General features: G+C 41.5%; 4 protein-coding genes across 4 annotated transcripts in view; 3 read left to right on the forward strand and 1 right to left on the reverse strand.

Annotated features, from left to right (window-relative positions):
• The first annotated feature begins 269 nt into the window (after positions 1–269).
• notch2 (notch receptor 2) lies at positions 270–46,806 on the forward strand. Its single transcript, XM_054602134.1, is given in 36 exon segments — positions 270–594; positions 12,141–12,222; positions 26,378–26,652; positions 27,378–27,585; positions 27,694–27,827; positions 28,284–28,406; positions 28,993–29,226; positions 30,896–31,051; positions 31,144–31,329; positions 31,883–31,996; positions 32,138–32,251; positions 32,415–32,648; positions 33,710–33,820; positions 33,984–34,176; positions 34,540–34,685; positions 34,805–34,918; positions 35,057–35,176; positions 35,290–35,442; positions 35,768–35,996; positions 36,271–36,472; positions 37,206–37,359; positions 37,593–37,777; positions 37,921–38,053; positions 38,166–38,417; positions 38,588–38,700; positions 39,513–40,036; positions 40,150–40,485; positions 40,613–40,755; positions 40,846–41,053; positions 41,437–41,524; positions 41,664–41,814; positions 41,902–42,221; positions 42,389–42,536; positions 42,935–43,032; positions 43,303–44,622; positions 44,624–46,806. Coding segments are annotated over 36 exon segments (7,602 nt in total). The 5' UTR covers positions 270–521; the 3' UTR covers positions 44,852–46,806.
• Positions 46,807–48,155: 1,349 nt separating this feature from the next.
• Positions 48,156–57,654, forward strand: slc35a3a (solute carrier family 35 member A3a). The gene is made up of 8 exons (XM_054602728.1): positions 48,156–48,541; positions 48,676–48,885; positions 49,920–50,074; positions 50,221–50,343; positions 54,501–54,675; positions 55,949–56,067; positions 56,624–56,757; positions 56,859–57,654. The coding sequence occupies exons 2-8, from the start codon at positions 48,696–48,698 to the stop codon at positions 56,947–56,949; spliced, it is 987 nt and encodes a 328-aa protein (XP_054458703.1). The 5' UTR covers positions 48,156–48,541; positions 48,676–48,695; the 3' UTR covers positions 56,950–57,654.
• Positions 57,655–62,572: 4,918 nt separating this feature from the next.
• fam78bb (family with sequence similarity 78 member Bb) lies at positions 62,573–65,877 on the reverse strand. Its single transcript, XM_054603406.1, has 2 exons — positions 65,501–65,877; positions 62,573–63,095 (listed from the first exon to the last, which is right to left on the reverse strand). The coding sequence occupies exons 1-2, from the start codon at positions 65,875–65,877 to the stop codon at positions 62,573–62,575; spliced, it is 900 nt and encodes a 299-aa protein (XP_054459381.1).
• Positions 65,878–69,634: 3,757 nt separating this feature from the next.
• The window catches only part of rex1bd (required for excision 1-B domain containing), a 3,236-nt gene continuing 781 nt past the window's right edge, over positions 69,635–72,089 (forward strand). Inside the window, exons 1-3 of the mRNA XM_054603245.1 lie at positions 69,635–69,769; positions 70,662–70,744; positions 70,894–71,098. Of these exons, the coding sequence (XP_054459220.1) occupies positions 69,767–69,769; positions 70,662–70,744; positions 70,894–71,098 (291 nt within the window). The 5' untranslated portion in view covers positions 69,635–69,766. The remainder of the gene's footprint in view (positions 69,770–70,661; positions 70,745–70,893; positions 71,099–72,089) is intronic.

The raw sequence follows: 72,089 nt of genomic DNA on the forward strand, positions 1-72,089 counted from the left end.
AGAAAAATGAGAAAATAAATTCCTCCGCCGCGGCGACACAGAGAAACGATACTTCAACTTACTGCTGTGTTTTATGTTACTCCCTTTATTAACACGAATGATTTTATGGAGTAATACGAATTTACTCAAGTGGTGACAAACGCTTTCATTTACATATAAGCTTGTGCGTTTTCACCATCTTTTAAACCCCGTCGATAGATCCTCCTCTGACTTCAGCGGAAGGATACGTGTTTTTTGTTCCTCCACTCTGACTTCAGTGCGTGGTGAGCGCAGAGGTGGAGGACTTTTTTTTGGACGGAGCCCGTGTGTGACTACAACAAGTTAAACTGTGTATTTTAAAGGGGTTTTCTTAAACCTATAGGCTCGTAGACTACATGTAAAGAAAATACTGAAATGTTTTCACATCTCAAGGAGTAGTTTTTCCTCATTTCTAACAGGAGCGCAAAAACATTTCCAACCAGACTTTTTGGAGACAGCTCAACTTTTTGGGCTCTCGACCCTATGTGGATTTTACAGAAAACATGGAGCAGATCCCCGGTTTCTCCTCGGGCAAATCACTAGTGTTTGTCTTCTGCTTCATCCAACTCTCTTTGGGTAAGTTTTTTTTCCATTTTTTATATCTCATTAATCCGTGCTGTTATTTGTCTAATCATTCATAAGTTGCCTCTGCATCTGCAGGACGCGCGGCGGACGTCGCATCTCTGCGCACAGTGCGTGGAACACTTAATGTCTGGAAAAAAAAAGCAAAAAAAAGCAAAAGCAGACTTTATTCATGAGCGTGGTTTTAATTAATACTTTGACTTTGACTAATAACTGAGTGTTTCAGTCCTGAGTTGAGCCGCACCGCTGCCCAGATGTTGGAAACAGCGAGAAGCAAGAGACATGATTCAAAATGGACTCTTAACTATGTTTAGACTGACAGTGATGGAGGAGAGATCAACATCTGGATTTCACAGCCAAAATATCCACTCTTGTCAGTGTGGTTAAGTCACGAGGCAAATTGGGGTATTTAAAAAAAAAAGAAAATTAGATGCAATTGGAAATTATCTTAATCACTCAAATCAGTTGTTTATTTTTCACAGAATGGCAATTAATATCTATATCAATACATATATAGCACATAGCATATATAGGGATAACTCCATTGATAGGAGGCCAATGGCTGGTACTAAAGTAGTCAGGCCTTGGGTCAGTTCACTGTGGATTAGGATTGACTCAGATGAAGGAAAGCTTCTTTTGCATTGACATTTAAAAAAAAAAAAAAAAAAGTAAATATTGTAAAATTTTAATTTTAAAAACAAAGTGACTCAAAGTGTGCATGTCCCCCCCCCCCCCCCCGCCCCCATAACTCATAGTGGAATGCATATTAGTCTGAAATGATTGTCGAGCTGTGCTTCTAATACAACGTGCATAAACATTGTAATATGACTCTGATTAAGATAAAATAACCATATGCTTCATTTCCTGGGGATTAGTTCTTTTGTCAAAGCAAGTGTTGAAAACCTTTTTGGGAGTGTGCCTTACTAATTTGATCTTTTTAATTAGTTTATTTTGCTCGTCACATGATATACAGCAACGTTGTTTCGTGTTTGGTCAGAGAAATGTGCAATAAGACTCAGCCTGTAGACTTTTAAGCCTTTGTGTAAGGGTGCCAAGGAAGTGAAGCTTAATTCATCCTCCATGTTTATCTTTTTTTCAGTTGATACATGCAGCCTTGCTATTCTTTCTCACATTTTTGAACGCACTATAGGTGACTTGTGAACAGAGAGTTACACAAAAGAAGAAAAGACAATGTAAAAGTGCTGCAGGCAGTGCAAGGAGAGGCAGTGGAATGTTGTTGGTGTTTGACATTCCTCCCTCCCTCCCGCTCTGTTCAACCTCTCTCTCACACACACACACACACACACACACACACACACACACACACACACACACACACACACACACACACACACACACACACACACACAGACACAGACACACACAGACACACCGTGCAACATGATTTTCTTTTCCTTTTTCTCTCCATCTTCATCTATCCTTTGTCCCGCTAATGCTTGGTTAATGCTTGCCGTAGTGACACCGGCGCCAGGTGTGTGTGCGCCTGAAAATGATGCCATCACGGCTTTCGTGTTGAGCGCCAAGGCTAATAACCAAGTCGTTGAGTCGCTTTTGAAGAGCACCTCTTCATTTTTGTCACTAGGTGCCCGCTGCGTGCACAGGACTATTCAGACAGATATTTTTCTTCTGGACATTCAACCTTTTAGTTCTTGACTTCTTTCTATGCAGGGATTATATAAATGTGATAAAGTATGTCTATGAGATATGAGATATGAGTTAACAGTTATTTACAATTCCTCCTCATTTGGTTAATGCCGTTTCTTCGGTAACATTCGTTGACTCCTTGCTTCTTCGCAGTATATTTTGTTTGTACGGCCTCTGGCATCCTGGAGAATACTGCAACAAACAATACATGAGCAGGAACGCCTTTTTGCGAGCTCGTATTCTTGTGCACCACCTGTGGAGGCCCGCGCCACGGTGCCCTGCGTGACTGTAAACAAAGCTTAAAGCTGAACAGCCAAATGTTGGAGCATTGCGCCATATGATCAACTGTGATCACAGCCTGTGGTGCTTGCAAGGCACAAGTGGTTTATTATGACATGATGGCATGAAATAAGGTGTTGTTTACCTTAATGACATGAAGGTGGTTTGAGGTTTACCCATATTGCAATATGTGCCTGTAGCCTGCAGTCTGCAGCTTTTTCCATTTATCAGTTCACTTTTTTTACAATATTGAAAATGATTCGCCAACAAAACCATGTAAAAATGTCCGTGTCTGTGTCAATTTTTCATAAAATAGAGTTGGCACTCTGTTGCAGACCGCTGTGACAAATACGGCTGCACTTGCTTTAGTTTTTCCACAATAAAAGCCGGCCAGTTGTTTGCCAATTGAAAACTTTCAATATGAACCAGCAAGTTTGCATAATCTTAACCTGCCAAACACAGCTCCAATATGGCACATGAGAATGTATCTTAAAAGAGCTGCAAACAGCTGAATATACAAAAAAAACATACACTTGTGCCTCCTGCCACACGTCATACCAGTCCATTTAGTTCATCACAGCAGAGTTGAGGAGGAACAGTGTGAACTCACTCCTAAGGCTTTGTCTTTTATACCGGCTCAGAGTATACGAACCTCCGCATAAGGTGTGTGAGCTCTGCATGCAGGCGTTCATACTCTATGCGCTGTTAGTTGCATTATTCTCCAAACCGCCAAAGGGCGTACAAACAAAATTAACTCTTTGTGAAGAATCAAAAAGACAACTTGTGTAACCTTGTTTAACCTGCAAAAAGCCATAAACCAACTGCCACAATGCCGAAGAAGCTTCAATACGGCCAAAACAATGATCCCCTGTTGCTCTGCAGCAGCTAAAGCATATTGTTACAGTGACAGTGGAAATCTGGCTTTTATTGTCCAAAGTAGATGATAGTGTTTTGTATTTTCTTTTTGCTCAATGTTACTAATCTCCGGCTGGAAAAGGTGATTTCACACATTTTGTTTTTGTTACTAGCAGTAACAGCATTCCAGAAGGTGCATTGGTATTTCCCATTAAGTTCCTGTGGTTTGCTTTGCTAATCGAGCTGAACACATTGCTAAAGTCTCCCTCCGAAAATAGAATAAATGCTCATTTGCTGTAAAATCATCATTTAAGGCCTGTAAAGGCCAATGAAGCCCTTCTGTGGTGATGCAGGAAGATGGTTAATGACGCTGTGCTACACAGGGTCGTAGTTGATTGTAAATCTGATTCTTGAAGAAGCGTAGGCGCCATCTCTGTGGCACACGACATAGCGTTGCCCCTATGGCGTGCGTGGGCATGCGGATGGTTGCATATATTTGCCCAGTGCAAACGGCAGACAGCTGACACGAGTGTGCGTATCTATTTGCGTGTGTGTATGTTCTGCATTGTGGATATGAACTGACAAAGGCCAGCAATTGTGCCGCCCATGGTTTACTTGCATCTGATCCAAGCTGGAGCCTGGTGTGAAATGTGATTTATCTGCGCCATGCTTCGCCCAGTGCTATGTAGACAAAGATATTTATTGAGTCGCCCACAACACTGCATTATTTACTGACCACCAGCTCTTCCCACTGCCTTGTGGCTGTTCTATTAATGTGGCTTAAGACATCTTCACTGTGACACCCTCGAAGCTTCCCCATTGGCTTCTTTCTCATCTCTGTAGATCCATGTAGTCTCAGTACGATCCATTTGCTATCTTCCTTGCTCATGTTTCATGTTAAATTCAGTTCAGTCTTCTCCACCCTTTTGATTAGTAGTGTAGTTAAAAAAACCAGGCCTCCACATGTGTTTCAGTCCCGTATTTGTTGGTTGTAGTGGGAGTAAAGTAGTAAATAACGTGTCGAACTGAATGAGTCAGTGGATGAATGTCTGTGGTACTGTGCTCCAGATGCGTGTGTGTCTGTATTTCTATGCAGCATACATGGCTTAGAATAGAGTCAAACTTAAAGAACTACTGTGATTAAAGTCTTGACGTTGAAATGCATTTCAGACAAGGTGGAAGTCACAGTCAAAGGCCTGCGTTAGCGTTTTGGTTCGCCGTGCTAAGACAGCGGCAGCGCCTGCTTGACCAGTTTGCTCTTAGCGACTTTGATCCTCCCGCATTAAATAAATACCGGTGCAAATGTGAATGAAGTTAGGTGCATGTCCGGCATGAACCGCCTGCACTGTTTCTATAGGAGGTGATGTTTGTGACTGTGAAGGTCGAGGGGATTACAGAGCGTTGTGTCTGCACTGTTGAACAGGTTAGCAAATTAACAGGGAATTACTGCGGCCCGCATTCCTTGGCCAACACAGCCCCGTAATCCTGGAGACAGGCAGGCAGGGCACGTCAAGAAGGAGATGGAAAGACTTTGTAATGGGTCGCAGTATTAGTTTAGGGCTCTGTTAGAACCAGTTTTACTTTGTGGCATATAACGAGTCTCATTTCAGTTCTTGGATGTGGGTTTGAAATATCTAGATTGTTTTGAACATTTATTCCTCATGAATTAAAGTTTAAACTTTTCGTAGCAGCGAAGAGGATCACCTAGCAGTGCTGGCAGTGTTACCTGTGCTGGATGAATGTAGGTGGGACAGAAGGTTATCTGGTTTGAACAGAGTTTGACAATAAAGATTGTCCAGAAAAAAACATTGGCTCTGGTCAGACAATAGATCATTTTTCCCTTACTGCTTGTCACCAAGTAAATAACCTGTTTTCTATTAAATCTGTGCTCTGATGAGAAAGGTTGTACATTTTGCTCGAGAGTCAGAAGAAAGAAGAATTAGGGGAGAGGTGGGAGTGAAGACTTTATGTTTAGTAAACCAGCGGTTATCCAACCATGTATCTCTAAATGGGAAATAATTGTTACATTGAGATATAGTTTTAGATTATTCTGTCATCAATACTGGTGGTTCATTTCTGATACCTAAATGAATTCTAACAAATAATATTTTATCGGAATCTGTCACAGCCTGGTATCTGAAATACACTATCAAAAAACATTTGATTTAATAGGAAGAAAGGGAGGTTCACTTTGTACAATGTGCTTCTGAATTCTTAATATCATATGATATGATATTGAGATCATTTAAAATGTTATCCATAGTCACCGCCTCTCCTATTTAGAAAAGTATGTTCGAGCCCATGTCAGCTTGGGTCTCAGGAGCCAGTGGTGAAACGTCACCGGAAATGTACGTATATGTTTATGAATATATTTATGGACAGTCTGTCACAGCCAGGTTCCAGTAATTGGTGTAAAAAATTGTACGTAAAACAATGTGCTGTAACTGAACATGTCTGCACAACAGTCACGAATCTTTTCATTATAATAAAAAAACGTTTTTACTCAGAAAAAGAGTTGCTCAAAGTTGAATGAGCAAAGGGAAACTCCCTATATCGGCCTTGTCTGGCCAGCTCTCCCTGTTTCTGTCTGTCTGTCTCCTTTCACCTCCAACACACACACACACACACACACACACACACACACACACACACACACACACACACACACACACACACACACACACACACACACACACACACACACACACACACTCTGAGCCAGCAGGCCAGCACTTTCAGATGAGACTCTCCCAACTTTTCCCAGTGATTACAACAGCAAGGCGACCGTCTCGTCTCATTTGGGAGGTTGGGAGGGTAATTACCGGGGCTGTCCCAGAGGAGATTTCTGCCCTCCAACTTGATTTCACTTTCAACAACTGAGACTACTTGCAGCTTTTTCTCTGTTAAGTGATTCACTCTTGAATTTCTGTTTCTAATATGAGAATCCACGTGAGCCTGGGCCCAAGATTTCGACGACTTTGGGGCAAGACACAGGAATTTGTCTTGGTCTTGGGGAGTTTCTTCAGCATTGCACTTCTACGTTCACAGCTATGATGTTACTGCTTTGTTCGTCATAAATGTCACACACGCGTTTTAGTTTAAGAAACATCCTATGCCTCGGGCCCCGCGGCGAGTCATTCATCATAACCCAGCTTTTGACAGCTGGTGTACCAAAGATTGCAGTGGGTTAGATTAAACAAAGGATCGGAATTGGATCAGGTTTAATGCAGATACTATTTCATTTAAAGATGTCTTGATTGGCCCTGATAAAGATCCAGGAGATGAACTTGAGACAGTCTTTGTAATCGCACACCTTTGCTGTTTCTTACAGTATGCCACCACCCTCTAAACTGAAGCTGACCCGGGAGACTAAAGCCTTAAAACCCCTGTATGGTTCGTCTGCTTGGTTCCTCTGCTGTTTGTGTGGGCCAGTAAAGCTCCCCTCAGGGTAATAGTGTTTAGTTTGAGCATCATCTCCCTCCTTCCATGCTGAGCTAAGGGTATTTTATTGCAAGTTGCCACGACAACTGCTTGGCCTGCTGGATATGGAGGATTGCGCAGCAATTCCAGGAAATGGGGTTACTTCCTCACTCGGCGCGAACAACTTCCTGCCCTCCACTGTATGGATGCGTGCCAGGGCTCAGGGACACCCGTTCGTGTGTAGTCTTTGTCTGTAGGTTTGTAATTACTTCCCCTCAACTATTAGCTCCAAAGCCCATCTATTTCTCTCCCTCCCTCCCTCACCCCTCCTCTCTATCTACCACACGTCTTTTCTTCTTCTCATGACACGGCTTGACCCCTCTAGGGACACGCTGTGGTGTCGGTGACAAAGCAGTGACGGGTGCTGAGGGAGGAACCAGCGTAATGCCATCTGAGCACAACAACCTGACTCTCTTTATCCCTTTTTATTTTCTATCTAGGCCGTTAAAGGGCTGTGATTTCTGCCTTCTCTTTATTTGGACTTTATTCGCACTAACAGCTTGGCGTTTTCAGTTTTAAAAGATTCTCACAGAAAATTACAAAGTTTAAAAAAGAGGAGAACGGTTTAAATGGTTTTTTTCTTGGAATTTATGCCTCCATGTATCCAAAAGTAGTTGTGGTGGCTGCCGTTCGCTGCAGTTTATAAAAACCGCAGCCCTTTTGCAATGGGGACAGCTCAATAAATGCTTCTAGTAATAGAAAGTTCAAAAAGTTAAATGAAGAGGAAAACAGTGATTATGGACAAGAGCTGTTTGAATAATTATAAAACAAGACCAAAAGTCTACAGCCTTAAATGGTCTCTGTGAGGCTGTACTTTGAAGCGGCAGTGCTTTGAGCAAGATGCTACCTTCAGCATGCTAACATGGTCACAATAATAATGTTAGCAGGTTGATGTATCGCAGGTAAAATGTTACCATATTAGTTTGCCATGTTAGAATTGAAGCTGCCAAAATTGGCCAAAAATGACGTTTTAATAGACGTTTTTAATAGCACAAAGTTAAAAATTTCAAATATCTATTTATTTCATAAACCAAAGTATGGGACAAACACAAATTCTGACCTGATAATGGTTATAGTTGATAGATCCAAGTTTTCGTAACAACCACAAATGTCTTATTTACATTTCACAGCATCCAAAAGCTGACTAGATGTTTAAATAAAACCCCAAATTGTCAACCTGTTGGTGGCGCTAGAGGAAGAATTCCGTAGGATACGTTGTCTGAGTTGTCTCGGTGCATTTAGAGGAGGCAGTCCGCTTTAAAACTTTGACAGTTTCATCCTCAGTTACAACCGTGGTGTTGATGAATCCAGCAGAGACACCAGCCATGACGGGTTGAATTTTCTACATATTAGATAAACTCTCTAAAATCTAGAAAGTGCCATTTGTAGTGTTAAATCCTAGGGCTGGATAAGGTTACGTCAGGCGAACGTTGATTTTGATTTGAAGTTTCATATTGTCCCAAACCTGTGCTAACTTCTAGAACTCATATCTAGAGTTCCAAGACAAGACAAGCCACTTTTGTTTTTCTGTGTCACATTTTCGTTTGGTTTGTTTCGAGGCTTATCGTGGTATTTTCTTCTTTACACCCAAAGCGAGGTTCACACTTCGAGACATTCACAATCATCAGATGGCTGTAATGTTCACACTTCACAACTTTCTGTTTTGTAATAAGTAGTCTTAAGTCCTTGTTGTTTTCATACTGCATGACTGAGTGGCGACAGGGGGTCGAACACTAGAAGATGTTTTCCTAGTCCGCATGAGTCCACAATGAGGTCTGATGACCCAGGTGATGTCATGCTTGTTGAACGCCTTCACAAAATATCCTGTTTTCCATCATTTCCCCTATGTAGATCATCACTGTGTTAACTGTTATGTTGATTCATGCAAACATCCAACGCCTGAGGCACAACAACAACAACAACAACTTCCGACTGTGTTGCAACACATACAGTAAAGTGGTTTGTAGTGTGATCTAGGCATAAGCTGGCATCTTTCCTTTTTGAAGGAGTCTCCTCTGATCCTCATGCAGCCTACGGGGCTATGTCTTCCATTGTGTGGTAGAGAGTGGGCTGACATACAGTGAGCCCCCCCCCCCGCCTTGAATCAAACGGGACGTTGTGGTTACACACCTTCTGCTTTTTTTTGTTGCTGCGGGACTTTCTCCTTTTGTTAAGCTTTTTTTAAGAAATGTTCATAACAAGAGGTGAATGGAAACATACCTTTTTGCTCCACACGACCCCTGGCGACCCCTCTCATTATGCCTCACCCTCCTCCCCTCTCGATCTCGCCACAGATGTAGACAACTACCATGCAAAATTAGCGCTTTGGGAGGAGATTTGTGCTCTCAGCCATTACTGCCTTTACCTGTTTATGAGTGTTTGATTGTGGACAGACTGTAAAAGCAAATTTTCTCTATAGTGGACGCTTAAAAAAAGGAATCTGAATCTGGATCTGCTACAGCTTGGATGACCTCTCTGATTTTCCATACGAACCCACATTGAATAGTTTTCCCATACCACATCTACATAATGAAACTCTCAGCAGAGGTTCTCATTTTTGTTAACATTTTAGTATTCATTGTATAAAAGTATGTCTCTTTTTCTTTGTTTCCTCAGAATCACTTTGTAGCTACGTTTGAAAAAGAGTTATGCAAATATTGTTACCACTATCATTTTGAGGTCATTGAGGAAAGTTTGAGAAAAGCACTTCGACATCTGTGTATAAAGACTCGTTTTTCACAATGTGCACAATGGCATCTTTACAGATGCGGCTCCCATCAGCAGGAAACACACACAGCTCTCCTCCCACTCCCACCAGACTGCAGACATTATAAATCATTTGCTTTTGTTCTGCTTTTGTTAACCACTTAAACTCCTATTCCCCCCATCACCTTGACACACACATAAACAAACACAACAAGCAGAAAGAGGGAGGTGGTAGTGAGTGAGAAAATGGGCATTTGATCAGGAATGTTCCAAATAATAGTGATCACTGGGTCAGGTATCCATGTGTTTTTTCTCAGCTCACACCATCTGCCTGTAGTTTCACTGTTGACTTTGTCGATTGGCTCTTATCAACGCTCTCATTCCTGGGAAATTTTCTTGTCCATGGTGTGTTGATAGTGAAGTGTGAGAACAGCCAGGTAAAGAGGACACAATGCTGGTGGTTATGAGTCTGGATCGCAGTGCACCAGTCAGTCATTTGCTGAAACCTTTTCCAATGTTCAAATCTGGGAATTTGCGACCGATACCTAATGGGGTTTTTGGTATGTGTGTCTATGAGTGTTAAAATTGCACAACAGCAGGCAGGCTGTCCCAAATCTGGTTAGATCATTGTGTCTAGGCATGACGACAGCGTGCATGGGAAGCTCGTCAAACCAGTCGGGGGATGAGAGGAGCTTTTTTTCCGGTCTGTGCTGTCTTGCTTCCATAATTTCCCTCCCTCTGACTTATGCATTGGTTTTGTCAGCACTTCCTCTTTCCCCTCAGCATCCCCCTTTTTTTCCCCCCCTGAGTTTGCCAATTGTCTGTTCGTTGCTAGAGGGCTGGTATCGTGCCATAACCTATGGTGTGTTGCCAAGATTTACCGCAATCATATTCTATGTCATTCTCTTGATTTATTCAAAAGCAGGGTAAACATGATTTGGAATATGGTTTTGACCTAAACGTGATCAAAACCAAAAGTGAAAGTTCAACTGTGTCACAAGTCTAAACCGCATATGAGTGGATTTTCTGCTGTCTCCGTTTTGATATTATGTCTGCATGTTTTTTGTGTGTTGACTTGTGACAAGTGTGCATATAGTATGTCTCAGTGCAGAAATAGTCCCAAAATAGCAGAGTGTTTTCTGTGGCACCATGTGCTGCAGCAGTAGCCTGATATCAACTCATTCTCTATTACACTAGATGACTGTGCAAATGTGAACATAGAGGCATGCGCCTGTGTGCGTGCTTGTTGGAATTATGAATTTCACAGTGGTTTAAGTACGGTATCCCCGTGTCTAATGGACTATGTCTGCCAGCCTGACTCCAAGGCAATATTCTGCCTTCACTCTCTTACTGGACCAGTTCAGAGACTGTTCCATGAATGTTCAGCGCTTGAAAACAAACTATGTAAAACTCTAAAACACCACAAAATCATAAAGTAGGGTTAATAATAGTTAGTGTCTTCACAAAGGCTCCTCAACTTGAGTGACACTGTGATTAATCTAGGCGCAGGAAGTAACACCATCGCGCAGTGCACTTCCTGTAATGCAATGACTGTTTTGTGAACATTGTTGGCGTTTCTTTGAAATCAGCTGACCTACCCTCAGTTTTGCACACAGAGTCACGATCAGCATAGTGGGGATTTATCAACATATGAGCCTATAAATGAAACAAAAAAAATGTTAATATAGCAACATTTTTTTTACAATCCGAGCTAAGGATTTATAAATAAATAAAGTGTTTTTTAATAAATCGCACATAGACTCACACTTAAAAAACAGTGGCTTTCTTCATTTGGAACTGAGAACACCACACTTCATGTTGGGCTGGGCATGGTGTGCCTGAAGACTACTGAGCCATGTGTTTCTGGTGGGCCTCACAATAGCTGATGTGTTTGTCTATAAGTGTTTCATTGATGGAGAGATAGTTGGGCTTTGTTGTCACGTAATTTCTTTCTGGCCAACCATCTGGCTGCTCTGAGACCACAGGCTGACTTCAGGCTGGCTGTGCATAGTTTGTTAGATCGGTGGCCAACCCTCTGAATTATCTCTTTAAGAATGAGGGGAAGGAAACTCATAGCCCATGTGGAGTTGAGTGTGTGTGTGGGGGGAAATCTTACCACCTCAGCTTACCAATTTTCCGGGGGAAACCCTGACTTTTTGAGCAATGCCAGCAGAAATGAATTACTGCAAGCAAGGCTAGAGCTACCCAGCTAAATTAAACAGGGTATTTGTTTGATAGACATAAATAATATTAGATTTTCTGTATGTCTGTGTCTAGATACAATAAGACAAGAACAAGACATGATGGAAACTGCATTAAACATTGTGGATAACTGACTAGTTTTGGGAATAGTCATTACTTTCTACTGTTTGAAGGGGTGAAGACAGCATTTCGATACATTGACGTAGCAATGTAAACCTGTGTTAATGAGTGGTTCAATAAAAAATTGACATATGTATTAAATTATCTGAAAATATTGCCAATATTTGAAGTGTTAAGCAGATGACGTGCCCCTCTGATTGTCCACTCTCTAACTCTTCTCTTGTCTCTTACAGCTCTGCAATGTATGGATGATAAGGCGCCTTGTGTTAACAATGCTACATGTCTGACCTTCAACAACGGCACTGAGTACTGCAGGTAAGAACGACCAGCCAGGGCTGTGACCCAACACACAGGCTTTTCAGTTTAACTCATTCTGTCATCAACACTGTAACAAGGATATGAACACAGCAATAGAAGCGCCTCATAAGGGGATTGGATGTGAAAGCCAGTACAGAAATAGGATTTTTAGATCAACCCCAGCCCGTCCACAGGACCATGAGGTTTCGCTCAGGCACGGAAGGGGAATAAAAGACTGCTCTGTCTGACAAAGTACACCAGGACTGGGAACAATACCAATACACACATTTCCACCTCCAAGATGCTATTTAGGACATTTCGGGGGGTTTTGTTACTTACTCTCATGTTGCTATAGAATTGATAGCTCAAGGTGTTGCCAACACATTTTACTGCCCCGCTGATTTGTTGTTGCTGGGGGATGTCGAGACGATGAGGAGACATTTCAGGGACGTGAGAAAGTAGCCTGTTCAGTCCAATAGATGATAAAAAAAAAACTTGGTTAGTTGATTCAAAACTACACATAGGCTAACCGTTGTTACCACAGATGCTAGTGTAGACTCTCTTTTTCTGGTGCATGCCATGTTGTTGTGGAAACTTAAAATAACCTGCAATCAGATCATTAAGGGAAAAGTGCTGTAGTGTAAAGGAGAGCGGTGGCCTGTTTGATCTATGCCTTCTACTTTCTGACAGCTTAGCCTAGTTTGTAATTAAGACTCTGCTATCTTTATAATTGCATTGCCACTCCCGAGCCAAATTCCCAAACGAAAACACACCATAGCTGGTTCATGAACCTGCTCATATTTCATCCAATGTGATGTGAATCACACGGTGTCACTGTTCCCAGCGCTTTTGGAATTTCAACACTCTGTTACTTCTTTAAAATGGAAAGCGGAAAGGAACATTTCTTAATCAGTGTTTGACATTCCTCATCCAATTGAAGGTCAGATAGAAGTTGTGCTGCAGGTGCAAACTGGCTCATTGTCTTTGTGTAGTATGTGAATATGTGTGTAGGGCAGAACAATGTTTGAAAAACAATGATCTAGGCCTAATTGCAGTTATTTTGACTGATATTGCAATTGCTATTTGCGATATTAGAGGGGATGATAGTTTTCACATTATCCTTCTCATTATTGAAAAAAAAAGTTGTAACCCTCCTATAAGAGCAGTGCAGAGCAATGGCTGTTAGCTTACCAGACAAACGTGCACTAAAAGCACGCACGGCCCGGCTATGTCAACCAAAAAACGTAAAAGCTCGTATTACAACACGCACAGAGGGAGAGTGACTTCATTCTCTGCTCAGGTAGATAGTTTCTTAACATAGACAATTGTTTGCTGCTATATTAATGCTCTGAATGTTGTATACTGCTTAAATATGGGGAGACTGTAGCCATGCAGTACAAGTAGAACACGGCTTTATGTCAATACTATGCCATGACATTCAAATCATTTGGAGCTGTTTAAGCTTTTTTTTATGCTGTTTTGTATAACCTTTGCCTTTATTCAATTGCAGTTGTAAATAATAATAATAATAAGACTTTAGTTCTTTTTTTTGTTTATTTTTTGTATAAGGAATCGTGTCATTTTTCATTCTGAAGAACTATCGGATATCTGCGGTATTCACTCACGCTCTTGCTCAGCCTAGCTGTTTCCATTCCTGAAGTCACAATCTTTTTATATGAATTAAATGATGCTCTAGATGATAAGAACAGCAGGAAGGCGTTTTGCCCTGAAGACACACAGAGAGGAGTCTCTCAGTTTCAGTCAGCTGACACAGCGCAGGCCGACTGTTAGACCGATTAACTAGTCAGTCAATTTTTTGGGTTCACAAGTAAACATGAACACACACACACACACACACACACACACACACACACACACACACACACACACACACACACACACACACACACACACTCACACGTGCACACCGATGCACTCACACATGTGCACGCACTTGCCTCTGTCTGGCCCTGTCTTGCCCTGTCTGCACTGTGCTGCTGATGAAAAGCCTCATTGTATAAAAATCTAATTCTCTGTATATTAGTCTCCTCAGTGTATTAAAGGCAGCCGGTTGTAAGTCAACAGTTACTTTGGCCTTTTGGCTCAGTCCAGCTTAATTCTGTCACATGTATCTCACCTGGGGTCACACTGGGAGTAACTGTATAATCAAACAGGTAATGAGTTTCCACTGTGGACAACTAATGGACAGTTTCCAGACATTTAAAGGCATTCCTAGGGCTCAATTAACCAGCCAGTTTTTAATGCTGAGAGTGGGAAGGAAGAGCATCATCATGCCATTAACTTTTTTGTTCATGTAGCAACCAGGACAATAATGTTCTTTTATTAATACTGTTGTTATCGTTTGATATATGTAGTGAAACCGCTGCACAGTGGAAAGATGGGGCCAGAATAAGCTTCTGTGCAACTTGCAGCTTCTGCAGAGTTCCCATACCTTTTTGATAACTCTGGAAAACATAGAACTACTCTAGTTATAGGTTTGTGTCATTTTTTTCAGGTCTTATTTCTTCTTTCAGAAACCTTTTTTTAATTAGGTTTTGAATATTTTTTCATTCAAGACAAGGGAGGGAGGAAGAGAAAATAGACTATATGGAGGATCCTCCTCCAGAAGACTATGACATTATGACATTGACGTTGCAAAATGTTTGCAAAGGAAGCTCAGGTGTCTCATTTTGGACTCGAAGAATGTTACAGTGCATGGGAGAGGTCGACTAGCTGTCTAGCAGGGCAGGGTGCAGGAAAGCCGTCTAACCGGGTGCACTGCAAGCCATCGGCCGTGGGTGTGAGAAAAAGGTGTGTCTCTGTGTAGATTTGTGCATTTCACAGGTTGACTGGTAAGCATTTTTAACGTGCATCATTGCTGAAGGGATACGTAACTCCTGTCTAATGAGGTATGGATGAAGTGCACAGAAACAGTGGTCTTGTTTGTTGGCTGAGGATCCGTGACACTAATGCTGCATTCACATGAAATCATGTTAGTGGCAGACGAGGGCAGGGAAATAACAAATCTTGGGTGAGGTCAGCAGAGAATACCAGCACGGTTGCGGTATATGCATATTGAGGTATTGACGTAGTTAAGGTAATTAACTTTTTGTCATCCTCCACAATGGGATTTACCAAACGGATGTTACGTTGCTCCCTCACACCAGAGACATTTATTAACATTTTGTAATAGAATATTAATCGAAAGCTGCATTTGATAGCTACATGTATTACTAATAATTACATCAAATAGTATTCTCAAAATAGTCTAATTTAACATGTTTTATTCCATCACCATCACAACATATCGTCGTGTACGCTTCGTTTTATCGTCCGCCCATTGGTTCAGTCTGTTTGCTTGTTTGTTTTTTTGCTGTGTGCCGTCCAGAAACTGTTGTCCATCTGCCGTCTGCCTCATTTAATGTGAATGTAGCACAACATGGAGTCTGACTCACTGACTTAATACCTGAGCAGTCCAAGTTAGAGTGAAGATACACGCACATCATGTTGTCGAAACCCTATTTTCCTCCAGAACAAGATCCCTTTGTCTGCTGTTGGGCCATGGTGCAAACTGATTAACCCTCCCTCCCTCTCAATGCCCCATTTTTTTCCCCCTCACTCTCTTTCTCTCTTTCAGTCACTGTCATGCCTTTTATATTTATATATTTTTTTAAAAAGAAGTATTTTTTAAGAGTGGCGGTTGAGAGTTACCGTGTTGTGTAGACCTGCTGGCCTGTTTGATCTGACAGGTAGAATTTGCCTGCGAGGCAGACAGAGGAAGAGAAAGGGGCCAAAAGAAAAGAGGATGTCTTTTTTCAGGTAATTCGAGGAGGAATACCTCGGAGCACAACTCCTTACTAATGATGAGAGAGCAGCTAGGAGGAGGGGGGGGAGACGAGGGAGAAGCGGCGCAGAGAGAGGAGTGTAATTTCCCTCTTGCTACGCCTCCTTCATCAAACTGTCACTCATCCATCCATGCTTCTGTCCCTCCCTTTGCTTCAGGGGTTTAGATACCTCTGGACACAACTCAGCAGGCTTCTTAATCCTCCTCCCACAACCCCATGATTGTTTAGATCTTCACCCTCTTGCTTTTATTACAGCCAAACCTGCTTTATCTCACATTCATATCTGTGTGTTTTTAGAGTTTGGTTGAGGATCTTCTTCCTCAGGCTGTTGTCGACTCAGTCATTTTGTTTCACCTCGCTACTTCACAGAAAGCTTTGGTGTGATTTCACATCCACATCTCCTCTCAGTCTCATGTCTTTTTCGGTTAAAAAAAAGGAGGTACCAAAGTGTAGCGGGAAAACGATACAGACAAAGAAGATAGATGGCAGAAAATGGTTTCGACCAGTCACTTCTCCTCTCTGCTCCAGACCTCCACAGCAGACACAGCACTCACTCTCCCATGCACACACACACACACACACACACCCCCACACTCAGATTGTAAGTGGGCAAGGCATATGATCCGAACTAAAGTCAACAAAAGCTAGAGGAGCAGGAGACTGGAAACCAAGGCAGTGATTTCCCGCTCTTACAAAAGACTTATCTCCTTCCCGCAGTCCTGCTCACAGCACTGTAGATGTGGTTTATGCAGGAACCACAATGATAAGAGTTTCTTTGTGTATATATTTTCACGTGTGCCATGTCTCTGTGTGTGTGTGTGTGTGTGTGTGTGTGTGTGTGTGTGTGTGTGTGTGTGTGTGTGTGTGTGTGTGTGTGTGTGTGTGTGTGTGTGTGTGTGTGTGTGTGTGTGTGTGTGTGTCTCAGGGGCACCTTGAGCCTAGAGCAAGTTCACAAGCTGGCACAGAGAGGTCTGAAGTTCAGTTAAAGGGATATTTTGGATTCTTTTGAAGTTGCGTTGTATGAGACACTTATACATAGTTGGTGTATTATCTATGGTAGCATGGTTGGCACACCCCTCAGTTTGTAGAAACAGTCAAGAGTACTGACACATGATCCCACATTGATAAATGAACTAAATCATTTCATTAAATAAATTGCTTAAATTGTGAAAAATGTTAATCCCAATTTCTCAGAGCCAGAGGTGACGGTTGCTTGTTGTCTTTTGACCAACAGCCCAAATCCCCCAAAACAAACAAAGGGTACCGTAAAAACACCCAGACATGCAGATGCACACCAGGCTGCTTGGATATTTGAAGATTCAAACCCTCTCTCAGAAAGAGGAAGCCTTGCAAACCAGTGGGGAATGTAGCAACCAGATCATAAACCCACATGCAGCGAGGTGACAAGTGGCTCTGTGTCACACATCGACGATGACACTGTGGGGTCAAAAACCCCTCGGTTTAGTCATAAGGTCACAAAAGAGCCAGGCGAGGAAACCAACTATCACTTCAATTGTATTGCCTTTGATTTTAAGCAGTTTTAAGCAGATTCTCTTAGATAGGCTGCAGCAATACATCTAGTAAACACTAGCAATTCATTTATTAAAAGTGACCTACAGTAGAGACACTTTGTCATACATTTCTAAATGAGAAATATGTTTTATAGGCCGACAGACCTATCATTGGAGATTCCACATTAAACAACTGCAGAAACAGGATAATGACAGAACAACATAAAGAGGCAGGCTTAGAGAGAAAATGGATCCTGTGTTCTGTACCACAGCCACTCAGATGAGTCTTTTTTGAACACAGTCTTGAGATTTTACCACATGTCCCTCGTTTGGACTCCACCCTGCTCCGCACTCCTTTTATTCTGTCTACACTGATGCTTTTCAGTCCGACTGCCTGGCTTCCTTTTCCTCTGTGTATGTCTCGCTCTCTCATTACGTTTTGGGGCTTTTACTTGCACCTCATTGCTCACTCTTCACTTTATCCACCTTCCTCTTTTTTTCTCTCTTATGTCTTTCTTTCTCCCCAACTTTGGCATCACTCTCAGAACACCCCTGCCCGCCTCCAATGTTACTTCTACTGCCTCTGCTCTCCTGTATGGAAATCACAAAAAAAAACTATGCTGAGAAGTGGAGTGTGCCAAAAAAAAAACCCCACTAAAGCGACATCACTACTAACGACCTTTGACGTAATAGATCATAATTTCCATTCCCGCAGAAGAACCCATAATTTAGCCTTTACATCTACATTTAAGGGTTTTTATTTACATTTTACCACTGACTAATGTATGGGCCTAAATGTTACACTGCTCTCATTCCAGACATATCCACGCACTGCATTTATGCTGTGGCAGTACAAGAGACCAATCTGTGATAGGACGAATAATGTCTGAATTTCTGGAGTTCAGGCGGTGCTGTTTTTGAGAGACCTTTAAGCAATTCTGGCAGTATTTAGAATACTCTTTTAGATTGGCCACCTACATTACCAGTCAAACGTTTGGACACACCTTCTCATTCAATGGTTTTTCTTTCTTTCTTTTTTTATTCTTTTCTACATTGTAGATTAATATTGAAGACATCCAAACTATGAAGGAACACATATGGAATTATGTGGTAAACAAACAAATGCTCAACAAACCAGAATATGTTTTATATTTTAGATTCTTCAAAGTAGTTGAATGAGAAGGTGTGTCCAAACTTTTGACTGGGACTGTATATTTTTAGAAAATAGCAAAATAGACGGCAAGTGAGATTGAAAAATACTAGGGACTAGCCAGCTGCCCACACTGGCGCACCGATCACTCTGTCGGTCAACTAAAGCTCTTACTACGGTATAGTAGCAGCAGCAATGACTGGACTGCCTGCAAAGAAATGGTGTGAAACATCCTTCTGAGTCGAGGTAGAACAGATAAAGTCACATGCTGGTGCACCTCCCCATTGAGATATATTCCACCACACACAAACTAGACTTTGCAGCTCCGTTCACCTTTGAGGTCAAGAAAGTGTGAAGTTCTTTGTCACTTCTGGGTCTGATATGACTGTGAACGTTCATCTCAATCATCCAGTTGATTTATGCATATAAAGAGTTTGCTCTCATGTAGTGAATAACACAGTTCATTGCTTTGAACATCAGTTTGATTATTTAAATCAATATCTGAGAGAATGTTAATGATTTAATAATAAATGACCTTATCAACCAGCCCTAGACTCCAGTTTCAAAAACATAAATCCTGTGATCTGGATTAAAATTTCTCCAGACTTCTGGGTCTTATAGAGTGGGGGCGTCTGAATGGCGGCAGACCTTTTTATAAATGGACTTCTCATGAGCTTTCCGTCTTCTCTTAAAGTAATCTCCCAGGCATCTTGCAGCTAAAATTTCAACAACATAGTCGTGCATTGAAGCAACAGCAGAGCCAGCAGTAGCGTGTTCTGCACTTGACTTGTGATCTTCGTTCACGCACACACAGGACTACAGTACAGTGAATAGACCACCTATGCTCTAGCCAAGCCAGGGAATGATCCAGGGATTGAAATGTGAGCCGGGTTACGCTCTCCCACAACTCTCGCACTGTTTCTCTGGGATGGCCGCAGGGGGAGAGCATGATGAAGTTATTAAGCGTTGCTGAGACTAGAATGGTAGCAGGAGGAGGAGGAGGAGGAGGAGGTGGAGGAGGAGGAGGTGGTGCTGGGATTGTAGTTGAGGAGAGGAAGGTGGAGAGGTATAGCACAAAAGAAAAAGGGGAACTAGAGATATGAGATGAGAGGAGAGTGTATGGAAGCTTGAGACATATAGAAATAGTAGAAGTAGAAAGACGTGGGAGATGTTACATGAGTGAGTGAGCGTGAACTCACCCCTTACTGCTCATTGAAACCCCCACGACTGGCCAGCCAAGACAGGCAGAGGTCAGCATGAGGTAGAGAAGGAGGAGGAGGCGGGAGGGAGGGAGGAAGGAGAGAAGGGGTGCAGAGAGAGAGAGAGAGAGAGAGAGAGGGAGGGGTGTGCGTGAGATGGGGGCGCTAATGTGAACCAGCTGTAGAAACCTGACACCTCGAGAGTGGGTTAGAAATGAGAGGTGGAGGAGTGAGAAAGAGAGGGAAAGAAGGGGCTGCAGGAAATTGCACAGAGTAAGAGAAGGATAGGGAAAAGAGGAGGAGAGAAAAAAAAAAAGTCCTCATGGAGCAATACAAAGAATCCCATAGATGACTTGGGCTGCAGGAACCCTCTCTGCTCACTTTTTCATGAAAGTAGAGCGGGGCTATTATCTGTGTTCAAATTCTTCCCTGTGTTCTGCGGTGAGTTTTCGAATATTTGTCAAAAGAATCAGCACCGTGTTGCATTCAGTGACAAACTAGCGTGTGTCAGTGTGTTGGTTTATCTCTTCAGCAGTGAGACACCACTCCCCGACAATAATGTGAATCATGCACAGCCTTGTCTGTTTGCCTGAGGATCTAGTGATACAGCCAGGGGCTAATAATGAGCTCTCTATCTGGGAGAGAAACCTGAAGGACAGGGTGGTATCATATCCTGACGCCATGGCATTCGCTTCTGTCAACAGTGGATGGATAGTAAGCGATTGAATTTAATTGAGATTAATGTGCATCTTTCCTGTCAGCGCTTTGTAATTTTCTCAAAGCTGCAAAAATAATTATTGTAAGGTGGTGTAGAGTTGCAGGACCACTCTATACGTATAACCTTTTTTTTTTTTTTTTTTTTTTTTTTTTATCTTTCTTGCTCACATTCCTTACCTCTCATATTCCCCTTTTTTTTTTTAAACGGTGATAATGTGTGAAATGTTCCCAGTGAAACGTAAACCTGGTATTAACCTGGACACGGTGTTCTCCGTGTGACAGTCTGCTAATGTGATGTATGTCGCAGGGCAGAAGGCCGTGTCATTACTCCTTGAGAGGGGGCGGAGAGGTTGTCCCGGAGAAGAAAGCAGTCCTAATTCCCACGACGGCCGTCTTGTTGTGATATCATGACCAAGCTGTGTTTGTGTTCGGAGTGGGGAGGGATGTCTTTGTGTTTGTGTATTTATGTGCGAGTGTGTGTGTGTGTGTATAGGCATGTGTGTAGGGGGCTGCACTGCAGACGTGCTGATACAGGGACGGAGACAGGAAAGAGGGAGGGTGGCCATGTCTAATCTGACAGAGTAAAAGTGAAGAGGCATGAAGTCTGTCTTTTCTTTGAAGATCCTATGTCACTAATCTGCCAACTTGTTTATCTGTTTACCAGCCCCATGAATATATGCAAATAGCAGATTTTAAGAGAATATGTTTGGGAGATAAACTATACATTTTAATGATATGGCTGGAGATATTCTATGTTTTGTTAATGGCAAATTAAAACAGACAAAAAACAACAATGTGTTAAGTGTAGGTGGACTTGACTGATAAATAAGATATATCAGGCTTTGGCTACAAAGACAATGCTTTTTTGTAGAATCAACTCAATTGTTCACAACACAAAAAACGTAGAATACTGAGCTTTCTGTCATATCTAGTTTGAACAAATAAAAAAACTACAAAAACCATGAAAACATTGCTCAATATTATGGTGTTGATTACATTTTTGGTTTGTTGTTTGTGTGTACAAGTCTAATGTGTGAATGGGGGGATTTGGTGTTTAGTTTTATTGAATTTACGGAGACATTGGGTGACTCACACAACATCACAAGCAGATGTCATTTGATCGGTGAAACCTTCTGCCCGGCATGATTCATGACTGTCCCACTTTCCCATGCGCTCATCACCTAATATCTTCAAGCTGCTTTGGGGTGGAGTGGGCAATAATAAATAAAAGTGAATTAGACAGGATTTCAAATAATTCCCAGCTCCAATGTTTTGTAGTTGTTTTATATGGCTCTTAAGACTGATCTCTGATACTTCCCTTTATGTTTAGAGGTGCGGTTATTTGTGAAAACGAAAACATACTTATTCAATTCAATTCAATTCAGTTTATTTTGTATAGCCCAGAATCACAAATTTGCCTCAGACAATCTGTACACATGCGACATCCTCTGTCCTTCCCTCACATCGTCACAGGAAAAACTCCCCTAAAAAAAAACCCTTTAACAGGGAGAAAAAAGGAAGAAACCTATGGGAGAACGACAGAGGAGGGATCCTTCTCCCAGGATGGACAGAATGCAATAGATGTCATGTGTACAGAATGAACAGCATAACAGAGATACAACACATTCAATGTATATGACATAAATGATTCATATAATAAGACTACTTATAATAACAGCAGCAATTATTATAGTAGAATTATAATTATGAAAATAGGGATAGTAATGTGATTAATAATAATAATCGAAGTAGCAGTGGGTGTCAGTCGGCTCACAGCAGGAGGCACGACTACGGTCCAGGTACCACAACGATTCATGGAAACCTGCAGAGCGAGAAAGCAAAAAGGGCTTCAGGGTGGAAGTAAAGCTAAAATGCTTAATGGTACAGGTAATAGTAATAGTAATGTGACTAGTAATAATAATGGTGGTAGCAGTCGGTGTCAGCAGGGCCGTAGCAGGATGCACGACCACGGTCCAGGTACAGCCACGATTTATAGAAGCCTGCGAAGCGAGAAAGCACAAAGACTCCAGGGTAGAAGCAAGTCAATAAGCGTAATAGTACAGGCAATAATAATAATAATGTGACTAATAATGATAGTGGTAGTAGTAGTGGGTGTCAGCAGGGCCTCAGTAGGTGGCACGATGACAGTCCAAATGTGCTGCAGCATTCTGGATCAACTGTAAAGATCTAAGAGACCTATTAGAGCAGCCTGATAATAAGGAGTTACGTAATCTAGTCTAGAGGTAACAAATGCATGAACTAGTTTTTCTGCATCGCTTTGAGACAGGATTTGCCTGATTTTCGCAATGTTACGTAAATGAAAAAAGGCTGTCCTTGAGATCTGTTTTATATAAGAGTTAAAAGACAGATCCTGATCAAAGATAACTCCAAGGTTCTTAACGGTAGTGCTGGATGCTAGAGCAATGCCATCTAGAGAAACTATATCGTTAGATAATTGATTTCGAAGGTGATCTGGGCCTAGTAGGATAACTTCTGTTTTTTCAGAGTTTAACATTAAGAAGTTACAGGTCATCCAGGTTTTTATGTCCGTAAGACATGCTTGAAGTTTAGAGAACTGGTTAGTTTCATCTGGCTTAATTGATAGATATAACTGGGTATCATCTGCGTAACAATGAAAGTTTACTGAGTGTTTTCTGATAATATTCCCCAAGGGAAGCATATATAAGGTAAATAAAATAGGTCCAAGAACAGACCCCTGTGGAACTCCGTGACTGACCCTGGTTTTCATCGAGCTTTCATTGTTTACATATACAAACTGAGATCGGTCTGATAAATACGACTTAAACCAGCTAAGTGCGGTTCCTTTAATGCCTATTAGATGCTCCAATCTCTGTAATAGGATTTGGTGATCAATGGTATCAAATGCAGCACTAAGGTCTAGCAATACAAGTACAGAGACAAGTCCTTTGTCTGAAGCTATTAGAAGGTCATTGGTAATTTTCACCAGTGCCGTCTCTGTGCTATGATTCACTCTAAATCCTGACTGAAAATCCTCAAATAAACTATTGTTATGCATAAAGTCACAGAGCTGATTTGCTACTGCTTTCTCAAGGATCTTAGAGAGGAACGGAAGGTTAGATATAGGTCTATAGTTAGCCAACACCTCTGGATCAAGAGTAGGTTTCTTAAGAAGAGGTTTAATTACAGCTAGTTTGAAGGCCTGTGCTACATGGCCCGTTAGTAAAGACAGATTGATAATTTCTAATAAAGAATTGCTAATTAAAGGTAAAACTTCCTTAAGCAGCCTAGTCGGAATCGGGTCTAAGAGACAGGTGGAAGGTTTAGACTTAGAAATAGTTAAAGTCAATTGTTGAAGGTCGATGGGAGAAAAGCCATCTAAATATATTTCAGGTTCTACAGCTGTGGATCGATCGGTACTGGTTGAGGGCAGTAGATTATACATTTTTTCTCTAATAGTTAGAATCTTATCATTAAAGAAGTTCATGAAGTCACTACTACTGAGGTTTATAGGAATACACGGCTCAACAGAGCTGAGACTCTCTGTCAGCCTGGCTACAGTGCTGAAGAGAACCCTGGGGTTGTTCTTATTTCTCTCTATTAATGCTGAATAATAGGCTGCTCTAGCATTACGGAGTGCCTTCTTATATATTTTAAGACTGTCTCGCCAGACTAACTGCGCTTCATCCACATTGGTGGAACGCCATATCCTTTCAACCCTTATCCATTTGGAAGGGTTATGAAAGAAGGTATTAATTCCTGTGTGTGTGTGTGTGTGTGTGTGTGTGTGTGTGTGTGTGTGTGTGTGTGTGTGTGTGTGTGTGTGTGTGTGTGTGTGTGTGTGTGTGTGTGTGTGTGTGTGTGTGTGTGTGTGTGTGTGTGTGTGTGTTAGTTACTCTGTAGTGTATCTCTCCGATTATGTTACCTGAGCCCCTCTAGTGAGGCCGGTTTAGAGGCCTGTGTAAGAGGCAGCAGGTCGCTCAGTCACCCACAGTCCCCAGACAGCGTGTCAGCCATGTGCCACACAATGCAGCAGATGAAAATAGCATACACAGGAAATTACCTGACTAATAACATTTTCGCTACGTAACAAAATAACCCCCCCCACCTCTGACCAAATGGTGTCGCACATACAGAGGAGAAGTGGCTTGTGAAAGTGGGAGGGACTGAGAAAATACAGAGGAATAGAAAGTGACGAAAAGGATCTCCTTGTTTTTGACGAGATCTCCTCATGGAAATTGTGTAATATTGTAATATCCTCCCCACTGCTCGACATGTGGCTTAATTGCTGAGAAGAAAAAAAGAGAAATCAAAAGAAAAGGGGTGATGAATAAGCACCGGAAAAACACAGACACGATATGCAGACCAAATGTGGTCATAACACGAGTGTTGCTTTTCTTTTAGTCATACACCTCACAGCTCGTTGTGAACAACTTGTAAATGTCAAGAAAAGTTATTTAGCTTTACTGTGGACACGTTTCTGTCAGCATTATGGAATTATTTATCTTTTGCCACGAATATTCTTCATCTTTTACATTGCCTAAAGAACTACTGGTGCTTTACACTAGTTGTGTTTTAGTTTGCTGCCAGGCTTCAGTCAACAACTTCCAGATAACTCCACCTCACATCCTTCTACATTTAGACTTCTTCTTTTCTGTTGCTGACCCCAGTTTAACCCTTTTCACCAAGCTCAGCTTCCCCCTTTTATCTTACAGGGCTTATGGGGCAACAGCTCAGTGTTCAGAGTACCTCATATCAGTAATTGTAGGGTTAGCCGTTCACATCTTAACAGCATGTCAAAATGTCCTTCAGTAAGACACAATGCTCCAACTTCTTTTGTCAATTAGCTAATGGCCACATTAATCTATGTGTGTGTATGTATGTGTACCTTGCACTGTAAATAGCTTCATATTTTCTTTTAAAGGCATAACATAATAGCAGTCCAAAAATCATTTAATAGTAATTTAACAATGCATAACCACACATTTTGCTTATACTTCCTACTTATGGATGTGGGTCCCCACATACTGTTGTTTAGATCAGTGGTTCTCAAATGGGGGTACGTGTACCCCTGGGGGTACGTGAAGGCACTCCAGGGGGTACTTGAGATTTTTAAAGAATATATTTAAAATTAGCATCCATTCAAAAATCCTTTCAAAATAGTTATTTAATAAATATTCAATAAAATATAAGTGTAAGTTCATGAACTGAATTCAATGCCACAATGCAATCTTCAGTGTTGACAGTTTAATAAATCAGACACTGATGGCAGAGCGCTGTGTGTTCCATCTTTTTTTCAACCAAAAATGCTTTGCGCTGGTTAGGGGTACTTGGCTAAAAAAATATTTCACAGGGGGTACATCACTGAAAAAAGGTTGAGAACCACTGGTTTAGATCACATTACAGCAGTGGCAATACTGTGCATTAGACACTAGTGTTTACCTGTGCTGGTTCATTTGTTTCTTTGATCTGTGTGTCTACGCTCTGGTATCAATGCTGCTGTCTGATGTGGTGCAGTCTGTGCACCTGACTGAAACTCACTCCTTTTGTGTTGTTTGTTTACCTCTCTGTCAAAACACACACACACACACACACACACACACACACACACACACACACACACACACACACACACACACACACACTTTTACTTAAACACAACTCATCTTTCAACTGTATTGTCTGTATTGAGGGGTGATTAGGTTTAAATCCTTTTGTGTCCCTTTGCGTGCTCCATCATTGATTTCCCTGCGTTTGTGTGTGTGTGTCTAGGTGTGCACCAGGCTTTCTGGGGGAGTACTGCCACCACAAAGACCCTTGTCACCCTGGCTTCTGCCTGAATGGAGGGAACTGCTCCGTGTCCATGTTAGCCGGCGTACCTGTGCCAGGAAGCGCCGCCTGCACCTGCCCGCTTGGCTACACCGGACCGCACTGCCAAACTCCCCAGAACTCCACGTGTTACCCCAACAACCCCTGTGCCAACAAGGGTGTCTGCACCCTGCTGTCTCTTGACAAATACAAGTGCGAGTGTGCCAGAGGATGGACAGGTGAGATACTGTTTAATCACCTCTCCGGAGTGATATCTGACTTATGCTATATCCCCATAACGTATACTGCGAAAGTGAAAGTTAGGCCTTGAAACAAGGAACAAGTCACTTCTTGGTGTCAATCCAGATGTAGGGCCCCGCAGCTATCAACTATACAGGATCTGCGTTGCTAACTTGGCAACGTTCCTGCTATATTAGGCGACATTTCATTTTACCTCTTAAAAGCGACCTATGACACATTTAGCAGAATATTCAGACCACCAGGGGAAAAAGCAAGAAATATATTCAAATACGATGATTGCATGGTGAAATACATTATGATTGCTTCAAGGGAACCTATTTAAATAAAGATGGTGTCATTCTTCTATCGCCAAAACATTGTGTAATCAACATTTATTTCTTAATGATAAGTTAGAAATCTAAGCAATTTCCTGTTGAACTTACTGATGATGGGAAAACAAATCTGCCATCCATTGATTGTCTGTCAGTATGTGTCTCTTGATGCATTAATGGATCCGGAAGATGATTAAAAAGTATTTTTTATTATTGAAGCAACAAATTAAGATGTTTCTGCAACTAAGTATCATTGGATAAAATACGACATGTGATATGAAGTGTTTTGAATAACCCTTAGCCATCATTTCCCAGACATGGATGACACATCGATAAATGACACACAGAATAGCTAAATCACTAATGCTCCGCTCTTCTCCTTCCCCTTCCAGGACTGCAGTGTGAGCATGAGGACAGCTGTCTATCTAGTCCCTGTGGCAACGGTGGAACGTGCAGCTCTCCGTCTGCTGGCAGCTTCACATGCTCCTGTCCTCCTGGATACACCGGTCCTCGCTGCCTTAATGACACAAATGAATGTGCTGCCACACCCTCTATATGCCAGAATGGAGGCCAATGCGTCAACACCCCTGGCTCTTACAAGTGAGAATCTAGTTTATATTAACCAAATGTGAAATATGCCACGGTCTGTAAGATGTCCTACTAAATAGAAGACTGAATTAAATGAAATGTACTCTGTCATTGCTACAGGTGTATCTGTGACCCAGGGTTTACTGGCAGACACTGTGAAAGCTCCTACATCCCTTGCTCACCCTCACCGTGCCTAAATGGAGGCACCTGTTACCAGAGCTCTGCAACCAGCTACTATTGCCACTGCCTTCCAGGTAGGGGGATTCACATTTTGAAATACCTGGCCTTGTGTTACCCATTTTAAAAGCTGACTATAAACTAGAAAACGTTTAAAAGGTTAAGCCACCACACACAAACAAATATACAGACAATCTTGTTGCCTGGTCAGAGAGGGAGCTAAAGAGAATACAATTGAATTAAGGAAGAGAAAAAGAGTGACACTTGAAACTGTTTTTTAGTTATCCATGAATGTAGCTTTGAGTTTCTATATTGTTACATTATGTTGTTTGAGGTGCAAACAGTCTGATCCTGTTGGCTGTGTTGTGTTGGCCAAACTGTACTGTCAGTCTGCTACAGTTAGCAAGTAGACACAACAAACACACACAATTGATTTGTATACACTACCAGGACATGTCATAATACTACACTAGAGAATATCATACTACAATTTAGGTGTTTGACTGCATGTCTTCCCCAATCGTTTGTGCCAGGTTTCAACGGGACTAACTGTGAGAACAACATCGATGACTGCCCTGGTCATCAGTGTGCCAATGGAGGAACCTGCATGGATGGAGTCAATACATACAACTGCCAGTGTCCACCAGAGTGGACTGGTAAGGAATTTGTGCATTTGATTGTTTGTTTATATGTTCTTGTGACAACAACTTGCTGTGATGTCATGTAAGTCTTTCACATTTTTTTTATAAAATGAACGGCACATTGTTTATGTGCTTAGTCTTCATTTTCTAGGCATTCTAGCCATATCATTATGAATTATCTTTACATATTGGTGCCCAGAACAGTTCTTGTAAATTGGATCCTTCCATGTTGTCTGTTTTGATATAATACTTCCTATCAGTTTTTTGGTTTTCTTCTTCATGCTACGGAGCCCTGTGCTTCTAACAAGGCGTGTCTGTGCTAACACACTTATGGGCCTGACACAAGTTTTCCGTTTACAAAGCAAACATGCGTACATCAGCTTCCTTAGGCCTGTCTGAGTTTATGTCGCACTAATACAAACTGAGAAAACAAAGCCAATGTGAGCAGGGTATTTAAGAATAGCCACTGTGGATAATAGAGCTTTCTTGATAAGACGGAAAGCAACTATAAGGTTCCGCTTTCAGTTATGTTGGAGTATTGATTTAACTTAATATGTTTACATGTCCTCCTCTTCATGTCCACCTCGCTTTCTCTCCACAGGTCAGCACTGTACTGAAGATGTGGACGAGTGTCGTCTGCAGCCAAACACTTGCCAGAATGGAGGAACCTGCAGCAACCTGTTTGGCAGCTATGTCTGCGTGTGCGTTAATGGCTGGAGTGGACCCGACTGCTCTGAAAACATCGATGACTGTGCTACAGCGGCATGCAGCCCAGGCTCCACATGCATCGACCGCGTTGCCTCTTTCATCTGTCTCTGCCCCTACGGAAAGACAGGTAGGCCAGTAGTGCAACATGTGTTTAATTATTTTTTGTGCTAGATTTGCAATGCCGAGGTGGCATTGTAGATATTGTGTTGTTTTTACAACTGCAAAAAGAAATACAAATTCAAACAGTTATTAAATACATAGAGAAATAAATCAGTTTTGGTCAAAACAGTTAAACTGTATTTTTTGTAACTTTATACTTTGGTTTTGATTATTTACCGTTGAAAGAGTATTGAATTACATGGCAACACATTCTGTGGAACAAGTCTAACCAGAACTAATGTTTTCCTAACCAGATCATTTCAATATTACATTACATTACATTACATTACAGTCATTTAGCAGACGCTTTTATCCAAAGCGACTTACAGGAAGTGTATTCAACATAGGTATTCAAGAGAACTACTAGTCACCAGAAGTCATAAGTGCATCTCCTTTCTTAAACAAGCATCTAAGAGCATAAACCAGAGCAAAAGTATAGTGCAGAGGCAAATTACTACGCAAACAATAATTGCAACAGACTAATACGAATATACTAAGTGCTACAAACTACTACGAATAGGATAAGTGCAGTAAACGAATACGAATTCAATAAGTGCAGCGAACTGATACGAATACAGTGAGTGCAACAACTAATATGAATACAATAAGTGCTACGAGGAAGGCTCAGGGTAGTGCTTCTTGAAGAGGTGAGTTTTCAGCCTGCGCCGAAAGATGGGCAGCGACGTCAGTGGGGAGTTCATTCCACCACTGAGGGGCCAGGACAGAAAAAAGCTGTGACCGGGTCGATCGGCTGCAGGGACCTCAATCGCCCGAGGCAGCAGAGCGAAGTGGTCGGGCGGGGGTGTAGGGCTTGACCATGGCCTGGAGATAGGAAGGAGCTGTTCCTTTCACTGCCCTGTAGGCTAGCACCAGAGTCTTAAACTGGATGCGAGCTCTTACAGGGAGCCAGTGTAGAGAACGGAGAAGGGAAGTTGTGTGGGAGAACTTGGGGCGATTGAACACCAGACGTGCTGCAGCTTTCTGGACAAGCTCCAGAGGTCTGATGGCCGACGCCGGGGCTCCAATATATTCATTAAAGCTCTTTCTTTGCAGTTCATTTGATCCTTTTCATTCAGTCAAACACACTAATTATAGCACAGAATAGATTTGCATCTCCAGCCTGCTGGTTATTGACACGTTCTTGATGTGGATTAAGTCTTGCCCTAAAAATAAACCTCTCCAAGTAGCAATTTTGCCTTGAGTTTGTTTTACTCCAAACTAATACTGCATATTAGAAAAGAGAATATGTTCCCAATTTCAAGTTTTTTCATTTGGATCTGTGATTCAAATAGCTTAACATGTCTGTCCCCGTCTGAGAAAGGGATGAAATTACACCATCGGTCGCTTGAGTGATATTTTCGAATTGGCCATTGAATCTTGTAAAATAAGTAGTTCTCAAATTGCCAGTAGACGCCAAGAAAGGTTATGAGGAGAAAGAGAAAAAGACATAAGTGAATGAATGCAGAACAAATGGTGCTTTAGCTTGTATGAACCATGTGGCTGCATTTTGCTCCCAATATTCTCAATACTAATTTCAGCGAGACTGCATTAGTTGAAATGTTGGGGATTAATTAACTCTGGAACTCACTACCTTGTCTAGTTAACTCATTCCTTGTCAACACAATGTTCTTTTTCAGGCTTGCTCTGCCATAGAGACGACGCCTGTATCAGTAACCCCTGCAGAGAGGGTTCTCAGTGCGACACCAATCCCATCAATGGCATGTTTAACTGTAACTGTGCACCTGGATATGTAGGCAGCACCTGCAACATCGACAGGGACGAATGCAGCATTGGTGAGAAAGAGAAAGTTCTAGCCACACATAAAATGTATCTCTCCGCCAGCCTGTTCTGCTTTCAATCATGCCTAATTCCTCTTCATCAATAGGTACCAACCCTTGCGAGCACGGTGGTCAATGTGTGAACACCGATGGCTCCTTCACGTGTAACTGTGTGAGGGGTTATGCTGGGCCTCGATGTGAACAAGATGTCAACGAGTGTGCTTCGAGCCCCTGCCAGAACGATGGCACCTGTCTGGATCGTATTGGGGACTACACCTGCATCTGCATGCCTGGTACATTTCTCTAGAAACACTTTAATCAGTTTTATCAGACATTATTGTTCCAAATAAGCCTCGAAGAAGTGCAGCATTTGAAAGGAAAGGATTTGAAAAGCTAGAAAGCACTCAGAGAGAACATGACGCCACCAATCATCTAGATTGTTTTTTCAATGGTTCAAATGTTTTTTCTAAATCTGAAAGATCCAGAGTTATAAACACTATTATGATACATGTGCCACAATGTATAATCCAAAAATTGTAGTGAATTCATGAGAGATATTGTTGTCAAATGTTGAAAAATATGCAAACCTGTATTCGGATCTACACAAAATTGTCTCTTATTCCTTGGCCCTTGGCCTACCTTTTCTAATCTCATTCAAATATGTTACTATTCTTTTGGGATATCCTGCTTATAAATACAAAATAAGGAGCAAAACATGACTTCCTTGGTAGAGTTGATAGCAGTCTGCTGAGGCGGCTGACACCATTAGGTAAACTACAAAGGAATGGGATTTAAAAAGTCCATAGCCAAATCCTAAAAAAAAATTTTTTTTTGTCATGCACGCAGGATTTGAGGGGACTCATTGTGAGATAGAGGTGAATGAGTGCCTCAGCTCGCCCTGTCTGAACCAGGGTAAATGTCTGGACCAGGTCAGCCGCTTTGTCTGCGAATGCCCAGCAGGTTGGTACACATGTAGCTATGGTCATGTACTTTTCACATTTCCACCCACTCAAAGTAAAAATGAGTTGGATTATTATAGTTGAAGTACTTCTTTTAACCTATTCGTTTGTTACTAAATTCATCATGTTGTTCTGTTTTCAGGCTTCAGCGGTGAAATGTGCCAGATAGACATAGATGAGTGTTCCAGCACACCCTGTTTAAATGGGGCCAAGTGTACCGACCGACCCAACGGATATGATTGTGAATGTGCTGAAGGTAAAAGGGAACAAACACATGTTACGTCTGTATGGCCTGCTCTGCTATTGTGCTATAAAACAGGAAATGGTAGAATGCATCACTTTGAACCCCATATCCTTTTAACCCAGAAGTAGTCACTTGATACATGACGCAATCGTTTTTATAAAATGTTCTTCCGCAGGCTTCATTGGTCTACTTTGCGAGGACAACATCAATGACTGCGATCCAAAGCCATGCCACCACGGTGAGTGTAAAGACGGCATCGTCACCTTCTCCTGCGAGTGCCAACCTGGATACACAGGCTCCATCTGCAATATCCAGGTCCAGGAGTGCCACAGCAACCCATGTCAGAACCGAGGACGCTGCATTGACCTGGTCAATGCCTACCAGTGTAACTGCCCACCAGGAACCACAGGTAGGTGCTTGGTGTGCTACAAAAATCATTGCCTGAGTTCATTCTAATTTATTCTTCAAAGGAAAAGTGTCATTTGACATATGGTATGTACATTTTGCTGTTGGAGAACGATGAGTAAATGTTTGGGGGCACCTTTGATCATTGATTTAATGATGGTTAATCTGCTTTCTCATCAGTCTCTCACCAGACAAGCCAGTACCCTCTTTGTATTTTACGATATTGTGACATCTGGTTGCCATAGTGACCATACAGACTGAACTATAAACACAATTCATTGTATGAGTTCTAGTCCCTCCGGCACTTTTTGACTGAAGGATAAATTAGCTCATGATCTTATTTGTATGACTCGAGAGCATGATTTAAATGTAAGGCCCCCCCCCCACGCCTAGAGCTTCCTGTGTAGCTTTTGATGTATTAACGAGCACTTGTGTGTGTATAGCAGTCACAAGTCTGGGTTGAGCGGTGCTACCCCACGTTGCTCTGTGGATTAATAGGTTTAGTTCAGTACGTTGTACCACCCTGAGACCTGGTACTGCAGTCTGCACTGTCCTCACATAACCAAAACTGCCCTCAGGTCACCCTGTCGGGTCTCACTTTCTGGTTTCATGCCCTCACTTCCCCTCTTCTAATTTTACCTCTCTCTGTCTAGTTTTCTCTTTGTGTCTCTTTTGTCTTTCTGTTTCTCATCCTTTGCTCTCTTTTGTTCTCTCCCACTTTCCCCCGAATGTTATTTTTAATAGTTTTATAACTATGTCATAGTCTAGAGTTGCAGTGGGCCTCCGCTGTATTAAAGCTTAAACATTTCTCACTTCTTGCGGAACTACATATTTATGGAGTCTTACTCCCCCTGGTGGTAAATGAGTTAGCTGTCCCATTTTGTAACAGCCACCTGATCTGCTTCACTTCCTATGCAACCCTTTAATCATGTCAACCAAAAACGAAAAGACAGGGCGTTTGGTGTGCTACTTTTAAATCTGAGCAAACACACAGTCAAATAAAATGATAAAGCACATAACCTGGCTATTGTTGCCCTGTATGAATTTATTTATTTTTCTACTCAGGGTTGAACTGTGAGATCAATGATGACGACTGTGCTAGCAACCCCTGTGAGTACGGAGAGTGCCATGATGGCATTAACGAGTACAAATGCGTGTGCTCCCCAGGATATACAGGTATGTTAATGTGGACAATGTGATAACATTATAAAATGTTTCAGAACTGAGGCAAGGTAAAAAAAAACGTATTATTGTAGCACTGCCAGCTAATATATATGGGTGCTGTTACTGAAATCAACAGGATAATCAAGAATGAATTCCCTTTTATGCTCTCTAATAGGACTTAAATGTGAGGTGGAGATCAACGAGTGTAGCTCAAACCCGTGTATGAGTGGTGGGACCTGCATGGACAAGGTCAACGGGTTCCACTGCCTGTGTCCGCCCAGCACCCACGGCCCTCTGTGCCTCACTGGGACCGACCACTGTGCTCGTTTGCCTTGTGATCACGGAGAATGTATAGAACAGCAACACGGGTACGTTAACCTCAAACTGCTACTCTGAAATCTATCCTCAGAAAGGGTGCTCTGGTGGATTGGATCAGATGATGCATTAATCGATATTGAATTGAAATGTTTTCAATACTTGTCTGTGTTCTTGCCTGCTTTTTAATGCGCTATGAGAGCAACACAGCTGGACACAAACACACACACACACACAAACACACACACACACACACACACAAACACTGGGCCACCGGTAGCAAAACTCTTCACAGTCTGTTGAAATAGGACGCGCTGCCACAGCAATAGTTTTGGCCCAAAAACCAGCTGCTGTGGTTATTATTACTAAGTGGCTAATTTTAAACTCGTGCTTGCTTTTTTTTTTTGTGTGTAAAGGTATCGTTGTGAGTGTGAAGCCGGCTGGGTGGGACAAAAGTGTGAGCAGGAAAAGGATGAGTGCCAGCCGAATCCGTGCCAAAATGGTGGCACCTGTGTGGACCGACATAATGGCTACACCTGTCAGTGCCAACCTGGATTCAGAGGTAATGATACTAATTATTGTATTTCAAAACTGCATTTTTTTAAGACTTGGCAATCAATAGAGTAAACAGCACTGAATTTTAAAACAAAAATATTTGAATCACTCCTTCTCTCGCATTAGGTTTGAACTGTGAAAAGAACATAAATGAATGTGCATCCGGGCCCTGTCTGCACCAAGGCATTTGTATAGATGGAGTCAACAGTTATTCCTGCCAATGTAGCCTGCCGTTCACAGGTTAGTGATATCACACTTCCACCATATCAACATCCACTTATAAGCATGCAAAAAGCATGTCCTTTTAGCAGCCAACTGTGTCATCTTTTTGGTCTGTTTTTTTTTATCATTCTTAAAATGTGTGCTATGTGGAAATAGGTAAACACTGTGAGGTGGAACAGGTTCCCTGTGCCTCTCATCCATGTGAGAAGGGAGGAGTCTGTCGCCCGTCTGCAGACTACACATCCTACACCTGTCGATGTCCTGCTGGTTGGCAAGGTATGTGTGTATCTGTGAGATATTCATATGTGACTGTCTGACAGTGTGGCTGAGAGCAAAGTCATATCTAATATTAGGTTCTAATACTTTGTTGTTTATTCACGATTGTGTAGGTCCACGCTGCACTGCCGATGTGGATGAATGCATAAAGAGCCCTTGCAAAAATGGTGGTCGTTGCATTAATGGCGAGGGCAGCTACACGTGTAAATGTCAACCTGGATACAGCGGACACAACTGTCAGACGGATATCGACGACTGCTCGCCAAGTGAGTTTGACTTTCAACTAATTCAGTCCCCTCATTAGTGCCTGTATGCACCTAGTGGTAGCGTCACCTCTGCATTTATGTACTATGCCTACTTTGTAATAGTCTTTGAGGTATCATTGGAACCTGGAGATATCCCCAGCCCCTTGTGGAAAGAAGCTTAGAAAGTGCCCTGAGATAAATGAGTTATAAATAGGTGTAACACAAGTTTTCCAGCCAGACTGCTGGTGGATTGTTCATTGATAACTGGGATGATTTGTTCATTCAGTAAATTAAGTGTTTGTTAATTGAAAGCCTCTTTGCCCCCTCTCTCTTCTCCCCTCTGTAGACCCGTGCCTGAATGGAGGCTCTTGCGTGGACGATGTCGGGAGTTTCTCCTGTGACTGCCGGCCGGGTTTTGAAGGGGAGCGCTGTGAGACTGAGGTAGACGAGTGTGACAGCCAGCCCTGCAGGAACGGTGCCATCTGCAGGGATTACGTCGACAGCTTTGTGTGCGAGTGCCGGCCAGGCTTTGATGGAATCCTGTGTGAACGCAACATCCTTGAATGTACCGAGAGGTGAGTTGTTCATTCAAAACATGATCCATAAAACCCTAAAAGCTTAATTCCTCCTGGGTGATTTCTACTGCATATCCTGCAATTATCTACTGGAATAATTGCCTCATGTGAGGGTGAATCAGCAATTGGTGCTTGCAGATTGTGTATCTCATTAAGATGTATGACATAAGTAGGTTTTTTGTTTCGTTGTTGATTCAGTTTGTTCTTTTATTAAAGTAAACTCAGCCCCCTGGACCGTCTGTAGTCACGACTTTGTTTTCCTCCTTCCCTCCAGCTCCTGTCTGAATAACGGGACTTGCATTGATGACATCAACGCCTTCTCTTGCCGTTGCCGTCCTGGTTTTTACGGGACGTTCTGTGAATACGAGCAGAATGAGTGCGACTCTCAGCCCTGTAAGAATGGAGGCACCTGCACCGATGGCCTGGGAACCTACCGCTGCACCTGCCCCGTTGGATACAATGGACAGAACTGCCAGGTATAGTGTTTGTGTGTCACTGTAAGTGTACAGTGTGGGTTTGCAGGTAACGTGCCTTTGTTGGGTCCTGCAGTATGCGTTCTTAGCAACTTAATATTTATATTTATAATATAATAATCGAATATATATATCATTTAATATTCAACATTTATAACAAGGGTCACCATCCTATTTAAGACTGAAAGCTACCTGAAGGGTAGAACATAATTTGGAGGGATACTCTTTTGATATAATCTTCCCAAATAATGGATTTGCTCGGTTTACCTTTAAGTAATAAATATTATGCATTTAATAGGCTACATATTTTTTCTGTCAATGTTCACTGATTACTGTTAATGATTCCCCCCAATCATTATTAATGTTTTACCAAGTGATCATAGGAAAACAGAGAAATAATTAAATGTATACATATTTAATATAATCCCAACAATTAATCTGTTCCAACATTTTAAAGTTAAACAATTTACCATTTGTCACATTTTTGCACAAAATTGTTTGTCAACCACAGCGTGTTTTTCCCAGCTGAAAATGCCAGGAACTCTTCTGTAAAAACACAACTTGGAGCTCTTTTGAAGCGTGTGTTTGTGCCTCGTTGTTATTATTCGGGATATCAGATGATGCACCCAACTGAAAGTATCTAACTCAAGAAGGTGGCTGGATGTGATGTAGTCCCGTCTGTCTGTGTAACATTTACAGCCAACTACAACTCTCTCTCCTTTTTGTTTTTTTGCAGAACTTCGTGAACCTCTGCAGCCAGGTGCGCTGTCACAACGGCGGCTCCTGCTCTCAGACATCGACCTCCTGGACCTGCCACTGTCCAATGGGATGGACGGGACTTTACTGTGACGTCCCTAACATGTCCTGCCAGGACTTTGCCGCCAGGACCGGTGAGGCCCCACAACACATTATGTAGTAATGATGAGTCATCACAAGAGAAAAGTTGAATTGTAGCTAAACTAACTTACCATTTAAATGTTGTTCACAGTAGCCGGACAATGAAAATGTATGAAATGAATGAAATGTTTCCTGCCTAAAGTTTTATCGGACTAATACTTATCTTATGCACATATCTTCACATTCTTTAATCACCTTATGTGTCTTCTAAACCAAATTACTGTAGGTCTGGAGGTTGAAAATGTGTGTAAGAACGCCGGGCGGTGCATGAATGTGGGCAATTCTCACCGGTGTCAGTGCCAGCCAGGATACACGGGCAGCTACTGTGACGAGATGGTGGATGAGTGCCAGTCAAACCCTTGTCGCAACGGAGCTACATGCAAAGACTATCAGGGAACATACGAGTGCATAGTAAGTACATTCTCAGCTGTTTGTGTATGTATGTTTTTGTTTGTATTTGTAGAATTTAACGCTTTTATGTTTGAGGTTGCCATTAATACTAAACTAGCAGCTCCCAAAGCACACAGGCAGCTAACCTCTGTCTCTTGTTCCAGTGTAAACCAGGCTACCAGGGAGTGAACTGTGAGTATGATGTCAATGAATGCCACTCCAGGCCCTGCCTCCATGGAGGAACCTGTATCGACCTCATCAACCGCTTCACCTGCGCCTGCCCACCTGGAACACATGGTAAGTCTGCATATCACATACGTGCACACACAGGTTGATAAAACATTCATAGAGCAGATTAAATGCTTTCTTTGATACCTTGAGTGATGTACGTCTGTTCTCTGCTCTGCAGGGCTCCAGTGTGAAGTGAACGAGGATGACTGTGCCCCCAAGTCTGGCTCCTTTGAACCCCGCTGTCTTCATGGAGGACAATGTGTGGACGGCGTGGGCCGTTACACATGCTCCTGCCCTCCGGGATTCGTTGGAGAACACTGTGAGGGGGATCTCAATGAATGCCTGTCTGGGCCCTGCCACGCCCCCGGCAGCCTCGACTGTGTGCAGCTGGTCAACGACTACCAGTGCCGCTGTCGCCTTGGATACACGGGTATGTTTGAATCAGCCGCTCATAGGGACATTACAGCACCATATGTAGTTGTTTTTTTATGTTAGAAAACAGCATGCATCAGTGCTTTTTTTAGTGAATTGTTTTTATAATTCAATTTTTGGGATAATTCTGCAAAACACTTCAGTTGTTAATTGTTATTTCTTTCCCAGGTCGTCATTGTGAGTCCATGGTGGATCTGTGTCTGTCCAAGCCGTGCCACAAAGGTGGTGTCTGCTCTATGAACATGAGCTCAGTACATGGCTACACCTGCTCCTGCGTTCCTGTAAGTTTCTTCAATGTCAACTCCTTCTATGCTATCATAAGATAAAGTGATTTCAATCGTATTTTGCTTTTATGCTTGCCTTCTGAATAACACCTTTTCTATTAATTTCTCTTTGCAAACAGGCCTTACAGTTGTTGTTTTTCCGTGTACTCTAATTTATTTATAATCTGTGTAATGCTTTTAGTTTTTTTAATTAAGGTCTTGATTGACAGTACTGTGCTTATGAATCTTTCAAATAACTAAAAAAAGAGACAAATAATGGTGCGTAAAAAAACTCCACATATTTTGCAGGACTATAAGAGATTGGGTTACAATTTATCAGCACAAAAAAAACAATCAATACCAGTTCCTCTTTTTTCTTAAGATATTCTCATTAGTCGTTTGTCTACCGCACATCCCTCCAGACTCGACTATCAAACAGCAAATGTCACTTGAAGTTAATTACTAACACAGCCCGCTGTGAACTGTGAAGATTCTAAAAGTGGACAGGTGGCTGATATTACTACCTTGGTGTTTTCTTTTCTCTCTTACTAGAACATCAAACTTTTCACACTAAATTCTTGTTTTGCTCTCCACTAACTTCTTGCTCCCTCTCTTATTCTCATGCTTGCTTCAGAGGGCCACACCATGGCTCAGGTATAGTACAGCAGCAGCAGATTTGCAGTAGATCCTAGATGTATATTAGTTATACTAGTTTGTTTCTTTAAACGTCAGCTGCAAGGTTTTATTGGCCCATTACAAATGTGTAGCCAAGCCTTGCTTTCAATTGACTATATTACCATCACACTTAAACAAGGTGTTATGTTTTATAGGGCTTTACTGGCTTCAACTGTGGCGAAATAGAGGGTTACAGTTGTGCAAAGCTACGCTGCCAGAATGGTGGTCGCTGTGTGGAGTCACCTGGCCACCTGTCCTGCCAGTGCCAGCCGGGCTTCAGCGGACCACACTGTGAGAACGAAGAGAGATGTCCATGGAACTGCCAAAATGGAGGAACCTGCATCAAAGACCCGTCCAACCTGTACCAGTACAGCTGCCGCTGTCCCATGTACTTCTCGGGACCATACTGTGAGAACAAACATGTAACACGCACATCCTGCCCCTATCTGCAGTGTGCGCAGCATTCAGGGGATAAAGTGTGTGACGATCAGTGTAACAACCATGAATGTCAGTGGGATGGAGGCGACTGCTCGCTCAACTGGGAGAAGCCGTGGTTTAACTGCACCGCCGGTGTTGCATGCTGGGATCGCTTTAAGAATGGACGTTGTGATAAGGAGTGTGACAACCCTGGGTGCCTCTTTGACAGCTTTGAGTGCCAGGAGACCCCACCGTCCTGCAAGTACGTGACCCTTATTTTTATTTTGTCATTGCTGTGGCAGTTACGTATAAAGTCCAAAACATTTCGAAGCCGAATCACTAAACACCCACCCTCCTTGTACTGTGTATTTTCAGGTACGACAGGTACTGCGCAGACCACTTTGGGAACGGTGTCTGTGACCAGAGCTGCCACACGGAGGCTTGTGGCTGGGACGGCCTGGACTGCTCCACGGACACTCCGGCCAAAGTGATAGACGGCACGCTGGTCATCGTGGTCCGGCTGCAGCCTAAGGAGCTGCTTGGAGACCTGAGGGGTTTCTTGCGCTCCCTGGGAGCCCTGCTGCACACCAACCTGCAAGTGAAGCTGGATAACAACAAGAAGCCAATGGTTTACCCTTACTATGGGGAGGAGCAAGGACGACATATACAGAGGAGAAGAAGCAAGCGGGAGCTGGACAGGGAGGTTATTGGGTAAGAATAGTTTATGATGGGATGCTCACATAAGTTCTCTTCCTTAACGCTCTCTTATAATACTCACAAGCTTGAAATGAACAAACTGCATGTCATTAACAGTCTTTCAATGTTCACGTCTGCACAGATCTGTGGTGCACCTGGAACTCGATAACCGTGAATGTTCCCAGAGCTCTATCGACTGTTTCTCCAACACCAATGAGGCTGCGTCTTTCCTTGCGGCGGCACACATCAAGGCTGAACTGCCTTACCCTCTGGTGTCTGTTAAAAGTAAGTAGGCCTGTCATTCAACAGTTAATGGTTTGATTTTAGGTAGAAAGCTAAAACTACTGGTATTAAACTTATCTTTGTATCCTCCAGGTGAGCCGACGATTGACCCACCAGTTCCAACGCCTCTAATGTACCTGGTTGGAGTGGCAGTGGTTATTATTCTGCTGATCCTGGTGCTGGGGATGCTCGCAGCCAAGAGGAAGCACAAACATGGCGCCCTTTGGCTGCCTGACGGCTTCTTGGCCAATAAGAACGACAAAAGGAGAGAGCCTGTCGGACAGGATGACTTTGACATGAAGTGAGTGGATAGACAAACCAAAAGCTTTTGTTAGAGAGTTTTTAAAACAAAATATATGATTACAGCAACTGAGTAGGATTTCATACCAGAGTGAAATGTAGATATTTGGGTGATGCGGGCATGCAAAGTGTACAAGTATTACTGCTACTGTTGAGAATCGTTTGTGTATCATACTTTACGTTAAATAGCTGGAAGAGCTCAAATGCATCAGAAGAAAACTGTGTTGGACTGTCCAGCTCCCAGTGATCAATACTGCTGTTTGATTGAGTGTTAAACAGAGCGTAGCCGGAACATAGCGTGCGTGCTGTGTCCTGGAATAAATATAAGCAGAACGAAATGGAAATGTTACTATCGCTTAAACTTTTGTCTTTTTCGCATATCAGGAATTTCAAGACCCAGGATGGAGCCATGATTGATGGAGGTCAGAGTCAGAGGTGGCTGGAAGACGATGTCCCATCCAAGAAACCAAGAGTAAGTGAATTGAGAGAGAAAAAACAAGGGTTCACAAATAAAGCTGATGGATTGGAGCAGTCTAAATTAAATTGGGTAAGGAACATGAGGAAAGGTTTTTTGGCGAATGTTGTTTCAAGTTTCTGTTGCTTTTTTATAGACTGAAGACAAACCCTTGCTGCCGATCGCTATGGATGGAGGAGTTGACCGAAGGGAGTGGACCCTGCAGCATCGCAAGGCTGCTGACATCTCACTGACTCCCCCACAGGCCGACCTGGATGCTGACCTTGATGTAAACGTCAAGGGACCTGGTGAGAGAAAAAAAACTACTTCTAAACTTCTAAATCAAATACATTTCCAAGAACTTCCTTCAATAGTTATTTTCTTTTTTTTCTCAGATGGCTTCACCCCGCTGATGTTGGCATCGCTGCGTAATGGCGGAGGCCCGGACTGCAGCCTGCATGGAGAAGAAGAGGAGGAGAGCGGAGGAGACGAACCAGGGCCGAGTGTCATTTCAGATCTGATCGCTCAGGGTGCTTCTCTCAAGGCTCAGACTGACCGTACGGGGGAAACGGCGCTCCACCTGGCTGCCCGCTACGCCAGGGCAGATGCTGCTAAGAGACTTCTGGACGCCGGAGCTGATCCCAACGCTCACGACAACATGGGGAGAACTCCTCTGCATGCTGCCGTGGCGGCCGACGCCCAGGGAGTCTTCCAGGTGAGACAGCTGTTTGATCAGAATCGGTTATAAACTTTGAATATGATATCGGTCAGCCAAAACAATGTTGTCAACAGATAATTACTTGTGATATCTGCATCCCTTCTATCATCTGTTTTGTATTTTTCATCATATCTCTATGTGTCTGTGTCTTTGTCTTCTCTCAGATTCTGATCCGTAATCGTGCAACAGAACTGGATGCCCGGATGAATGACGGCACTACCCCACTGGTCCTGGCAGCCCGGCTAGCTGTGGAGGGCATGGTGGAAGAGCTGATCCACTGCCACGCTGACATCAATGCTGTAGACGACCACGGTGAGCAAACTTGTCAAATATTCTTACTCTTCCTGTGGAATGTCTTATTTTTGTACTGTAAGTCTGGTGTATGAATTACAGCCTATCATGCACACAGTTATTTGGATTACAATATTGCTCGTATTAACACTGCAGTATTAGTATGAGGAAATATCTTCGTAGGTAAGCAGGACAAAGCTTAGTAGTCCAGTCCATGCAAAATGGACGTGTTAATAGTAGGAAACCTTTAAGACACTGCTATGCTTGCTTCAGTAACATTTAAGACTTGGAAGAGCTCTGATTAGTCACAGGAAAATACTTATGAATGGAATGTAACAGAAAAAACAGCTAGAAATCATTTCACTCTGTTTAACATGGATGTGCTTCTTTGTCTTTTTCTCACCGTCTCAACATTTTAGGCAAATCTGCTCTGCACTGGGCAGCTGCAGTTAATAATGTGGAGGCTACACTCGTGCTTTTGAAGAACGGAGCCAACCGTGACATGCAAGACAATAAGGTTGGTTCTTGTGTTTTCATTTACAATAATTCAAACCATTGTTCCTTAGTTTCTGTGCTGATGAAAATCACGTAGGTAAAAGTTAAATGCATTCACTACAAAACTCCTTAAGTACAAGTCATACAGTTTCTGGAGCTAAGTGTAATGAAATAAATATATAAAGATATAATTAGTCTACATAATAAGTTCCCATCAGACTTTTTTCAGAGATGTATTCTAACCGCAGATCTTTTGTGTATTATAACTTGCTGCTTGCTGTGTTTCCTTCAGGAGGAGACTCCTCTGTTTCTTGCAGCCAGAGAAGGCAGCTTCGAGGCGGCTCAGGTTCTCCTTGACCACTACTCCAACCGTGACATCACCGATCACCTTGACCGGCTGCCCCGCGACACGGCTCAAGAACGCATGCATCACGACATAGTGCGCCTGCTGGACCAGTACAATTTGGTCCACAGTCCACACAATGGCCCGAACCACATGGGCGGAGGGGGAAACTCCTCCGTCATGTGCGGCGCCAACGGAGTGAGCTTCATCGGCATGCGCCCTGGGCCGCAGGGGAAGAAGAGCAGGAGGGGTGGAGGTGGAGCCAAGGTGGGAGGCGTTGGAGGAGGAGCTAAGGAGCTAAAAGACATGAAGGCAAAGAGAAGAAAGAAGCCCGCTGGAGGAGAGGGGCCGGGTGTGGGGGCTGCAGTGGGAGCAGGAAGTGGAGGAGGTACAGGAGGAGGGAACGCCAACGGCGTCAAGGCAGCGGGACTCCCAGAGAGCTCCGTCACCATGTCACCTGTTGACTCCCTGGAATCGCCGCACTCGTACACGGGCGACGTCTCCGGCGCCGCCTCCACCACGGCGAACTCCCCTCCCCTCCTGAGCAGCCCGACCTCCAGACCAATGCTGCCGCCCGTCAGCCACATGCTGGGACAGCAGCAGGGCTGGGTGGGCATGACCAAGCACGGCTACGGCGGCCACATGTTCGGCCTGGTGTCGCACCAGATGGGGGGGTCTCACCCGGGCATGGGCCAACACCACGGCCAGGGCCCCATGCTGACTCCCATGAACGTCACCATGAGCCGAGAGCAGCTGCCGCCCATCGTCACGTTCCAGATGATGGCCCCCGGAGGAAGCCAGGCCATGCTGAAGCAGCCTCAGCAGGGCCAGGTACAGGTCACACAGTCCCAGGGGCAGAGCCAGAGCCAGGGTCACTCCCAGCAGGGGCCGGGCCGACTCCGATGCTCCCAGGGAATGATGTACCAGATGCCTGAGCAGATGGGCATGTCTCACGGGCTCTCCCACGCCCTGCAGCACCCCCACACCGTCAGCCACGGGGGCCACGGGGGGATTGAGGGCCAGTCTCGGCCGCTGCCCTCCTATCCACCCATGCAGAGCCCGGTGGATAAGTACCCCACTCCACCCTCCCAACACAGTTACACCACCACCGGCTCGGAGGGCACCACCCCGGGTCACTCTGCCCACCCACCCAGCGAGCACCCGTATCTCACCCCCTCACCCGAGTCCCCAGACCCTTGGTCGTCCTCTTCGCCACACTCCAACTCGGACTGGTCTGACGTCACCACCAGCCCCACCCCTCTGGGGAACCCCCACCATGCACTGCCGTCGTCACACCACACACACATTCCAGAGCAGGTGCAGCTGCAGCCGCAGTCGCAGCAGATGCAGCAGGCCTCTCAGCCGCCTCAGCACGGCAACATGCAGGTTTTTGCATAGGGCGGCCAGAGGAAAGCATAAACAGACTGACATTGGGGTTCTGTGTAGTCGCATAACAACACGTGAACTCAAACTCGAGCTTTTTCTCGTGTCTCGTTAATTCTCTTTTTGTTCTTCATCATAATAATCGTTCTCTTCCCCTTTCATGTTTTCTTCTCCTCTTTGCACTTACAAAAACTGTTTGTATAGTTTCTAAAACGTCATTGAGTATTATCAGCAATATCAAAAGCTCTCAATTCCAAAAAGCGTGCAGTTTAACCGCTCATCACGAGCTAAAATCACAATCCATGTAGATCCTGTGATCCCGGCCGAGCATCCTCTGCTCTCTGTTGGCCAAGTCAAGACTTTTCTTTGTGGCCTTTGGCACCCAAACACAAACTGTTTTATTGAGGGATCAACGAGGAAGTGCCAACCAGACGGCGGCCGGCTGGTGTTGCATCAGAAAAACAGACTGTTCAGACGGACACTGCGACTAAGCAGAGGACCTTCTGCACTGATCTTGTCTGTTTTGGAGGACGAGTCACTTCTTTCTGCTATATGCTACCTTTACGTGTAGTTTAATGTGATAAGCCTGCCAATACTAACTCGTCGTCGCATCCATTCACTCTACTTCTTTAATACGATGGGTCACATTCAATTGATGCTTTAATCCAGCAAAACTACCTAGTTGTTGCCTTATTGTTTTTTTATATTCATGCATTGTTTTTTTTATGTGTTAAAGGGGGAATTTTATAAAATGCTGTTGCATGACTAGAAAGACAAACATCAAGTAAATTACAGATTATATAGAAATGCACACACATGCATGTTACTAAATGCCTCTACACCTGTGCTAACAACTTAAATGTGTTTACTGCATTGATTACAGTTGCTAGATATTAATGTTTCCCATCAAATGTCTGAACACACAGAAGGTTCAATAAATGCATGCTGTAGGAGCAGTGAGAACAATGTTTGTGTTGAAGGCAGTTACTGTTACAGAAAAACAACAGAAAGTCACTGTGGATGTCTCGCCACAGACGGTACCACTATATTTCATGTGTTGTTGAGGGATTAATTAAGCTTGACAAACTTTATGCAAAAACATACATTAGTTTTAGAATGTTGTTTGATAAAATGTACATAGACTTACAGCACATTCTGCTTGTTATAACTGAGCTCCATTTGGCAAAAGACATGTTGACTTAAAAAACGTCTGTTTCTGTTTTTTTTTTATATAAAAATTCTGTTCGCACTTCTTGAATGATTCTGAATGTTACAGAGGTGCATGTTTTTTACTTTTTAAACTGCCTCCTTGCTAAATGTTTTCTCTTTCAAAATCATTTAACCAGTTTTGCCTTTTTGCTTAACTACAATCAGTGTATATCCCTGCACCTTTTTAATTGTAATGATTCATAAACCAAGTCCGGAGGTGAGTAAGGTTTGATAAAGTATTTTTTTTTGTCTTCCTTCTTAACGTTGTTGTTGATCATAGTTTAGTGTGACTGCTCTGTAAACACAGACAATCATTCACTGTTTTATTTTTGAAACTTCAAAAAAGAACATCAGTGTCTCTTTAGACCAAATTACTATTTTTTTTCTGCCAAAAATCTACATCAAGTCCAAATGTATTATTTGTTGCCCTTGTTTTGTCTTAAAGTTAGACACATGATACACATCCGATACCAAGATATGTTTTGAATTACTACTGCAATTGTCTCTGTGAACAAACCAAACAACTCACCGGGCGTTTTTTCTCTGTCCTTATGATCTCCTTGTAGTTTACCAAAACATGTGTACTGTTAAAGTGTCAGTCAGCCTTTTTATTTAGAATTGAGCATGTCAGTTCCCATTCATATGCAAGGCCATGTGTCTTTTTTTTCTGTATATAAAATGTTTTTTGTATTGTACTTTTCCTCTGTTAACCAAATAGCCTATAATATACATGCCATATGAAGTAGTTGTCACCATGTTTGTATAAGGTAGATGAACTAAAACTGATGAAAAAATTAAGTTGTCAAAAAAACCAAATGATCAACCAAATGTGCTTCCTGAAATAAAGCCCAGATCTTCGTAGACTTTTGCTTTTGTCATTTATTTTAAAGTGTATTGTCTTTTTCCACAAGTTCAGACACATAGCTGGTATTTTAAATAATGTTGTCTTGTTTTCCTGTTGAATTAAAATGGATGGAAATATAACTTTTTGAAAGTATAGAAAAAAGATTCAGGACAGCAACTTCATTCCATCAATGAATGTTATTGTGCTTCCTCAGGTTACAAAATACATTTTTGATGGGTAATCTGATAATTTAATGGATAGCAAGTTGTATTTTACTAACAAATAACACCAGTATTGAATTTATAATGATTTGCCTTTTAGGGACTTGGATTCAATATGTTCTATCCTTCTATAAATCTGTATCTTTCTGATAAATAAAATCAAATCTGTTTGAGTCAGAGGTTCAGTTTTGCCCACTCAGCACTGCTAACATAATGGAAAGTGCTCTACAGTTCAATGTTAAGATACTGATGACACCAATTAAATACATTACTACAGTGCAGGAACAATATTCGCATCTATTGGCTGTCTGCACCATTAAAACATATTTAAATATTTTAGCATCATTAAATTACTTGATACATAGAGTGTATAATAGGAGCGGTACCGCAAGTCCTTCATTCCTGCTGCTGTCAGGCTGCCATCCCAGTAGACCACAAAACAAAACACTAATAAAACTGTGCAATACTATAACTATAATTATTCTGTCTGTATTTATAAGATTTTTTTAAATCTTTTTTTAGTTATTGTGGATTTTTTATTTTTCTTATTTACTTATTTAAAATACTTGTTTGTTTTTTCTACTATGTACCTTGTTTGCACTATATCTATGCTGCTGTAATCCTGTAAATTTCCCCTCTGCGGGACCAATAAAGGATTATCTTATTTTATCTTATCTATATCCTTCATTCCTGATGCTGTCAGGCTGCACAACCAGCTCTGTCTGCCATCCCAGTAGACCACAAAACAAAACACTAAAAAATCTGTGCAATACAAATACACTGTGCATTACTATAACTATAACTATAATTATTCTGTCTGTATTTATAAGATTTTTATTTTAGTTATCGTGGATTTTTATTTTTCTTACTTACTTATTTAAAATACTTGTATTTTCTTTCTTCTTTTTTCTTATCTTTCACTAATTGTTACCGGATGTTCAATTAACTATTTACATATAAAAATAATAACGTGGTGGGACTCTGGTCATAAATGTTTAGTAATTAATAATATTAAATTGTTATTCCACAGTTAGTTCATTCTCTAGTTTAAGATTAATATGGGTATTGCAGTTTGTTTCCTGTCCAGCAGGGGTCGCTGTGTCGCACAGGAAGCTTCAGCAAAAAAAAAAAAGAAAGACGAGGAAGAAACCTGTACACGGAAGTCACTCATGATTTTACATGCTCAAGATTTCTTTTACCTTCTGTAGACTTTCACGGTGTAATTTACTATTGCATTGTGGCAGTAAATCCAACCTTTATTGCACTAAACGATGGGGAAGTCGGTGCTGAAACCCCGATAAGAAAAGGTGGAGTTAAGGAGCAGACGGGTCATATCCAGTCCGGGTCCATGGACCCCAAACCGGGACTTGAAGTGCTGCTGTTTTGACAGCTGGGTTGAGCCTCCAGTACCTGGTCCGTCTGTCCGACAGAGAGCAGCTGGGAGCCGAAGTTTGAACCCTAAAGTCGGGTTCATTCTGCGGAGAGAGAAGACATCTACGTCCATTAAAGAGGAGAACCAGCTTAATAATCTGTGAGTAAAAACCTCTTTCCTTAAAAATATTCTTCCTCTTTATTTCTGTATTTACCTCCTAACATTACTTGCATTCCAAACTCTATCTTTTATATTGTCATTTTTCTTTTTTTTTACCCCTTTTTTGTGTCCAGCCTCACACCGACCAGGGGTCATGGCCTCTACCCGGCTGAAGTACCTCTCCCTGGGCGTGCTGGTGTTCCAGACCACCTCCCTGGTGCTCACCATGCGGTACTCCCGCACCCTGCAGGCCGAGGGCCCGCGGTACCTGGCCTCCTCGGCTGTGGTGGTGGCCGAGGTGATGAAGATCCTCACCTGTGTGCTGCTGGTCTTCAAGGAGCACAGTGAGTGTACCTGAACACATCACCATAATGATAATCATCACCAATCCACATTTGCACAGGCTGGAACCAGATTATGTTTGTCCTTTTTGCTCAATTAATGACTTAAATTATCATTCAAATATCAAAATTAAGAGATCAATTGACTTCATCTTTCAGCCCAAACTGTGACCTGATTTTAACATCTGCTAAAAGCCATAAAACCATGTTAAACAAAAGAAAATCAAATATAAAAACACTGCAACACCAATATTACATGAAAAAACTAGTTAATGTTAATAATAAAAGATAACAAACTTGCTGGTAATAATAACAATAGCCAAAATTAGGTAGTTATAAAGCAACAATGATTTTCTTTTTTATACTTGTCTTTTAGAAATACAAACATGGTTTATAAAACTATTTTTTGGAACAAATGATCCAAAAGTAGTCACGTGTTCAATGTAATCAGAACAGAAACAGCCGCTAAACAATTTTGCTAGTCTAAAAAATTATGATCCAAATCCAAATTGATCCGAGCAAAGAATAAGTAAAAAGAGTTTCAGCTTTTGGTAAATGACGGGGCTGCGGACACATTTACAGAGCCAAAAAGGTACTGAGCTTCATTACTCAAAACCCATTGAGCTACTGAAACAGGAAAAACAGGTTGGGAACATTCATTCAGGTTTTTTTTACATTTCTTTGAATTTCACCTATCCTACTTTCTTATGCAAACTGAATTTACTGTAAAACCTTGATGATGTAACAAGAACTGTTTCAGGTTTTATTCAACAAAGTAATCAGATGAAAACAGATATACCTTTTTATGGAAACAATGCCAGAGCTGGAAAACTACTCGCATCATTTCAGAAAATATTTTTGTCTTTACTACCAAAGACTTTTACTGCAAGCGTATCATAAAACAACAAAGTGAATCTGAGTCATCTTTGCTTTAGTATGAACGATCAGATATGTACAGATATTATACAAAGTCCTCAGCACCCAATTAAATACTATTATAGATTATTTATAACATACTAACTGTGTTCATTCTTCAGATTACAGCATGCGAGCTCTGAACAGCATTCTGCGTCAGGAAATCGTAAACAAGCCCATAGAAACTCTGAAGCTGGCGATTCCCTCGGGGATCTACACGCTGCAGAACAACCTGCTGTACGTCGCCTTGTCCAACCTGGACGCAGCCACCTACCAGGTACAGCCGAGGCCAGGTTGGGTTTGAATGACTCCCAGCATGCAACACGCACAGGACCTAATGTATTTTTATGAGCCTTTCAGCAAATCAGCACATCCTTGTTCATGTAATATATATAATAGGTTTTTATATACTCTCTCCATCAGGTCACATACCAGCTGAAGATCTTGACCACGGCTCTGTTCTCGGTGTCCATGCTGGGCCGCCGGCTCGGCGTCTACCAGTGGCTCTCATTGCTGATTCTTATGGCTGGAGTGGCTCTCGTGCAGGTCCAGTACAGTTTATTGTCTGTTTACCGCTAAGTGGATATCACATTATTTTTCCATCATCTAGAAATAGGCCACAAAACATCCTCTCTGTGGTTCCTCTTGATAGAAAAATCATTGTAAGCACATGGAGACACATGGGTTTTCTTATGAGCGTTTAACATAGAGCGTTTTATTCCACTAATAATCAGCCTTTTCTTCCAGATTAATGATTCAGCCTTGGGATAGTTAGTGGTCTTTATTGTTGATAATAGACAGTATGAGATGATAGCAAGGAAACAGATCTCTTGACCCTCCATTTGAACTGAACTTTTTTTCTGCAAGCTATTTGAGGAAAAATAGGATTTGGTAAGCTATGCATCTTCTAAAAAACAGCCTCTCAAATGAGGAAATGCTGTTTTTTTTAATTCATTGTAGACCGAAGATCTTTGTGGTTTTCACTGTTGATGGAACAAAGCAAGAATCAAACAAAATAACTACACCATGATGTTCCCACCTCCAAACTTCACTGTTGGTATGGTGTTTTTGGGGTGATGTGCAGTGCCATTTGACCTCCAAACATGGTGTGTATTATAGTATCCAAAGAGTTCAATTTTGGTCTCATCTGACCAGACTATATTCTCCCAGTATTTCACAGGCTTGTCTAAATGTTGTGCAACAAACTTTAAACGAGCTTCAACATGCTTTTTCTTCAGCAATGGAGTCTTGCGTGGTGAGTGTGCATACAGGCCACAGCGGTTCAGTGCATTACTTATTGTTTTCTTTGAAACAATTGTACCTGCTAATTCCAGGTCTTTCTGAAGCTCTCCACAAGTGGTCCTTGGCTCTTCTGATAATTATTTTCACTCCTCTGTCAGAAATCTTGCGAGGAGCACCTGGTCGTGGCCGGTTTATGGTGAAATGATGTTCTTTCCACTTCCGGATTATGGCCCCAACAGTGCTTAACGGAACATTCAGAAGTTTAGAAATCTTTTTGTAACCGATGCCATCAGTATGTTTTGCAACAATAAGGTTGCGAAGGTCTTGAGAGAGCTCTTTGCTTTTACCCATCATGAGATGTTTCTTGTGTGACACCTTGGTAATGAGACACCTTTTTATAGGCCATCAGTTGGGACTGAACCAGCTGATATTAATTTGCACTGACAAGGGGCAGGATTGCTTTCTAATTACTGATAGATTTCAGCTGGTGTCTTGGCTTTCCATGCCTGTTTGCACCTCCCTTTCTTCGTGTTCAATACTTTTTCCTTGTGTCATTCCATTTTATTACACATAACTTCATTTCTGAACTTATTGGTTTTGTTTCTTTGTATGTATGGATTACTTGGGTTGTTACCGACATCTGGTGAAAATGTCATGTCAATAGCACCTTTAGAAATATATTTACTGAGAAAAATGGTGACGTGTTCAATACTTATTTTACCCGCTGTATATCCTAGAAACTATTATATTGAAAAATATACAAAAAGGTAGAAAAAATTTATTATATATATAATATATTATACATTTATTATTACCAATATATATTATAGGCCCAAAAGGAAGAAAAAAAACAAAACAGGAATAAAGGCAAGTTTAGAAATAGGCAGAAATCTGTATAAATACCTACATATTAATTACAACACAAGACAACAACTGTATATGAAAATACAAGATACACAAATTTGTATTAATACATTTATTGAACAAAGTAAGACATTTAAAGAAGTCACTTGGTGCTCTTGATATTTGCTTTAGACATTTTGTCACGTTTTTTTGTAGACCCTGTTATAAACTTTGGACTATGGAATCTCCCCTCGGGTAGATTTCATAAGCGAGTTCTCAGTATTATTGCTCTACCTCTTTTCGCTCTAGATGCTTTTTTAAGCCTGTGCAGAATCCATCTCATTAGTGCCTTTTAAATCTAAAAGTCGGTTCTGTTGGTGTCACTTTGTCTAATTAAGCATTTACTCTGCTGTGAAGTATAAGTGTGGCTATTGTTTGTTTTAATTAACTCTGTGATCCCTAATTTCGTGTAGTGGCCAAATAAAGAAAATAATCTCAGTGGGAGTTATGTGGTTATAAAAAGGTTAGATAAATAAAACAAAAATAATGAGGCCTCAACTGGAACATTGGATAAATATTGGCCACCAGTGGTTATGAGGGGTGTGCTGATGAATGATTAAGTGTCAGAAAAAGGAAAGACTGTTGTGATATCACCTCCTCCTCCTTCTTGGCAAAACAAAAGAATATGCCAGTCAATTGGTATTACAGAGGATGTAATCTTAATCCTGGCTGAGCACTCAGACAGAAGCACAATGGAGGAGGAGGAGGAGGAGGAGGACACAAAGATATACCTTATTAAACCTACAGGATCAGACAGGTGGAAACATTTATTCCCAAACTGTACGCAGATGTAACGTTGGGTTCATCCATGACACCTCCCAAAGGCTCGAATAACGGATCATCACATCACATATGATATTAACACAGAGCCTGTTGGCAAACAGTCTCGCCTACAAACAAATAAACAAGCAAATAAAAAAAGACAGCATGCTGGGAAATAATTGGCCTCTTTTGTATTGATACAACTTCTCATTTTTCACTGTGCATTTTCAAGGTTTATGCTGTTGGTTCTCACTCAGCGGGGTTTGTTTTGGCGACTGGAGGAAGTATAGAGGCGGCAGGCAAACAGTATGTTGTTGTTCCAAAAATTACTTTTGTGGGTTTATCCAAAGAAAAAGTGCAGAGGATACAATACTTTTGTGACTTTGCACAAACAGAGATCATCTTTTTTCTTATTTTTTGCATGAACACCCATTTTCCTGCTTACTGCAGCACATAACACAGGAACTCACAGTCTGCAGAAAGTTTTACAACCTGGCAAAGCTGTGAAGATGCCTTTGGTATGAATCAGGGACCCAGCATCCTTCAGACTTCAGAGAGGGTGTGATTGTCAACCTTTACAGAGAGTTCAGGATGTACATACTTTGAGGTTCACTGGCTTATTCATTCATAGGATGATACACAGACATTTGGACAGTTAGTGCCTATAAATTCTGTTTTGCATCCTCTCCTATTGAAACACTGGTTTTTCATAGTGCTGCTTCCTTTTGCAGCACTTAAAGAAATAGTTTGACATTTTGCAAAAATGCTCATTTACTTTCTTTCAAAGAACAAAATATGAAGATTGATAACCCTGTCATATCTGTCCCCTTAAAGAAATATTTCACCCCGAAAATGAACATTTTGTATATCAATTACTTACAGCTTGTTACCTTGAATTTGTGAGGAAAACTTTGTTTTTCTCGCATAATTTCACGTGAACTGAGAATCAAAAAACAGAGAAAATTCTTGATGAATTGAAGTAAATGGGGGCTGTATTCTCACTCTGTTGCAGGCGTGCTACTTGCTACTTGATTATGCAGAAGGGTTATGAAATAGTAAGGTTTTAGAGAAGATGCATGAGTTTTGGAGGAAGTGAGCATATGACAGGATAAATGAGACTTAGATTATACTGCAGGAGTTGTGTGAGAGTTTAAAAACTGATGCTTTTATATAGTTTTACTGTTGTTAAACCAGCCTCCATTTACTTCAATACTTCTAGACTTTTCTCCATTATTTGATTCTCCGTTCACCACCTCAAGGCCTGCGAGAAGAAAAAAGTTTTCTTAAAGAATTCAAGGTTACACAGGTTGAGTTATTGATATTTAAATAGTAGTTTTGGTGATGAAGTATTCCTAATGTTCGTACAAAGACAGGAAAGGGGGGGAAGCTGTCCTAGTCAATAACAAGCTTTGTTTTTCAAATTCTCACTTTTGTCTCTTTTTTATTTTTTTATTATTTTTGTGCTTTCTCAACTTTTGCCCACTTTCAGGTTTAAAGGTTTAATATTTTGACCAAAACACATTTTATTTAACTAAAGGTCCACTTACTGGCTTTCAACCACATCTTGCAGTCCTCCTTGCAGTGGGAGGAGTTTGCTTTTAGTAGATTGTTCTGGGAGAACCTTTTATATTTTGTCATGTGACGACAACTGAGCTCCATCTGCTTAAGAAAACCGCTGGATGCAGTTGACAGTTCTGAAAAATTCTGAAAAAACCTACTAAAATCTTTTATTTTTATTTTGGCAAACTACTATATCCAAGGTCTGACCTTTCCGGTGTTTCTCTTGTGTATTGCAGTGGCCCTCTGAATCTGCAGCGGCCCCGGAGAAGGATGCCGTCTCTACGGGCTCCCAGTTCGTCGGTGTGACAGCGGTTCTGGTGGCGTGCTGCTCCAGTGGGTTCGCTGGTGTCTACTTTGAGAAGATCCTAAAGGAGAGCAAACAGAGCGTCTGGGTCCGCAACATCCAGCTAGGTCGGTATTCATCCATCAGCCGAGTCAGTCTTAAACAGTAGACCAGCTTTTCTTTATATGAAATGTAAGGTCATGACATTTAATCAATGCATGTCCATCAACAGAGGAACAATGTTGTTGAAAACCAATTGAAAAAGGCTGTTCTGAAGTTTCCTTTCTCTCCTGCACAGAGAGCCAGCTGGGCTTTTTACCTCCGATATGTTTCTGTTAAGATGAATGTTCCTGTCTAGTTTATTTTTACCCTGGAGCGTGTGAGGCGTGTGTTAAGTCTCCTGTGATTACTGGCGAGAGCTTGGAGCTTTTTCACCTGCATTAAATGTTGGAGCCTAGATCTGCAGCGAGAGCAGAGAGGAAAGTGCTGTGTATGTTTTTGTTGTTGTTGTAAAAAGTGATGCAAGGAAATGTAAAAAGAAGGACAAGAGAATTAGTGCTTAAGCAATTAGCGGATTCATTTTGATGATCTAATTGTTTAAGTATTTTGACAAGCTAAAGCCTGACATTTCTCTATTTTATGTTTCTGTTGAAACAGCAAAACAAGCAATTTAAAGACAGCTCTTAAAAGATGTAATGAGCACTTTTCACAACAATTGAACTAAGTAGAAACATATTGACACATTAATGGAAATTTAAAGTACTTGTTAGTTACAGCCTTACTTGGAAAGTGCAGGAGAAAAGCAATGTAGTTGGAGTACAGGCTGCGGCAAAATATTAAAGGATTAGTTTGTCATTTTCAAAAACTGCTTAGTGTTAGATTGATATCTCACTCACACTGAATATGAAGCTGGAGACAGGAGAGGGTTAACGCTAGCTTTGTTTACTTTAGCATAAAGACGACTGGAAATGTGAGTGAGTGTGTGTGTGTGTGTGTGTAAAACATACAGACAGGAAAAGTCTGGATGCACTGTCGCACACCTACAGAATATGATGATTATTAATAATCATAGGACATTATTTTATTATATATATTTAGTAGTTAGTAGTTAGCAGGCTACAGTGCTGCTGAGGTGCAAACTAATACGCTTCAGTTATATAGCATGTTCTGTTTTTAATAGGGGTCATTTTAACTAATAATAATATTAATAATAATAGTGTTATACCATGAAACCGTGATATTTTCTGAGACGATTATCATGCTAACACGCTAAACTATGTCTTAACACACAGCAGACTTAGTATTTTTTGTCTCTTAAAATGATTTGTAAAAGGTTGTTTATTATTTTTATCAGACTTCAGGATGGAATCTTTAGAGTGTGTGTGTGTGTGTGTGTTTTAGGGTTGTTCGGCCTGGTGTTCGGCCTCTTTGGGATGCTGGCCTACGACGGAGAGAGGGTGAAGGAATCAGGAATGTTCCAGGGATACAACACCGTCACCTGGACTGTCGTAGCACTGCAGGTAACGCTCCCATCAAACCACTACGGAGGCACTGGTATTGTTTTCACCTTTTGAATCACCTTGTGTGTGTGTGTGTGTGTGTGTGTGTGTGTGTGTGTGTGTGTGTGTGTGTGTGTGTGTGTGTGTGTGTGTGTGTGTGTGTGTGTGTGTGTGTGTGTGTGTGTGTGTGTGTGTGTGTGTGTGTGTGTGTGTGTGTGTGTGTGTGTGTGTGTGTGTGCTGGAGACAATAACTGAGCAGATTTAATCCCCACAACAGCTTTGCAACTATGCAAGACGCAGTCACAAAAAAGGTTGAGTTGGAAGATGGCAGGTTCTGAGCAAGGGAGCAGGACGTAGGGGGTAGGAAGTGATGGAGGGGGCAACTTTACGCCCTTGGCATGATTTGGCATGACAAGAAGGCCTCTAGTTCAATACGTTTTTTCCCCCAGCTATCTGTCAAATCTATTATCAAGCCTCTGGGGTAACAGACTCTTTATCTCATGAATCAGACTCTCCTCTCAGGCCGTTCAGGTCATGCCTTTGTCCATCTGTGTCTGTCTGTTTGTTGTTTCTCCAGGCGCTGGGTGGTCTGGTCATAGCAGCGGTCATCAAGTATGCAGACAACATCCTCAAGGGCTTTGCTACATCGCTCTCCATCATCCTGTCAACTCTTATATCGTACTTCTGGCTGCAGGACTTCGACCCCACCGGGTAGAGGAAACACTCTCTCTGTCTCTCTTCTGTTTTTTTTGTCTTTGCTTTCCTTTCTCACAATTTCTCGAGCTGACGGTGTTGTCTCCTGTCGTCCACAGCGTGTTCTTCGCGGGGGCCCTTTTGGTCATCGCAGCCACTTTCCTCTACGGCTACGAAGGCAGGCCGTCCCCCAACCCCAGCAGGGCGTGAGGACACTCACGGCTGACACTACAGCAGCAGTAGGAGGTCCTGTTGAAGCGTCAAGACGTGGAGTTAAAAGGAGGACAGAGAGCTGGAGAAAAAAAGAAGGGGAAAGGTCTTTTATCATATATAAGAGGAGGTAGGCAGTTTGTAAACGGAGGACAGGAAGAGTGGAAAAAAGACGCTTATAAACAAAAAGCAAGCAAAACGCTGTGATGTATCTCACACACCAAAAAGTGCCTCAGCTGAGACGGTTAACCAATGAGAAGAGAAAACTGTGGCGAAACAGGATCGTGTGTTGTTGTTTCTATTATCACCGCCGTAGATCTGGAGAGAGATTCTCGGCAGGACCGACTGATTGTGTTCATTAGAGCCTGTTTGACTGCCCATGTTACTGCCGCATCGCTCACACCTACACCACAAACAAAAGATCACATATGTAGACAGGCAGATGTTTTTTTTAAAGATGTAGTGTGATTATTAGCCCACATTGTTGGCTTTTCCACCTCAGAGGTGCAGTGTTTAAGACTCTGACTCTTTTTTTGTTCCACTTTGAGCTCTGAAGGCTCGCTTTAGGTCATTTTCCCCTGAAATAATTCTTCCCAGCCATTGTTTGCTCAGAGGCACGGTCACAAGTGCGCAAATGAGCAACTTCACTTAGAGATCAACTTTGGTGATGTTTGAACTGCAAAGTCAAAGCCTCAACCATTAGCAAAGAAGTGTGTGTGTGTGTGTGTGTGTGTGTGTGTGTGTGTGTGTGTGTGTGTGTGTGTGTGTGTGTGTGTGTGTGTGTGTGTGTGTGTGTGTGTGTGTGTGTGTGTGTGTGTGTGTGTGTGTGTGTGTGTGTGTGTGTGTGTGAGCTAGTGCCCTCAAATCTGCAAGTTACAACTTTCTGTCAAAATTACTTTTTCCCCATAGACTAACATTGGGAAAGAGACTTCTGAAAGAAAAAATGTTTGAGGTGAATCAACTTCCCAGTACGAAGACTTGAACATTTTTTATTTGAATCACTAGGTCCTAAAATTCAAGATTTAACTCTAAATCCAGAGTTATTTTCCTTCCTCTGTTCATGTGAATGAGGCTGAGAACCAGGCTGGAAGGCGGGGTAAACGGAAACACTAGTGCTCTTGCTCTATGGGACATGTGGATGCGGAACAGGCCGGAAGATCGGGGTAATCCAAACGAGGCCCCGCCTCCAACGCTGTCACCAGTTCTCCCTCTACATCTGTGGCTCTAACAGTCAACTGGTAGTCACATTCACCGTAACTAGTATTGTTTCCTTAATAGCAGCTCCAGTGTTACATTTCATTCAGCTATTTTTGGAAACCGCTTTTGTTGCCAGGCAACATATAGTCATAGGCACGTCTTTGATGCAATACAGTGGTAGAATTACTGTATGGCTGGTCTGTCTTTGTCTGGAAGAGTTTAATGTTTTACAGTAATCTGGGTGGAAGAATAAAAAGCTACAGGAATACAACTAATTAGAAGAACAGTTCTAGGGCTGTGACGGGGTTTTTGTTTGAAGATATTAGATTTTTGAAGCGATTATGATTATATTGTGAAGATTATTTTGAACAACTTGAAATTATGTTAACCTCGTGGGTAAATGATCACCACCATTTCAATTGTAATCTAAACATCTAAATGAATTGTCTGTTTAACTTATTAATTAATGACTGAATTAGGCTTTCATGTTTCGTGTCTTTTCATAGCCACTGATTATAAACATCCTGCTCTTTATGTCCTGTGCTCGTGTAACAATATATGCTGTTGATTTGTGGCAAAGTTGATCAAAAGTGAACTGCCTGAATTATTCTGATTCCATCAGGCATCTGTTATTTACATCTTGGAATGTATATTTTGACTGGTGTTTTTCTTCTTGGATGATTTTTTTTTTCCTAGGGATAAAGCGGGTATAATTAATAACTTTATTATTTTAATTACCAATATGTGAGTCTTTTATAAAAGAAAAATGTTTCCTAGAACTTTTCTGAATGTGTTATTGTGTTGAATTCATTGTCATCTGTTCATCCCCCCCCAAAAAAAATATTTTCCACACTAAAGCGTGCACAATTATATCTTGAAAAGCTTAATCAAAATTAATTTGGACTTGCTTTAGATTCTGCAATACACTGCAGTAACAAAATATCCTTTACAATTTATCATGCAACAGTCTTAGCAGTCATTCTTTCAAACACAATTGTTTAAAAGACATTGTCAGATTCTGGATGATTTTTTTGCACAATAACACATCTACCTTGTTAAGTTTATTACTTGGCAAATTGCCTTAGAACTGCAAACTCCATGACATGAATAAATTCACACTTTGATATTTTTGGCATTTGTTTTAATGAGTTTAAAAACACTGCATGCAAAAGCCAGACAGTCCGAGAGAAGGGACTGTAACAGTTTCATGTCCTTCACATTATAACACCGTAACTCCCCATTACCCAGCCATTTAAAACCAATACAGCTTTAGAACCACAGCAGATCAAGTACAAACTGATGAGTCGAGCTCCTCTTGAGGGGCCGTGTACCGCTCTACCTCCAGTCCTCAGGCACATCTGTAAAAGACACTTGAGGCCCTTGACCTCATGGTCAAGTATAAATGTATTTTTGCCAACATTTTTATTTTTATTTTTATTTTTAGGGGCAACATGTGAAAAACTGTTTCCTCTTTCTTTCCCCCCTATAAAAGCCTAAATCCTCTGATAATCGCAGACCAGTTTAGATCACCTTCTTTGATTCTCCAGTTGAAGGTGCTGCTCCAGATGTTTCCCTTGATTGTCATTGTTGGCTCACAAACTGCTCCTGTGTCATGGCTACAATAGGCATGTTGTTAAAATATCCAGTGTCCGTGCCTCTATGTGGTGTGTGTGTTGCATGGCGCGCGACACACCGGCAAAGACACTCCGAGGGTCGTTCCAGATGAGGTGTGTGTGTGTGTGTGTGTGTGTGTGTGTGTGTGTGTGTGTGTGTGTGTGTGTGTGTGTGTGTGTGTGTGTGTGTGTGTGTGTGTGTGTGTGTGTGTGAGTGTGTGTGTGAGTGTGAGAGTGTGTGAAGGCTCGTTCGGTTTGCACCATGAGTAATGAGCAGCAGCATTGGTAAGATAACGTGGTTACATCCTCCGTCTCTCTTCATCTCTGTCTCATCTGGAACCAGCTCAGCACTTCAGCGTGACCTGTTTATCAGGCCTGCTGAGTGTGTATAAAACAGAAATACAACATATAGACCTGCCTGGTAAACAATAAGCAACATTTTTCAGAGTCAACACAATATTCCATGGTCGTGAATCTTCGTAAAAACACATCATATAAAAGATCATAATGGCACAAGAGACTGTCTGTGTAAACCAAATGCTGTACTCCACACAAATGACTAAAAAGCCAGTTTTCTTATTTCTCTCAGTATCAGGCCATGTAGAAAGCTTCAGTTTTATGTTTGCAGGTTTTCAGATATCTGTCACTGAAGTATCTGCTTCCCACACAATACAATGGAGGTGAAAGTGAGTACCACCTGTGGTGTCCAAAGATTTGGCAAATTCCTTTAAAAATCTATTTGACATGCCTCTCCAGAACCAGCTTTCATTGTAAATACGTTCTACTTAAAACTCTTTCTATGTAAACTGTTGATAAGAAAGTCTGTAGAATACCCAGAGTAACAGAAAAGCTGTTTTTGTGAAAACATAATGCTGATAAATCTTTAGCCATGGCTTTAGGGATGTGAAAGTTGGTCAATCGGTCCACCACTTTGATCCCAATTACAAACATCTGATGCATTAGCAAAACTTCTGTACAGATATTCATGGTTCCCAGACGATATGTCCTAATAACAGCTCCACAAAATAGTCTATATATTTGTTTTTTAGTAAACTATTTAAGTAACTACTATAACAGTGCTGAGATATTCATGATGCCCAGAAAATTGAAGGACTTTTCTACTAGCATCATCATCCAAATTTTTACATCACTTGAAGAACTGCAAAAAAAGAGAAGAGATTCCCATCAGCCTCACCTGTACTGCATGCTAATAAGCAACTGCTACTAGCTAACACGCTAAACTAAGATGACTAAGCTCTAAGACGCTAAACTAACATGCTCATTGTCCTTATGAGCATGTTAGCATTCAACTTCAGCCTCTTAGAGATGCTAGCATGGCTGTAGACTTGTATCTTGTTTAATTGCAGTTCATTAAAATCTGTGATCACCAAATAAATTCCATTCACCTCCATTGTATTGGCTCGAAGGCACAAATCTCACTGACCAATAGTTCCAAACTTGGACAAATAAAATCCCCCCCAAATCAGCATGTCTAGATACTTTTCTTTGTAATTTAAGTGAACCTATTCTTTAAGTCCGTTAGTGTAAAAATCAGTTGTCTTTCCCCACAATCTTGTCTCTTAAACGACAAATCCTGACTGGATAAGGAGGTTTTATAGCTCCGTTTCTCCTCTTGCAGCCACTTAAGGCAGGCTCACTTTATTACTTGTAAAACAAAGTAACCTCGCTTCTTCACCTCACAAATCTGATTAGATGGGACACGGGAAAGACAATGTTGTGTTTTTACTGTCGAAGGCTATAACCAACACAGGCAACACTGGCTTTCTAAAGGCAGGGAGGGAGAAGCACTGCAGCTCGGATGAACTGGCCATTTGTGATTTTAAAAAAAACAAACAAACAAACAAACAAACAAAATCCTGCTGCAGGGCTTCATTCAAGATTCTTCTCAATGCACAGATCGTGTGCATGTCATGAAATCCAAAAGCTGTGATTCCTACGTTTTCTGTGATATGTAAAAAAGCAAAGTAGCTCTGAGGATGCATGTTGGCAAGATATCTGTTTTTAAATCATCTGAAAAAATATCCCGTCCTGTAATATAATCACTAATGAGGCCCCATAATGTGTTTGTGTATTTGTGTGTGTGTGAGTGAGGCAGTCTGGTGTGACAAAGCAGCAAGCCCGGACCCAACCCTGGGTCTCCATTATAGAAAACACACAACCACACTCACGTCATCTCTAAAAGCACATCATCCGGTAACATTTCTGGTGATATTGTAGTTCTCTTTGTCCGTTATGAATACAAGCCTGCAGCGGTGTTGCATGACACATAAACACAATCACCTCTCCTTGGTTACACTCTTACACAGCACTTCACTGCACGGCACAGAGCAGGCCAGTAGTATGTCATCATTAAGGCTGAAAAACCTTTTTATTCAAACAGGGTCTGTGTTTGGGTCTTTTGATTGTTTCTCTCTGGGCCTGAGTAGCTACAGTACAGGTTTTTGCGTTACATTCCAGCACTACTGGCGGATTTTCAAAGTTTAGCTTTCTGGAGTGAAGGCCTGAAAAAAACCCAACAGCTCAACAGCGCCAGAAGTGGAGACCAACACACACTTTCTGGATCGTCAAAAGGCAGCGGTGGGGAATTAAGGCAGCTGTCCCCCTCGAGATTTTAAAAGCAAAAGACTGCAACTCTGATTTGTGCCATTGTCACAACTCTCAGCCTGCTTATTGATCTTAATTCTGTCAGGTTTTTGTCTTCACATCTGATTATGCTTTGAGCCGTTTCACTGCTTAATGGCCCACTACGATAAGATATAACAAACGGCCAATCAGATGCTGTCTACTGCTCTCTACTTGGACGGTATGACAACAAGCGGAGGCCCTCTCCTCGGCCTCCACATCAGAACCTGGGCGTCGTTGGCGTTGGGCCTCCCCATGGCGTTGGGAGGGATGGGCTCCATGCGGCTCAGCACCCGCGGCTGGTCCTGGTGAACCCGGCCCACCAGCCTGGCCCTGGAGCCCAGAGGCAGGGACGGGTCCACGGAGACGTCGACCCTCATCCTCCACTTGATGGTGTGGAGCAGGATCTTTTCCCTGGACGTGGTGTTGAGCGCCACCAGCCAGGTGGTGAAGCTCTGGTCTCTTTTGATGTTCGTCAGCAAGGGCGTGTTGGATTCGCTGACCGGCACGGCCCAGGTGACGCTGGGGTAGAAATTGTCATTCATGCTAACGATGAAGCGCGATGGCTTGGAGGTGGGGCCGACTATGGTGACGGTCTCCGTCGTGTTTCCGTACCAGGGGTAGCTCACGCCGTCTGAGTCGCTGATGGCCCTCACCAGGCCTTCTCGAAGCTGAGGCAGCTCCCAACTTGACCTGAAAGGATTTTGAATTGAATTGAATTTTTTTTTAAGTACATACAGCAGCTGCCTTCACAAAGTGCTGTTTCATATAGAATGCATTCATTTGGGACATACTACTGCGTCATATTATTGCACCTCTTGCACATATATCCACGGTGCAGAGGATTGTGGGTCAGAATTTCAAGAAAGACATGCTGGCTTGCATATTGTAAAATCTGACCAGATGCAGTAGGACATCATGTTTTTGGGGGGAAAACTGAATTTGACATAATATGTATTCAAATCTTTCTCTGGCATACTAAATAGTTTGGTAGTATGGGTACTGGAAGGCACAGAGTGAGACTGGAAACAAATACTTTTTTGGTAACTTTGTGCCATTCATTTAAAGCATCTGGTGATATTCTATATTTTCATTACCATCAACAAATCCCATGAAAAGACCTAAAACAAATGTCTGTGCAGTTAAAGCCTAATGTCGCTTACAGCACTGCAGCAAGGTGAGTATTTAAACTACTGGAGTTCAGCAGAAACAAGATATTTAACTAGTGTTTTTAAAGGCTCAATCAGTCATTCTTTTACCAATTTAAGCTGCAGGTACATTCTCATACATCATTAAAAGATTGAACCTACAGTTGAGTTTCTCATCTGATAATTGAAAATAATGAATCCTGACGTTACAGAAAATTCCCTTTTCACATAGTGCTGAAACTGTTATGTCAATCAAAAGAAAAGAATACAATTTTTTTGTTAATTCATTTTCAGTTCTATTATCAATCATGTAGGTTATTTATCAGGCAAACAATGCCTGATATGTAATATACTACTGATTGTAAGTCGCTTTGGATAAAAGCGTCTGCTAAATGACTGTAATGTAATGTAATGTAATGTAACAGTCTGAGACTCTCATGTGGGGTTTTCTTGCATTTTTTTGTGTGAATTGATACTTTTTTAAAGACTATTTTGCCAAATCAAGCAATTCAAAAGCTTCATCTTAGGCTTTGGGGCATTGTAAAAGTTATTTTTCATACATATTTTATTTTTTTTATACTATATGATAGAAATAATAGTTTAATTGATAAAGAAAATGATCATTCATGTCAGCCTCCCTTTCACATCAAGAAACATTAATAAATGAGCTGCCAGGACATGAAAACACCTTCTTCTTTTTTTTGCTGGTGAGGCAACTCTTTTTTTTTGCTAACGAGTAAAATAACAGAAGAAACAAGACAATTTCAGGAAGGCTTTACAATTCTTATCCAGACACCAGCTGGCAATGAGACTTGAACAGCCGCCTGTAAATGATATCTAGTGGTTCAGTATGTCAGTGGATTATCATCATCTCTTTGTTGTGCCAAACTGTTTTTTGTCATCTGGTGTCCCCCTTCTACCATCTATGTGTTGTGCTTTCATGTCCAATCCTAAAACCCCCTAAAACCACAATCTCTCACCCCTAAACCCACCCACTCCCTAAACCCAGCAGGATTAAACACCCCCTCACATATGCCCCCTCCAGATAACATGTGTGTGTGTGTGTGTGTGTGTGTGTGTGTGTGTGTGTGTGCATGTGAGTGTGTGTGTGTCGTGGGGGTGTGGGGGAGGACATGTCTCCGTGGGCACAATTTGAATGTTTGAGCATCAACTGTTGTTTGCTCCTCTAATAGCAGCTCTTTTTTTTTTTTTTCTTTCTATTTGGGTGCCAGAGTCACAGGAACAGAATCTGTCGGTGGGCGTTTGAATGAAGGAGGCTGACAAGCACAGTTAACCTGCTGCGTGCACAAATGCTCCTCTGTGCAACTCAGTGTGACAGAACACAACCAGGAACATGGTTATAAAGGCAAGCGAGCTGTGAGCGCAGGCGCAGAACACACTCACACACTATCTCATATATATATATATATATATATATATATATATATATATTTGCATATATATATATATATATTTATATATATATATATATATGCAATATATGGCAGCTCATTTATTAATGTTTCTTGATGTGAAAGGGAGGCTGACATGAATGATCATTTTCTTTATCAATTAAACTATTATTTCTATCAATCATATAGTATTAAAAAAATGACAAATATGTATGAAAAATAACTTTTACAATGCCCCAAAGCCTAAGATGAAGCTTTTGAATTGCTTGATTTGGCAAAATAGTCTTTAAAAAAGTATCAATTCACACAAAAAAATGCAAGAAAACCCCACATGAGAGCCTCAGACTGTTTCATATGTATATATATATATATATATATACATATATATATATATATAGATTATATAGATATATATATATATATATATATATAGATAGATATATATAGATATATATATCTATATATATCTATATATATATATGCAAAACACGTCACCAGAGTGTAACGGGGGACACAGTGGATGGAGGTGTGAACTCACATGCCGACGTCCCCATAGGTGTTGTAAAATTCCATCTGGGTGCACGCCTGGATCCAGCCCACCACCCATGTCTCATTGCGAGCCAGGGGGGGCATCACAATCCGCGCCGAGGCTTTGAAATAGGGCGTCTTGTATCGAAGCACTATGGGCGAGTTCTCCTCGATGACGGTCGGGCAGTGGTCGATGGTGGCCGACAGGTCGTACACCACGATGTTCTCCCGCTTTACGCGCGACTTGTTACAGGCGATGCTCTGGATGCAGCCCATGGCGGTGCAGGTGACGGTGATGGTCAGCAGCAGCCAAGTGAGCCTGCCAGGCCTGGAGAACCGCGCTGCCGACTGGGACTCGACCAGGATCAGCACTATGAGGCCGTGCATCAGATGGAGCTGTAAGGCAGAGAGGTGGGTGCTACCACGCTGTATGGAGGGCCCCGGATCACAGTCACAATCAGGCTCCGGTGAGGTCACAGCTGGGTCCAGTGAGACCAGGAGACCAGGTTCAATCCCCCCTGGACCCGCCTTGCTGATGTATGGGCACGTCAACCGGCTCCAGGGTGCTCTGACCCCCTGCGTGAGCCCACAAGAGGAAACACCCTGCAAGGGTTAATAAAGTGTCACATGGATTTTGGACACATGTATGGTTGTATCTTCTCCACCGTGCACCCTCTCCTCAAGGATCCGACCCGCCTGCGCTCCTGCTCGAACCCCTGCCCGTAACCTTTGATCCTCTTCTTCCTTCCCCGAGCTGTCATGTCACAACAGGCGTCGGGGGACCGGAGGACACCGGGGAGCCGGCAGGGGGACCCGGTGCTCGGGCGGTGAGGCTTGTTGATGCGGCACTGATGTGCATGAGATGCTGCTGCTGCTGCTGCCGGTAACGTTACCGTCCGTCATGCCTGTGGACTCGACGGCAGGGAAACCCGGTGAAACGAACAAAACATGCGATTCGGAGCATCTGTGACGGGAATAACAGCTTCCTCCAGCAGCGTTAGACGACACAGGCGGGTCGCTCCAGATCAAAACGAGCTAGAAATAAACCGACTGTCAACATATGTTACAGACTGATGAATCAATGACATTATGGGTGTGCTAATATACTAATATCAGATAAACAGTTTCATAGTAACCGTGCAGGGCAGCGTATCCGCCGCGCAGCATCCTCATGTGATGAAAGATGCGCTGCCGAGTGTCGCTGTTCAGCCTGCGTGGTGCTGAAGATGCTGAATGGACCAATGAGCGGCGGAGGGAGGCTGGAGGCGGAGGAGTGCCCGAGTCTGCACAGTAGTAGCTGTGCGACCTCTCTCCTCCATGTTGGAATAATGTGTTGTAAACATAAAGCAGAAAAGGCTAAACTGGATAACCCCCCCCCCCCCCAATGATTATGCTTGATGGGGCTGTAACATAATAATAATAATAATAATAATAATAATAATTATTATTATATTCCTTTATTGATCCCCATGGGGGAAATTCAAGTGTTGCAGCAGCTCAACTACACAGACACAGAGAATAAATACACATACTATACAACTACACAGACAATAAATACACATACTATACAACTACACAGACAATAAATACACATACTATACAACTACACAGACACATACATACTATACTATACAACATACTATACAACAGACAATAAATACACATACTATACAACTACACAGACAATAAATACACATACTATACAACTACACAGACAATAAATACACATACTATACAACTACACAGACAATAAATACACATACTATACAACTACACAGACAATAAATACACATACTATACAACTACACAGACACAGACAATAAATACACATACTATACAACTACACAGACACAGAGAATAAATACACATACTATACAACTACACAGACAATAAATACACATACTATACAACTACACAGACAATAAATACACATACTATACAACTACACAGACAATAAATACACATACTATACAACTACACAGACAATAAATACACATACTATACAATAAGATAAGATAAGATTTATTAGTCCCACAGCGGGGAAATTTACAGGATTACAGCAGCAGAGAGGATATAGTAAACAAAAAAAACCAAGATCAAAATAAGTATTATAAATAGGCAAATGAGCATTAAAGAACAGTAAAGAACAGTATAGAGAATCCACAGTGTATTAGTGTGTTAGTGTCATGTGGTCTACTGGGAGCAGAGCTGGTTGTGCAACCTGACAGCAGCAGGAAGGAAGGACTTGCGGTAATAACTTTATTTATATAGCACCTTTTTAAAAACAAAGTTTACAAAGTGCTTCGACAGACAAGGCAGCAAAACAGTGCAATAGAAGAAACATTAAGAACAATCGTTAGGATAAAACTAAACTAAGAAACAACATGGAATAACAAGTGACAGTCAAATAAACGAACAAAATAAATAAAATCAAGTGAAATACGTAAACATTAAATAGTAAACGAATATATGATAAAATACTACAACCAAATTAAAACGAAACATTAAAACGACCACATCACATAAAAGCCATTCTGTAAAAATGTGTTTTAAGAAGTGATTTAAAAATGGAAAGCAACAGGTCGTCTTTGCTGCAATCCGGGTCAGACTTTACTGATTATTTAGCCTAAATGTTGTGCTTATAAAACACCAATCCATGTCTTATTGTTACATTATTTATTTTTTTACAATACAGTCTATGTAATTAAATATAACATTTCTCATTGTGTAGGGAAACATGTGATTGGTTAGTGGCAGTCAGCTTGACCCCTTTCAAAATAAAACCGTCACAGTCTTGCCAAATCAAACTCACAAAAAGGTACATTAGTAGCTGCCCCCAGTGCATGAATTGTCATGGAGCTGTAGACGTACAAATAATAACAAAATCTAGGCAATTGAAGGACTTCTCCTCCATTCTGGCATACTACTGGCGTAGAAAAAAAGAAAGCTCAATAAATAGTCATGTGTGGTGAGATTTTTGTTGTTCATTCTGTTGTGTAAATACAAGATCCCCCAATATTTACTGGTGTCAGTTACACTCATGACCTTAACAGGCCTTATAACATTGTCTTTCCCTTAAGGACATGAGTAAGGAAAATATTGCTAACAATCTACTTTACTAAATGTTGGCTGTCTTTTAATGGCAACACGTTGCTGAACACTTTACAACCAGCAATTCCCTAACACACACCTTGCATAAACACACACACACACACCTAAACCTCACATAATCTTTATTGCTACTTTGAAAATATGCGTATAAATAATTTGAATCTATAAATATATGTATTTATTCTTTAATGTTTTCATTCTGATATATGCATTTTATTGAACACACTCAGATATTTTATTGCACAAAGGTTTTTGATGCATGATGTACAGACTTTAATTCAGTCATGTTTGTGTATTGACGCTTTTTTGTTTTGTTTGACATTTTGTCCGTTTGTAAACCCTGTTCCAAAAGAAACAAGATGTCATTTCAACTTTTTTATGGATGGAATGATAAATAAGTCATCTGTACTTTTTGAACTTACAATTGTGTATATTTATTGAAATAGGCCTACCAGATTAGTCATAACTTTTAAACATACAATGTATTCAATGCTATTTGACTTAATTTAAGTAATATACCAATTTGTTTAGACCTTAACCTCCTCCTTATAATTTGTAGGTTGTTACAACAAACTCAGAGCCTACACAAGATACAAAAATAACATTTTCGGGATCTACAGTACCAGTCAAAAGTTTGGACACACCTTCTCATTCAATGGTTTTTCTTTATTTTTATTTTTATTCTTTTCTACATTGTAGATTAATATTGAAGACATCCAAACTATGAAGGAACACATATGGAATTATGTGGTAAACAAACAAATGCTCAACAAACCAGAATATGTTTTATATTTTAGATTCTTCAAAGTAGTTGAATGAGAAGGTGTGTCCAAACTTTTGACTGGTACTGTACAAGCATGTACATTTATAAAATAATGAGCTTTGAATCTATAAACATGTTGAAGTATTGTGTAGACTTGTTCAACAAGACAGTTTATGGACAGCGGCTATAGAATTAACTGTGCAAGTCTGTTGTTGTTTCAAGAACTTTTATTTTGAAAACGAACACATCCACACTGCGCAGCATCGTCATTTCCGGCTGGCAGGGCAGACATGCTGCTGATTCACACACAGAAGTGAAACAACGTCCTGTATTTATAGAATATAAACATGCCACTGAGATAAACAGTGGAAACTAAGCGGCAGTATCTTCTGGCAGGTTACCATGGTGAGCATGTGACATTTTATTAGACTGTTTAATGTCTGAGAGCCTCCAAACTAATACTTCCACATGTGCTAAGCTAATCAGAGCTAATGCTAACTTGGCTGGTGCAGATGAAGTGTTCTCTTTAACTTTATGTCACTGTAACTTCAGTGCAGCTAAAGCAGATGAGACATGTGTAAGAAGACTTCCCCTTTATAAACACTAATAACAACCAGTCAAATCTAGCATCTAATATTATTCAAAATTATATAAATAAATAAGAAAGTCATGTCAAAAATATGAGAGATTATGAGAGCTTTAGATGGAGAAGTGCTTTTTTTTTCATAATAATTCATAATAATGTGGTTATAAATTTCCACTAAGTGATGTATTGTTTACCTATATTTGTCATACATATTTCAGTTTGATTTAAGTGAAAACCACAGTAATAATAATAATAATAATAACAACAACAACAACAACAACAACAAAAGCTTGGATGGAACAACAATCTGTTAATCAGAGGTGGGATCAGTCCCAATTAGGTTAAATCTCAAGTATTTGCACTCAAGTCCCAAGTCCTAAACTTTGAGTTTCGAGTCCTAAACAAGTCACAATGAGCTCTTTACTAAAGGTAATACTAGTTTAACAACAGAGTTGTAATATACAACATTTTATTGTGGGCTGTTGGACTCGTTAAAACAAAGTGGATGTGGGGAATTGAGTGTCAACTTGCTGGAAATGAATAGTGTTAACGTTAATTGCTTCAGGAATTACATTTAAATAATAATCTTTGAGCTGCAAGTCTTCAATGATTTTGTCAAGTCTGAAGTCATCAATGTGACTCAAGTCCACACCTTTGCTGTTCATTCTCTCTGCCTGTTATGTGTTAACTTTCCTTTTTTCCTCCCTGTAGGTCCCGACAGACTTGAAAGCCCTGATCCAGAGGTTTTATCACCTTCAGTCTGAGCGGGTGGAGACGTATCAGCTCTTTGAAGAGTAAGTTTGTATCTAATATGACTCACCTCACTGTTGTTATGTCTCTGATCATGGTCCTGGATTTCGAGATTATAAACATAAAAATCTGAATTGTTCGCCTCATTCATCTCTGCTTGTGATTTTAATTGGTATTGTTTACTTCCTTCCAGAGGACATGAGGCCTACTTGAGGACGGGGCCCCATTATGACTTCGACCACTACAGGCAGCTGGTCAACGAGATAACGCAGGCCTTCTGCGGCATCTCCAAGGAAATGCTGGAGATCAAGGGGAGGCTGCACAACGAGTTTGACAGGCCAGCTCTATCCGAGCACATTGAAAAGCTGCAGAGCAAAGAGAAGCAGAAACTGGAACTGGTATGTAAACACAAATAAGTTTATGTTGAATTCATAAAACGGCAGTGTACAAGTCAAGAATAATGTATATAGTAATAAGTGTATCTAGAAAAATACACACAAACATCTTTGTACAGTCAAAGTTAAGCGACTTGCAAATAGTTGTGAGGCAATTAATAGATATATATCTAAATAATCTATAATTAAGGGACAAAATTATTTAAGAGGTTTCATAAACAAATAAACAAGAATAATTTTCTCAATCTGCATTTTGGTTTATTTAGTTATATGTTCTGTATAGTTCTTTTACTGTGTTATTAAATATTAGTATCGCTGTATAACATACATACATTCTTTTACAAGAATTCTCCTCTTTACGTGCCCTAACTAATGAGGTTTCAAACTTTAATAAAAAATTTAAGACAATGGGAGTAGAAGTGCTGCTGGATCTTTGTGGTGCTCTTGGAAACCCTCAGGTGTACTGTGCTTATTCCATCTTGTGACTCATAAGGGTTTATGCAATAATGTAACGTGCTATTTAATGACCAACATGGGTCTTCATTGCCATTAGCTGCTGACACTTATCGTTTTTTAAGAAAACCATATTCCAGAGACCTTATTCCATCCATGCAATGAGCCCGGATGAGATGAAATATTAATTAAATGTCATGTAATATAAGCCTTCTATTACGAGTGCACACTCTTTGTTTTAACGTGTGATACAATCCCACTGTTTCACCACAAGGAGGCAGACTTCTTATGCAAAACATTTCATAAGCTCCCTCTTGCCTCAAATACGGGTTTCTCCACCGTCATGTCAAGGATTCAGAGATTCCTATGAGGCTGGCTTCTTTTGGGATTTTTGGGATTCAGTTTCAAGTCAGTGACATAAAAGCTTCAGTCTGTCTGTGATGCTCATCATGATTGGACAGACAGTTTGAGACTGCTGTTGAAACAGTACGTCTCGGTGCTTTCCACATTCTTGAACAGTCCACATCTCATACATCTGGTG

This window comes from Anoplopoma fimbria, chromosome 8 (genome assembly GCF_027596085.1).
Source record: "Anoplopoma fimbria isolate UVic2021 breed Golden Eagle Sablefish chromosome 8, Afim_UVic_2022, whole genome shotgun sequence".
Classification (NCBI taxonomy): Eukaryota; Metazoa; Chordata; class Actinopteri; order Perciformes; family Anoplopomatidae; genus Anoplopoma; species Anoplopoma fimbria.

What these genes read in the sequence shown, in the direction of transcription:
- fam78bb (XM_054603406.1), bottom strand. Translation starts at nt 65,877, where the DNA reads ATGCACGGCCTCATAGTGCTGATCCTGGTCGAGTCCCAGTCGGCAGCG. An exon ending in ACCTATGGGGACGTCGGCAT is followed by an intron (nt 63,096 to 65,500) that starts GTGAGTTCACAC and finishes AAATCCTTTCAG; the next exon opens with GTCAAGTTGGGAGCTGCCTC.
- slc35a3a (XM_054602728.1), top strand. Translation starts at nt 48,696, where the DNA reads ATGGCCTCTACCCGGCTGAAGTACCTCTCCCTGGGCGTGCTGGTGTTC. An exon ending in GCTGGTCTTCAAGGAGCACA is followed by an intron (nt 48,886 to 49,919) that starts GTGAGTGTACCT and finishes TTCATTCTTCAG; the next exon opens with ATTACAGCATGCGAGCTCTG. An exon ending in GGACTGTCGTAGCACTGCAG is followed by an intron (nt 56,068 to 56,623) that starts GTAACGCTCCCA and finishes TTGTTTCTCCAG; the next exon opens with GCGCTGGGTGGTCTGGTCAT.